At 27.9% G+C, this 72,089-nt stretch overlaps 1 protein-coding gene across 1 annotated transcript; it reads left to right on the top strand.

Annotated features, from left to right (window-relative positions):
• Nucleotides 1–27,736: 27,736 nt before the first annotated feature.
• LOC142331056 (endocuticle structural glycoprotein SgAbd-4-like) lies at nt 27,737–61,049 on the top strand. The gene is made up of 3 exons (XM_075376695.1): nt 27,737–27,877; nt 35,112–35,239; nt 60,520–61,049. The coding sequence occupies exons 1-3, from the start codon at nt 27,857–27,859 to the stop codon at nt 60,800–60,802; spliced, it is 432 nt and encodes a 143-aa protein (XP_075232810.1). The 5' UTR covers nt 27,737–27,856; the 3' UTR covers nt 60,803–61,049.
• Nucleotides 61,050–72,089: the final 11,040 nt, after the last annotated feature.

Genomic DNA, 72,089 nt, shown 5'->3' with positions numbered 1-72,089 from the left:
AATAAACACACGTAGTTTTCTCATAATTATTTGTGTAATAATCAGTGATATCATTCAATAAGGAATTATCTAAATCAAGATAAGATAAGTAATATCAAAATATTTGCTCGATATTCTTAAGTAAATATATTACAGATATTCTAAGGTTTAATTAAATTACAAAAAAAAAAAAAATAATAATAATAATAAATAGAATATGTTTATATAAATTAGTTTGGAATGGTTTTCTTATCTTCCTGAAAAGTAAAATTCATAAGATAAGAATGAAAGGTTAGCATATAGCATTTTATGAGTTGAGTACGACTAAAATCAACAGAAAAGCTGCTTTGGAATATTTTATGAAAACTGTAGAAATGATCCTCAAATGAAAAAAAAAAATTGAATTGCAGCTATGATCAATGCCTTAAAATGATTATTATAGATTACTCGACTTGATATACCAATAACCCTTCCTAAAATAGCATACGCATTTCCTAAAATAACAAACATCCCAATCACACAAACAAAGAAATATGTTGTATTTGTTTCCGGTACCTTTATTTACAAAACTGAATATACTTTTATCTATTAAAATCTCAATGCCATGGAAACAAAGATGTTATTCAGTAGTGACAACTTCACCTTGCTTCCCATAGCGAATGTCAGTCTAATGAACATCATTCTTGCACAAAACAATTATAATTTATGAGTTCTTCAACTTTAGATGTTTCTAAAGAATTCAAGGAATTAAAAATAAGGAGAATTTTTAAAATAACATAACTTTTTTTTCAAAAACAATACTTCAACTGTAACATCCGCAAACTTAAAACCGAAGCTTGAAATGTTAAGCTTAAAAACTATTCTATGCTTACATAAAGCGACTGTATTCGTTTATAACACAGCTAAGGTTATTTCTCTTTTTAATTAAAAATCTATCCCTCAGAATCCTCTTTCCAATCAATTTTTAATTCTAATTATTACTAAATGATGTATTATTGAAATAATTTTTAAAACAAATGAGTTAGAAAATAAAGATTCTGAAATATTTTTTAAAACATTTAAACTGATATAAAACTGGTTTATTAAATACATAGTAAACTTTAATTTTTAATATAATATTTTAATAGATTACAGATTTATTTAAAATCATAAACTGGATTTTAATTTACTAATTTTAAATAAATTAGTAATTTGAAATTAAATTAAATTTTCTGCAAATTGCATAACTGGAAAAACAAGAAAAAATTACGTAACTTCATAACTGGAAAATCAGACAAATCGTTATACGATCTTTATGTGTAATTATCTTTAATTACTACGAATTATCTAGAAATTAATTTCATTTCAAATAAATAAAATAGTGAAAAAGAAATTCCGTATTACAAATAAACACATCCATGTATATAAGTAATTTCCATGATAATAATAATTAATAAATTAATTATTTTCTACCAAGTGGAACCACTTGGTATCATAAGATAAAGATCTCTCTTATCTATAATAAATTTTTATCTATATTTCAAGATAAACTACATAGATACATTTATTTAGGAAATTTAGCACCGTTTTAAAATTATAGTTATACTTATATTATTAACTTTAAGTTAATTCTGAATACACCAAAAATTTGTTAGAACAAATTGTTATATAAAAGGTTACTTTAATAGTAATAATAATAAGAAAGGCTGGCCTCCGTAGTGTGTGGTAGCGTCTTGACCTTTCATCCCGAGGTCCCGGGTTCGAACCCCGTTCAGGCATGGTATTGTCACACACGCTACAAGTCATTCATCTCATCCTCTGAAGCAATACCTAACGGTGGTCCAGAGGTTAAACAAAAAAATAAAAATATAATAATAACTTAATTTAAAGAAATAAATAACTTTTGGTGTTTTATTAACTTAAACAATTTGCTAAAAAATATAAAATAATTCGCCAATGGACGTTCAATTCATTTAGCATCTAATGGTAAAAATAATCAAAATAACTTAAAATCAGATTTAAGATTTTTTAGGAAAAACTAACAGGATAATGGAGAAAAAATATCCCTAAAAAGAATGAGACGAAATTAGATAAAGGATGAAAATTGCAGAAAAGAGCACAAATTAGAAGTAAAGTTATTTTATTTTAGATGATCCATAAATGATTCAAACTAAAAAAATTAATTAAATGTAATAATTACAACGAAAAAACATAACAACGATTATGAAGTGTAAAGAGGTTAATAACTGAAAAGGAATTTTAGATAGATTAAAATTCATTAAGCAAATTTAATTAATTGAACATAAAACGGGAATATTTAAACACATTTTTACCATCTTAGATGGGTATTAAATAAACATTTTAACGCCTATAAAATTAATTATTAGTGTAAAATGACGTTTGTTTAATATTTTTTTGATGTCTCTCCTAGTTATAACAGTGAAACCACTTTTAACCTAATGAACACCTAATAATTCAGCTTATAATTTATAAAAATGAAATATTCGATGCAATTTATCCTTAAATCCGTTATTATTATTTAATATTTTTAAAGTATTAAGAAATGAATCCGCGTCCGGCCTTGTAATCAATCATAAAAATTATTAAGCAACAGTCTAAGATTGCACAGTACAATAATATTATTGTTATTATTTTTATAATATTCTTAGTATTTAATATCCAGTATTTATTTAATATATTGTAAAAATGTTGCTTTTGCTATTTGAATTGATATTTTAAGTTCGTGAAGTGAATTCCTTCATTATTTACTAGTTATAATATAAAAAAGACGACATGACGTGAAGAGAAGAGATTGTGTGCCCAACTCGTGACTTGGCTTATATATTTGACCTTTATCATATACCATGTCTGTTGCCTTTATTGTTAAAGTTTTTACCATTATGGTTGTAGTCATAGTCGCAAGTGCACACGTATACTATAGGAATGAAAATAATAATAATAATGATAATGGAGATAGTTAAACGATAATAATTTAAGCATCTACAGTCTGACATGGTTAACCCTTCTCCCTTTTGCATTTTACTCATTTTTATTTCTATAAATTAAGTTTTTATTTGTTTGTTTAATCTCTGGACCACCGTTAGGTATTGCTTCAGAGGATGAGAATGAATGAATGAATGAATGATTTGTAGCGTGTGTGAAAATACCATGCCTGAACGGGGTTCGAACCCGGGACCTCGGGATGAAAGGTCAAGACGCTACCACGCACTACGGAGGCCAGCCTTAATTATTATTATTATTATTATTATTATTATTAAAGTAACCTTTTATATTACAATTTGTTCTAACAAATTTTCGGTGTATTCAGAATTAAACATTGTTTATTGTTACTTTCCTGTCTAGCGCTATAACAGAACTATAGCTTTAGAAGGGAAAGTATTGTAATCGATCCAATTTGGGAATATGCGATTTCACCGGATCTTAATGTTTTGACACCTAAGGAATCCAAAAAAAAACAAAAAACCAGACGGAAATTTTCCGAATGTTCGTCTGTACGTATCCGCTGTACGTATTCGTCTGTTCCGTCTCGCACTCAAAATCACCAAATATCTCCAGAACTACTGGATTGATTTTGCCCTAACTTGGTCAGATTACTTCTATATATAGGGCAATGATGCCATTAAATTTTCAACTTTAAAGTGAATGGGGTGAGACTGTAGAGCAAGGTCTTCCTCAGTTTCTCGAGAACTTATTTTTCTTAAGAACATTTATTAAAAATTAAAATATAATAATATTTAAATTATTTATGTAACAGTTCCCACTTACCAACAATCTTTAATATAATGTTCGAGCGCTTTCGGATTATTAATCCATCCTCAGGTACAATGATGTGCTATACATTATAATTATTTACTTCAAATATCATTAATTATACTAAATTGAATTTTATAAAAATATAAATATTACAATTGATCGTCTAAAAGTAAAATAAAGTTAAAGTTATCAATTGAACAATTGAGACCTTCATACTGACATGACGGATAACCGTAACTTTAATTTAATTTTTGACGATCAATTGTTTTATATATATATATATATATATATATATATATATAAGTATTTTAATAAAATTCAATTTAGTATAATTAATGATATGTGAAGTAAATGATTATAATGCATAACAGATCATTGTTCCTGAGGATGGATTAGTAATTCGAAAGCGCTCGAACATAACTATTAAAGATTGTTGGTATGTGGAAACTATTATATAAATAAGCTACATGTTAATACAAATGGGCCATCCTTAATAAAATTAATAATAACAATATTTTCATAAAAAAATTTTGCCAAATCGTACTCCCACCTCAAAAAATGCTCTAAACTAGTGGCCGAGAACCCTGTATCAATAGCGGCAATACCATAGCGTCTGTGTCAATACTCCTGACGTCATAAGGAGCGCTAGAGTAGCACTTACGAACTAAATTAAGTTGTGTGTGTAACCCGCTTGACGGGAAAGTCCTACAACTGTGTTGTCAGCTTTTTTTTAATGTTGGGAGAACACATTATATATAATATAATATATGGGGTATATAATAATGTGGTAATATATAATGGAGTATATTTATTTAAATACACTGATGTTAGCTTAAAGTCATTAAACACTTGGCTGATTTGATTTGAAATGTAACGCAATTGAAACGTAACGAGAGAACAAGATTTAAAATAAAAGGTTATAAGAAAAGGTTTTAAAGAAAATAAAAGGTTAAAAGGTTTTTATAAAAGGATATCTTGTAGTTTCATTATGCTTTCTTTTTGACATATACCCTCTCTTTTTATGTCACCATTATTATCGACTCTAGTACACCTGCTATATCAACACATCTAATACGACGTGCAGTGATTGAATTTTAACAGCGGAAGAAGTGAATACTAATGATATTCATATTCATCTAAACTGTTTATGCTAATAAAACTGTTGATCTAGGATCAGTGAGTAGTTGAGCAATAAAAACTTGTTCCTTAGAAGCTTGTAAAGCGAATGTTGAGGATGAACCTGGACCATTTTCTGTAACTGATGAGAAGCACCAAAAAGAGGTGGATAAATCGATTCAAAATAAGCGTCATATCAAACAACAACGCACTGCCATTTAGGTATGTATATCGAAAGAATGAGTAAATCACATCATTGTACATCTGGGCAACCGTAAAATCTGTTCATGATGGTTTCAGACAAACTTATAGGAAAAACAAACAATAAAGAAAGAAATTTTATCAACAGCTTCTCAAACATTGTCATGAGGAGAGAGATGACTTCCTTTTCAGTATTGCGACAGGAAACTTAACTGAGCTGTGACGTTACAATTTAGCAGAAAACATGGAATATCGATATTATAATTCACCAAAATCAAATAAATTAAAATACAACCCTCTGCAGAAAAAAAATTGCGTTCACAATAATCTGGGATTTTAAACACGTTTACGTGGCTCAATAACTGGAAGTTAGGTTGACTGTAAATTCTAGGCAATAAATATTGACGTTAAAACATCTTAGGAGATATTTGTGTCGCGTTCAACAATCCACTGAGATGATAATTGTGTAACACAATAATGCTCAACCATGCGTGAAACCGCCGAGGCTCTTGTGAAGTTGAAATTTTAACTTATTCCATCACCCTTCATAGTCACCAGATTTGGCGCCCTGCGATTTTCACTTCTTCCCACAATTAAAGAGGTGTGTAAGGGCATTCATTTCACTACGGATAATGAATTGAACGATACAGTAAAATCGTGGATTTAGGAAAGAAGTGGCGCCAGCGTTCTTTAATGACGTTTAAAGAAACGTGGTTCACCGTTGCAACAAATGTTTAGCTTTAGTATAGTAAACACGTGAAAAAATAAGCCTGTCTTTTTTTTTAAAATAAAATGTAATTTTATCCTACATTTATTTCATTTGGCTATCTCCTTTCATTCGTGATTTATGATTGACATTATCATTTCAGCAACCCATCTTACCAATTATTTACTGAACTTTAAAGATGGTTTTAGATGTAAATTTATCTAGATAACAACTATCTGTTACTGGGTGAGAGAGATAGTTTCATTTTTCTTTCATTAATATGAATAGTAATTTTTTTTTTATTCCATTTGCTAATTAAATCACAATAATTAAATGATAATTTCATGATTCCCCAAATGAAAATTATAAGGTAAACTGAATCTTATTTTATTTATAATAAAAATTATTTTTATATTTAAATATAATTATATTTTTGTTATTTCATTAATAAAAATCGGATATATTATTCTCTAAATATTGGCGAATTAATTGAAAATTTTATTTCACCACAGTTTGTAAGAGATTGAGTAATACTTCATAGAAATCAAGAGCTCATTTGCTTCGATGTTTTTTTAATAAATATTTTAAAAGCAGTACATCGGTATGTATATTATTTCATTTAAAAACAGTAGGAGTAAGAATAAAATTGTTATATTGAATAAAAGAATCATCATTATTATTTCTAAGAATCTCAACACCGCTTTACGCTATCATTTAGCGGAAAAGTGAACGGTAAATACGCAAGGTCTAAAGTACATTCTAAATTTACATGAAAGAACTCTATCTATACTTTGTAACAATGAGAGGGATTTCCAACAGTTTTAACTGAAATATTACTTTCCTTCACAAATATTTTTCCTTCACATTAATGTCGTAGAAAAGAATAATATTTAATCTGTATCTATAAAGAAACTTGTTCCGACTGATTGAATCATCAACGCTGAGAAAAAGAACTGAAGATGAATTGATGAAAATTTTTTTACAAGTTTTATTACGGTATAAGTGCATACTAGAAAAATTATTTTTGATATTCTGGGTTTAAAGCATTATAATGGATTAACAGTAAAATTTATTATTTTTTTATTTCTCGATAACAAATGAAGATATCAACTTGATTTTTTTATGTGTGTAATTTGCATGAAAAAAAAAAAAATATTTTTTAATTTCTCGAAGTTAAACCTTCAATGGGAGAAAGAAAGGTATAAAGAATTAAAAAAATGATTAAAAATTTTACCCATTTCTGACTATAATATACGAAATATTCACTGGGGCTTGTAAATATTCTTCAGATAAATAATTTTCAAAAACACCATTTTTCGGGGTTTTTTGAATTTTGATTTTTTAAAGTGTGTAACCATCATAGTTACTACCCCTGTTACTGTATGTGCAACGCGACTAGCTGCACCTGTCTCCGAATACTTGATTAACAAAAATAAAATAAAAATTATTAAAAAATGAGAAAAAAAGTAAGATCTCATCCTAGTTTTTGTCGGATAATGCTAAGAACCGAGAAAAATACATTTCTACCATGATTTAAGCATGAATTTAATGAACACAGTGGGGAAGTATTTTCCGAAATTTCAAATTCAATCGTTTGAAACGAGGTAAATATGTATTTTAAATTTTCGTGCATTTTTCGGTAACAAATTGACTAATCGTTTTGAATTATTTTAACAAGATTTAATGAAAATTTAAAAACAATATTCTTGATTAAATAATTTTTATTTATAAATAAATAAGTTTACTATTAAAAAAAATATCGCCGGCGAAGCTAGAACGATATAAAAAAACAATTTTCGCCAGTTTTTTAACTTTCAACTTAAAAGAAAATATTTTCTTTTATAACACAGGCAATCACAGAAATGAACTTTGATCAAGATAATCGGTATTTGCCTCTTCCCATCATCTAAAATGATCAAATACACCAAAGAGTTAAAAATTTGGAATTAATTATTTCAACATGTTATCATCTTACTCAACTTTAGAAAACATTAAAAAAATGTTATTAAACATAAATACCCTTTAAAACTGTGCAGAAATAGCCCTGACCGTAACAAAAATTGTAATTAATATAAAGACATGTATCGTAACTTTTTTTATTTTTTTTTTTTTTATTGTAACGAGACGGTAACTTTACAATCTGTTCAGCAAGATAAAATAACCCAGCGACTGGGGTGACTTAACGATAACAATGAAATGAAATAGAAGAGCACTAAGTACAGCCAGACCATAAAGTCACCTAATCAAAACGATAAGGTAAACCAACAATATTGTTCCTCAGCAATCTTGAAAAATCACTGATCCTGTTATCCAACAAATTGACCGCCAAATAATTCGGGTGCCGATCCAACGATTTTGATATCGTAGGTTGACCAGAGAGATTTTCTGCCGAACGGTTTACAACTTAAGATCAATATACATAAGGCTTATGTACCACTGTATGTTTAACATTTATCGCAGTGTTTTTGTCTGGAAGCGTTCAAGTATGTGAATACTGGAATTGCATGCTGTACCCCACAATTCATGCCCGTAAGTACAAATAGGCTTCAAAACCGATTTATAAATCAATAATTTACTTTCTACTGAAAGTCAAGATCTATGTCCTATACACGGTTTTAAACTTGAGGTCCAACTTTTTCCGCTTAGATTTGATATGTTTCGCCCATATAGATCGTCGATTAAGATGAAAACCCAAATATTTACAGTTCCGAGATCTCGGAATCGGAACAATGAAGAGAGAAACAGAAGGATAGTGTTCCTTACGAAGAGTGAACGCGACTTGCTTTGATTTTGTTTCGTTTATGTTTATTTTCCAAGATGTAAGCCACGATTCGAGAAGAGTGATATAATCTTGAGTAAAACGAGACGCAGTAGCCGGACAGCAAGAATTGCAGTATTGTCAGCAAACGTCGCAACTGTGGTATCTGCCGTAATTGGCAAGTCAGCCGTAAACAGAACAAAAAAGATGGGTCCGGGAACGCTTCCTTGAGGTACCCTTGATTGTATAAGGAACAAATCCGTCAAAACCTCTCCATGTTTAACCTGAAAACACCTGTATTCTATGTAAGATTTTAGCACTGCGCAGAAAACAAGCGGCAAAATCTTTTTCAGTTTATAGAGCAACCCTACATGCCAAACCTTGTCAAAAGCCTGACTGTCATGTAGGAAAACTTCTAAACAGTATAGTTTCTCATCTAGAGCATGATTTATAACTTAAAGCCCCTGTTTGCCTGCTCAATAGCAGCATGTTGCTACCTAAACTCAAACTGGTGAGCCGGAATTTGATCGTCCACAAACTGCTTCAATCTTTACAAAAAGAGCTTTTCAAGCACCTTAGAGAGTACACACAGCAGACTAATAGGCCTATAAGACACATTTGTAGGATCTTTACCCGATTTCGCTATCACAATTATCTGTGAAATTTTCCACGGACCAAGAAAATACCAATTAGGACAACAGCATTAGTAATCAAGCGTATCGCATGCCATAGTTACATATCGTAACTATGTATTTAATTCTTCACACAATGCATAAATTTGAATAGAATTTTGTAAAGAAAAAAATATCCTTATTGAAACACTACCTGATTTATTCCAAAGTAAATATGAACGATTAATAATTCTAATCTACTTGAAATAACGTGTAAACTTCAGATCATACAAAGAGTAGTTTAAAAATATACAATAAACCTGGCTATATATTTAATTTTACAGGAAACAAGAAAGTTAATATACGCTTTAAACTGATTTCATTATTTGTTGAAGACTATTCAATTCGTACTCTTTATAAAAATGTTTAATTTTTATTAATTAAACGGAACAAAATTTCAACGTACCAATCTACTAATTTTATTCACAGCATTTCTAGACAAAGCTATAAAAAAATTAAAATTTATTTGATTGAATGTAAATGTTAAACTGTATATTTATGCTTTATATTACCCCATAAATGCGGTATTTAATACAATGAGATTCATGTATATTTACCACATAAATTACACGTTATACTAAAATTAAAAACAAATAAACGCATTAGTAATAATTACTATTTAATTTTTTTAAATCTCAGCAATTTTATTTTATTATTCGATTATTTTCCTCATTTCACATTAATTAAGTCTGTTTAAGTCCATTATCTTTAAATAGCCGTGATATCCTTGTACTGATTATCGTACGAATAGTTGTTTCAATAATTTTTATAAATTAAAAAAAAAAAAATAATTGTTAATAAGGAATAACAAAGCTTCAGCACTAATGATCACATCCAGAAATTAAAGGAATAAAAAAAAACCAGCAGCTACCTGAAAATATTATATAATAAAATTTCATCTTAAAGTTATCATATTGTTTCAGATGTCAATTCTCTCAAATAAAATTATTAATGATACCGACTGCTTACCCAAATACATTACATTGCATTATTATTACAATGTGAAAATCTTCTTGGCACAAAACAAAAGATTTTATTGTTAAATAATTTTCCACAATAAAAATCCTTTTTCCCGTGTTCAAAACCATTTCTTCTTCTTCTTCTTCTTCTTCTTAATAAAGAACACAAATTACAAAAAATAACTAACTGTTAAGAAAAAAAAAGAAAATTATACAGCTGATTATAGAACAATAGCTATTGCTGCCAACCTCTTCATCCAAAATGTTGTAATAACTTTTCTGAAAAATATTTTCCTTGGGTTGCGTTTTAAAACCAATATATAGTTTAATTATATTTTTCATTATTATTATTACTGGTGGTAAATATTTCAACTTCAGAGGATAAATAAAAAATGGCTAAATACGTAGTGATCATTTTTTACATATCTAAATCGCAAAATATTATTAGATTTCAGATAATGAGAAAAATTAAAATTTTGTATATGACGACAGAGTTCATTTTAGAAGACTTTTTGTTTCGAAACTAAAGAACATACATCTAGTTGTATCAATAAACAATTCCAAGAATTAAATGCTTGCATAAAACACATACCTCAAGAAAGGTAATATAATGGCAATAATTGGTTCGAGGTGACATAATTTGACCCAGTAGCGAGCAAATAAATTTACGTTTAAATTATTCGCAATTTTATCGTAAAGCTAATTATTTAACCAACTAGCCTGTCTGCTATCTGGATAGTAATACAAACACACCCACACTTATGTGTGTATGTGTATGTGTGCTTATATATATTACATAGACAAATATTTTGTGGTACAGCCAATTATAACGAAGTTTATAGAATTAATCTGAAGTTATCTAATTTTCTAATTACCCATTATGGAATGAAATGTATCAAGAAAAATTATTTAGTATCTTAAATAAAGAATACACGAAAACACAAATTACATCTAGAATGTACTTCTGTAAGGATGTGAAACGTGAATCGTAAGAAAAATGAAATCAGAAAGGTTGAAATGTGGGCATTGAGCAAATTTGAGAAGGTTTGGATGGATATATAATAGTATAATGAAGAATTATAATGAGAACATAAATTTATTCAGAATAGGAAAGTTTATTCGCTTGTAAATATTTTGAAAGTAAAAAAAAATAATTAAAAAAGAAGCAAGAAGGATGAAAAGAAAGTATAAATAAGAGAGGATAAAAAAAAATTATACACCATCTGAAAGGAAACGTAAGCTCTCAGGAACTCAATAATCTGGGTGAAACTAAAAGAAAACGGAGACGAACAGCTACCTGTAAAGGACCAGCCTCAGGGCAGACCGCTATTAATGATTACATAAAAGAATCGTTGAACTATATGGCTTACGTTAATAAACATCATTCACAATAAAAGGAGAGTGATAATAGTAATAATAATAAAAAGTGAACTGGTTATTTAAAGTACAAGGTTGCGGTCGACGTACCCTACCTACTAGACTAGACCGGTATATAAGCACCAAAGTCAAGGGCCAAGTGAATTACATTTACCAGTGATATTATCATATCGTTCAGTAAACCAGATTAAATTATCTCGCAGCCATAACAAGTTACTGTAACAACAATTTCCTACTACTACTACTACTAAAGGCCATATTCTACCGACCGATAGGCTGTCTCGTACAACGACAACACCTTCCTTAAATGTGTTACAATTGCCAACCAGTTTTTACGTAGTAAACTACTTTATATCGACTAGTTCATAAATAAATCGCTGCACTGTAGAAACCAGTTCATTCTTGTTCCAATATTTTAAATTATTATATCATTTATTAAGGACAAGTTCAAGAAATATTTTTAACATGTGTACATATATACTATAACATACGTAATAATATGTAGTTACAATTTATTACTTTCACCATTTAGTGTAAGTGTGATATTATATTACAGGCTTCGATCGTAAATCAGTACTGTTTTATTTTTCTTATTATTATTACGTATCATTTAAAATAAAAGTTGTCTAAATAATAATATCTTTTTATCTTACCTAGATTAAAACCATCGATAATTATACTTTTTAGAAAACTTTTCGATAATTTCTTCTTAATGCATATAATAACTGACTTTTTTGTAAATACCATACTATGTATGGTATCACATGTTATAGTATTAAAGAACGTTTTTGTTTTTTTATTTTTGAAATTTAACGATCCTAAAAACGTTAACGCTGGGTTGCATAGCAGGAACTAACTTCATATTATATCGTTTATTAATTGAGCGAAACTAAATGCTGTTTTAACCTGATCTCTTACAATTTCGACTGTTTGTGTTAAGCACACAAACAAGCAGTCGTTGTTGTTTGTTGTTCAACTAACAACAAACAAACAGTTCGTTGTTTGGTCTTAACACAGTTTAAGACCAAGCACCGATTCAAAAATCTTTAGAATAACTACACTTGTCATTTAATGAAACGAAATGTGTAATTATTTCTCCAAATATTTTTTTTCATTTTAAGATGAGGCGTCTATTGTTATTCTTAGAAAATAACCGGAAAAAAATGTGTGGGAGTAAAAGTTTCCGTCACTTAGCAACCGTTGAAGGAATAAACACCTATTGTCCTTTCTATTCCTGATGTCATTCATAAATTTCAGTCATATTGGCCACACTTTTGATAGCATTCTTTATTTTAAGTCTTTTCTTTTTCCTGTTTAGCCTCCGGTAAATACCGTTTAGATAATTCTTCAGAGGATGAATGAGGATGATATGTATGAGTTGTAAATAAAGTGTTTAGTCTTGTACATTTCTCAAGTTCGACCATTCCTGAGATGTGTGGTTAATTGAAAACCCAACCACCAAAGAACACCGGTATCCACGATCTAGTATTCAAATCCATGTAAAAATATCTGACTTTACTAGGACTTGAACGCTGTAACTCTCGACTTCCATATCAGCTGATTTGGGAAGACGCGTTAACCACTAGACCAACCCGGTGGGTTTTTATTTTAAGTCTAACATTTGTCATTGACACTAAGATATCACTGTACAGTACCGTGCCTTTCTAAGGACATTAATAAGTACTTAATTTAATACGACAAATTATTTCATATACTTTTCTTCTCGGACACTCTAATTAAGAGTAATATGAAAAAATTTCAAAAACAACGAAAACAATTTTAAAAGTAAAAACTATAGAATTATAGTTGAGTTAATTAAGTCAAAAATTCAATTTTTGACTTAATTTTCACTTTTTTAATTAAATTTAATTATCGAGCTCAATTTTTTAAACTTTTGTTCTAAAGCAAGGTTTAGTGTTAACAGACAATTAGTACGTGATTAAATTAATGATGAATTTCTCTCCATCAATCAAATTACATTTAAAAATGTATAACCATTATAAAAGCCGATCTCATCTTTGAAAGTTTCTATAGGTTTCGAAAATAAATAATTTTTTTTTTCAAATTGTGCTTTGTAGCATTCATTTCATACCACGGGATGGAGCATTTTCATTATTTTTCGTAGAGATTGTTCTGATCAGCATAATGTTTTGAGGATTTTACCAAGTTTGATATCTCTAACACTAATGAATTTTCTTGGAAGCGTCTTAACTGAGCAAAATGTTTCTATATTTAGAAAAAAATTAAAATTCATAAATTTGGCTTCACCAATTTGGATTCAGGTACGGCCACTCTACCACCAAACAATCTCATAGTGTTATCAAGATCATCAAAAGATGTCTGGAGGAAAGAAAATTCTGCTCGGCGGCATTCTTAGATATCCAACAGGTCTTTGTCAAGGTCTGGCTTAGTCTATAAATTAAAATTAAAACTTCCTCAACTCTACTATCTTGTCTTACGGAATTATCTTGAGAGACGTTTCTCTCAGATAAAATATAATGAAGAGTTATCAAGATTCTTCAACATTAGGTCGGGTATTCCTTAAGGGCTCTGTACAAGGTCCTTTGCTATATACAATATTTACTACTGATTTTCCAATCCTGGTAGGTTGCACCGTCACCACATTTGCCGATGACACTGCTATCCTTGACGTTAACGAAGGCTCTGAACTAGCCTTACGGGAGCTGCAAACGATATTGAACTTGGTCTGTGTATGGCAGAAAAAACTAGGACTACATAGAGAATAAATCGGGAAAAATCGAAGAGAAAATCTAGGATAATATCACACAATCGAAGCACATCACATTCGCCATGAGAAGGAGTGACTGTCTCAGTATGAACATGGATGATGTCTGGATCCCAAAATCAGAATGTGCGGTACCTAGGACTGCACCTAGATCGGCGTTTGACCTGGAAGTGTCACATGATGATAAAAATGAAACAACTGAACGCAAAGTATAGGGAACTGCATTGGGTGTTTATGTAAAACTCGCATCTCACGTGGTCCAATAAATTTTTGATTTACAAAGTTATCCTATGACCTATCTGGAGTTATGGTGTGGAATTGTGGGGGAAGAAAAGTAATAATAACGTAGATGTCATACAACACTTCCAAAATAGTGTAATGAGAACAACTGCAGAGGTGCCATGGTTCACACGTAGATTGATGACAATCACGAATATCTGGAGCTTCCGACGGTTCGTGAGGTTGTGAGACAGCGCAGTGTTGAATACCAACAACGTTTAAAAAATCACGTCAACCATTTAGCGATCAATCTGCTTGATAACAATAGGGACGTCCGTAGGTTGAAACGTCTTCATGTGCTTGAGTTAGGGGCTACTGAATGTCAGTGTGCAGTTACAAATCTAGTGGTGGTTTACTTCTCTATTTATTTATTTATTTTTTTTTTATAGCTACAAGTTGTTTTGGTCTTTGTTCGACTAGCTCTATTGCTTGATTTTTTTAAATATTTTTTAATTTAATATTTATTTTTTTATTGGTTATTATTAGTTAATTGTTTATTTTAATTGACTATAAAGTGTTATCTAGTATATTTTTGACTAATGAACTTTAAAATTACTGCTTACTGATAACGTTTGTTATGGATTGACTTATTAGGGGAGTTCCTTAAGAGCCTCTAAAGCTATTTACTTATGGATCCACTTAAATAAAGTTACTTGTGGGTCCACTTAAGGGCCCATTGTAAATATACTGTCTGTGGAAAAAGAAACATGCGTTAATTAAAACCCACATCTTGGGGAACTGAAATTACATAACCCACTTGGCGCATAATTTGCAAGCGACTATTTTTTTTGTCGAGCTTATCAATAACTGATTAATTGAGTTGCTTTTGATAATCTCTCCTACATTAAAATTAGCAGGTAAAAATGTCTTCCGGTAGTCACGTTTAATAGACTCTCGTGTATTAAATTAAGTCGATATTTTTCTTGTAAACCTTGAAATTATAAATTTCCGTATTCCAGAGATATTTAGCTCAAACCTTGTTGTAGAGACTTTACGTCATTTCTCGAAATTCTTTTTATTATTTTATTAAAAGGAATGTTTTTCACCTTTACCGATTCTTGTGAATGATTTTTCTTAGAAACAACATTTTGATATATTAAACATATATTTTGTTTAAATTAAGTAAAACGCAATGAGAGTGAAAAAAATAAGAAATTCTTCAGTTCCTTTTTGAATTTAAACTTTTTATAGTTGTCGGATTAAAACAAATTGGTAGTTTCTAAAAATTTGTTTCAGCAACTTCAAATAGTCAAGATTTAAAATATTGAAAATTTATTTTTTAAATATTGATTTTATTAAAATCCATTTAAATATCTAATTGGTTTTATTTTTTAATATTTTTAAAAGTTTATTTTGTGATTATTTTTCTCTAGGGACAAAATGTAGAAATCTTTAACCAGTGCCTTAAGGTATGTTTTATAACTATTCATTGGCTGAATGTACTCTACTATTAGATATATTTCCATCCTATTAGATAAGGACTTTATTTTAATCACAGGAACACTTCCGGTAAATTATTATTTATTTACGTAATTTATTATCTGGTTTACATTACGTGAAAATTGTGTCCGATAATTTCAGTGAACGTTCAGCTATCTTTATATTTTGCGTTTCTACATTGGCTTAACGACGATAGCTTCAATATGGATAATTTAGATAAAAATTGGTTATTAGTAACAAATAAATTTAGAAAAAAAATTTTTTTTCTTTAAACGACTAAGTTTTGATAAGAATACTTGTCCGTGTATATTATAATTAATATTGGTCCAGATCAATTCGTTCAGATCATTTAGGTTTTTTTTTATAATAAAAAAAGAATAAATAAATAATAAAATCTCTTTCACTTTTATCATATTCTCATCAGATTATACATATAATGAATCGAGCATTGTTATACAATTAATCATGTTTTATTTTAAAATTTAAATGTCAAAATAATTATTTATGTAGCCTAAGTAACCAGTAAAAATTTTAATACAGATAAACACATTGCTGTAAATAGCTTGATCACGAACGCGGAGGAAGCAGCTAAACATAGTACATTGTATTATTCAAAGATCACGTACTAGGATAATTAAACAGAATAATTTATTCTGAAACAATTATCTGGAAAAAGTTGTTTGCTTTTACACCATATGCGCGTGTTGATGCACGCGCACGTACGTCACATACGCACACATAAATTCGTTAATAAAATGAATAAATAAAGAATTATTTAAGTTGCCCTTTGGTTTTAATTTTTATGTTTATCGATTAAAAAATTATCTTTAGAATTAACTTTGTTATTTTGGAAAATGCTTCCATGATTATTATTTATAGTTACAAATCTTCGTGTTTTCCCAATAATTTTCATTTTTCATTTTTTTTTTAATTGACTCTAAATGAATATTTTTAAAATAACTTTAATTTCATATTACTCTTGAAAAGTCTTAAAACACTTTAATTTTTTGCTTTCAAGAAACTAACATTTACTTCCCAGAATTTGTTTTACTTTAATTTTTTATCTAACCAGTATCATTTGCGAAAAGGACGTAAAGAAAAAACCTTTTTATAACAATTTCATGAAAATTTGAACAATCATTCAGAAGTTATCGGACACAAAACTTCACTGAAACAAACTTTCATCCTGGAGTAGATCGGGTAAAAACACACGTAGCAGAATATATTTATATCTATAGTCTTGATTTACCGTACTCTTTTGCTCTGAAAGTTTAATTGGCATCACAAAAGCTAGGATAATCAAAAACAATTTACCAATCTTAAATTTTATATTGAAAAACATATTTTAAAATTCTTTAATATAAAGAGTTAAGGAAGAGATTACATGGGTATCTTGCTTATAGAAGAAAAGTATGGACGATAAGTAAAGGGAAAAGAACTGAATTGAGGCTTAAAAGATATGGATTTGAAAAAGAATAGAGAAAGTAAGATGAATTGACAAAGTGAGGAATGAGGAAGCAATGAAAAGCATTAAAGAAAGGGAATTTATGCGGAAGGTACAACAAAGAAAATAAAATTAGTTAGGACATATGGTTAGAAGAAATTTGATCTTGACAACTGCATTGAAAGGATCAGCGGAAGAAAAAAGAAGAAGGATGAAGTGGGAACTACAAAAGGACGAAGAAGAAAGCTTGACACAGGGATGGATTAAGACAGCAGTGGTGTAAGGAACTGCCAACACCGAGGACACCAGATGGTGATGATTGATAAAGATTGTACATGTTTCAATAAAATTCGTATTGCAGACGGAAATCTCAGTATCTTGAAAATACTTGTTCCGCAATTTTCGACAGTACATATATATATATATATATACACACACACACACACACACACACACACACACATTCAGACACACACATATATACACAAAAAATTTGTTATCAATTAGGAAAAAAATTTTTCTCTTGTTATAGAAAGTGATGTTTTGTGGTCTTTACCTTGCTACCAAATCACATAAATTGAGAATATCAGAATCATATAAAAAAAATTGTTTTATCTAAGTCTATCATCAGTCAAATGACCGGTTTTATAGATCTCTTCCTTCCAACTCTATTCTTTGTTAAATTACAACATACCTTTTATAACTTCTATTCTAAAAATTCTTAAGTACAGTACACATTTTTAACAAACTGAAAATCGACTATATTTTCTTTGTGTTTTTTTATCAAATTCTAAAAATATTTTTCACTGTGTTCACATTAAAATAATTATTATCTTAAATGTTTTATATTATTATTACCTTGTTTTTAATTATACTTCATTACTTTTATTTTTAAATTTTAAATTAAGTAATTATCGAGATTTAATCTTAATGAGTTTAATAAGTTATCGTTTTAGATCAAAACACGTCCTATTTTAGAGTTATTATTTTTTTATTTTTTTATTTACAGATTAATATGCAGAGTAATCAGATATAGAAGTTACATATTAAATAATAATAATAAAATAAATAAATCCAAACTTCATAAATATTAGTAAAAAATTGTATTATTGTTTTGCCCACCGGGCAGGTATAGTGTTTAACTCGTCGCCGCAAATAAGTTGTTTAACAGCTGATTTTCAAAGTCGAAGGTTCTAAGGTTCAAATCTTAGTAAGAGTTAGTTGCTTTTATACGGGTTGGAATACTAGACAGGGAACACCGGAGTTCTTTGGTGGTTGGGATTCAATTAACCGCATGTCGCAGGAGTGGTCGACCTGAGTCTGTACAAGACTACACCTTATTTATGTAAGACACATGTCATCATTGGGTCGCGAGCGGGTTGATTATTTTCTTCCAAAGTTGAACAGATTACAACGTACACATTAGGAAAATATATTATTTATTTTCGTCCAACTTCGAATGCCAAATTTACACCAAAAAAAATAATAAATAACAACCAAATAAGCACCTGCATTACATAATCATTTATGCAAACTGTTTTTACAAATGAATTTAGTATTTATCATTTCATTTTTATTTTTTATGTGGAGAGTGATAGAAAAAATACTGTCCAACACAAAAACAAGCCTTACGGAAGAATTACAAACACCAAGAAATCAGCATAAAAAAAGTAAATAAAAAACGAATAAAGAAAATATATGTGTAAGGAATACAACTGTGTATGAGCACTCTGACGTGCAAGAATTTGTAAGTTTTAAATTAAAGTAGGAAATCGAAGGAAAAGAACTGCTAAACTTGATAATTGAATTTTAAATAAATTTGCACTAATTTTTCATATTTAATCTATTTACATTAACATTATTTCATGTGATATTACTGAAATAATTAATATGGACAACTATTTTTACTTTCCTGCAAAATATATTTCAAGTAGGAAAGTACGAGTATGATAATCAGTCAAAACGAGTGTTTGTTTTTGCATTTTTTGACATTTCATGAATCAAGGACCCTGAAAACTAAAAAAAACAAAAAAACGTGAGGTTAATATTCGTAGGTACGTGCGCGTTAACTTTCACTAAATAAACTGATTTTGAGAATATCTAGCACAGATATTTGTGTATATGAGACAATTTGTAGGTAAAAGTTTGGATTCAATATTTTCAGGAGGATAGATAAGATATTTGGGATAAATTTTCTCAAAATTTTGCAAATATAACCTCACGTTGTATTGAACTCAGTACATACGTGCATGTTTATCTCACTATTTTAAACAAAAATGTGCCCCATAATTCCCACTTTCCCCAAAAAACCTATCAATTTATTTATTGCATACTTTTAAACGAATTTTTTTTTATATCTTCCGAGGCATAGTAGTAGTGCAAAAAATCCCCGTCAGAAAGTAAATGGAGCTATTTATTGTAGATGGAGAAGTCGGTGAAAGTTAAAAAAAATAGATTTTTAATACTTTTTGTGGTTCATTTTCGTGGATCATTGTTTATTCACTATCTAAGAATAAATAACCAATGCCAGGAAAGTAATACTTTTTTGTCAGCTTTTATATCTCGTAATTCGATTTTATACTTATAATGACATGATTTATATAATGTATAATTACGTTCCAAACAGAATAAAGATTTATTTATTTAAACAAGCATCGTATGAATTTATTGAAAAAAAAAACTGTAATTCTCTCATTTTAATACACAATACATTTTTAAACTTGTTGGGAAAATAAGATGTCGAACTAATTAGCCTACGGCACGAAATCATAGCTGTTCATTTAATTTTTTTTAAAAATAAAGCAAAAAATAGTTGTTTGTAAGCTATTTGTCAAATATTTCGTAAAATAAGTCATTTTTTTATTGAAAAAAAAAAACACATTTAATCATTCATTTAAATCATTTTTGACTTTAAAAAAAAACAAATCTTTTTTTTGTTAAAAAGAGCTTGTTATAGAACAATTAAATTTTTATTTTAAGAAATCTTTTGCAATTTTCACCTAAAATATTTTTTTTTCGTTTCTTTTTTAAACACTATGGGGGCAACCGGTAATAGCTTAGAAGACCTTGCCTCGGTCGCGCCCATTTGGCGCGACCGAGCGACCAACATGGCGTAGACTTCCCATACCTGTCTCAGGTCCCCCATATGGGAACTCCCATCGGGATCTCTTCCGGTTCATAGAGGCACCCCGACCTGCGTCCTGGATGCCGAATTTCCCCTCCCCAGAAAAGCTTCCCTTCTCGTCACTACCTAATCTCGGTCCGAAAATGTCAAGAGCGCCCAACCCGCACACCATGAGAGTCCTTAATGCTTGATCAGAAGCCCCTCGACCTAGCCACTCTTGCTTGTGGCCGAGCCAAGACGTCCTCAGCAAAAAGACTGCTTCCCTTGCCCTGCATGGTACCACGTTTCGTCCTAGTTGCCAGTATTTTTTTCACCTTTTTATATATATATATTTTTTTTTTACTTTATTTTTTTTTAACAGCTGATCTTTCGGACGGACAATGCTCCTTTTTGCAATGCTTCGCTTTGCCCGCAAAAAGTCATTTCAGTTTCGGGGTTACGGTGTACCCTGTACGATAACAACACAAAATGTTTTCAGAAAGCACCAGCATTATATACACAAACACTATATTGAAGCGTAAGGGGTAAAAGAACAAAGAAAGTTTAAAAAACAACCTAAAATATTTTTTATTTATTTATTTTTTCCCCTACCTCCCGGAACCAGACCCCCAATTAAGCAATAACACGGTTCCGGGAAGGTGCCTTTGCCTCTAGTCGCCAGACGAGGGAAAAATAAGACGTTATCTAAAATATTTAGAATTAACTTACTACACGACCACTAAATCAATTTTTTCTATAAAAAAAAATTATAATTATCAAAATCAATGCATTAAAAAAACCCCTATTAAGGTTTGAATATTCATAAAACAGGAAATATGTGTCCAATTGAAACGGAAACAGTTGGATCTCTAGTTTAAAAACATCTACTGTCTGATAGGGCATAAATCTCGGTTTTCAGTAGAAAGTAAATTATTGATTTATAAATCAGTTTTGAAGCCTGTTTGGACTTACGGGTTTGAATTGTGGGGTAGAGCATGCAATTCCAGTGTTGGCATACATGAACACCCTGGTAAATAGGCAATACCCTCATGCAATGATCTTAAATTGCAAACTATTCGGAAGAAAATCTCTCTGGTCAGGCTACGATATCGAAATCGATTGGATCGGCATCCAAATTATTTGGCAGTCAATTTATTGGATAACACGATCAGTGATTTTTCCAGATTGCTGAAGAACAATATTCTTGGTTTGCCTTATCGTTTCGATTAGGTGACTTTATGGTCTGTCTGTACGGAGTGTTCTTCTACTTCATTTCTTTCGTTAAGTCACCAGTCGCTGGGTCTGTAACTACTTAATGTTAATTCAAATATAGATCTTATTTACTTATTGTTCAATTATCTTGCTGAACAGATTGTAAAGTTGATTGCTATGTCGTTATAATAAAAAATAAAAATAAATAAATAAGGTCATATATTTTTTTAAAAAAGAAAAATTTTGGTTTAAATTTCAAATTTTTGAATCATTACATTTCTATTCTACTGCTGAAATATGTATTAAATGGTAAAGTAAATACTATTCTGAAAACTTTCTACTTATTTATTTATGTTATTCCAATTAATTAATGATCGTTTATTGAAACTTCTTTTAAGATGATTAAAACATTATTCTTAGAAGACTTTTTTTTATTCATTATAAAGCATTATTTCTAAAAATTTTTTCACCAATTATGGTCATAAAAATTCAAAAATGGTTTTTGTTTAAAATTCAAATTTTTGATTCCATTGTTTAAATACGCATTAAATGGTAATATATTAAGAAAAATAAGCATTATTTTGAACACCGATCACACTTTCACTGATTTTAAATGTATTCATTCAAGTTAGTAAGTTGTACTATATTTTTGAAGCTACTTGCCAAAACACATATTTAAAAACATTTCCTGGTTATAAATTTTAATGATAAACATTACAAAATTAAATATATTTATTTAAATGTTAAATAAATTATTTCTTTTGTATTATTATTTTTTTAACAAAATTTAATTTTTATATTTATTAGATATTATTACTGTTATTTACAAAAAGAATTAAAATAAATACATCGTCAAAACAAGTACGAACAAGTAGCCTTTCACTTATACTAAATAATCAACCACCAATTCTTGGTATTTAATAACAGAAATTTTATATTCACATTATATGTAGGCATTTATGAAGGCGTAATTAAATTTAACTTACATATAAAGTCATTTGTGTAGGCGATAAAAGAAAGGCAGACATATGAATAAGCCATATTGTTCGGTCAAAGGTGAAACATAAAGGTTAAAACAGGTGATGTCACTTAGTCTTTTATGTTATATTATTGTAAAATTTTTCTACATGTATTTTATATATATGTATATATATATATATATAGAAAAGTTTTATATACATATATTCTTGATTTTTAAAATTTTAAGTGAATGTACTCATAACAGCATATTGATAACTAACTGTTAATAATATTTCAATGCCAAACAATTAAATTTGGTTGAATTTTCATGCTTTAAGACAAGATTGTTATATTAATAATATACAATTACTCAAATAACCTTCTATTAGTTATTGTTTTAAAAACTACTAGAAAGTAGAAAAAAAAAACTAAAAATAATATAATTTTGTGGCAGAATACCTTGATTTAAAAAAAAAAATTGTTATTTTATATATTATTTTATACTTAGATGCTTCCATCTTTCAACATTTCCAAGATTTTGGATTAAAACATATGTCTAGGTCATGAGATTACATATTAAATACTCATAAATGCTAGATAAGACATAAACGCTACGGGGATCAGCCCAGCTAATTGAAAATAAAAGTTTTTCTGTCTTGGTAAAAATCTTCGTAAAGAATCTAATCCTGAATTGTAACTTAAAATGGTCGTAATTCTTAATTACATAAACAATGGGTGTGCTTTAAATATTTTCCATAATTATATTATTCTTTTATTAAATTTAAAAAAATAAGAAAAGATGAAAAAAAATGTTTCCCTAAGAATAGCATAAACAGAAAAAAGTGGAAAAACACGAGTATACTCACAATACTAGAGATTAAAATGAAGAGATGTCCGGGTTTTTTTTTTATCAAAACTTGTTTAGGAAACAAATTAAATCTAATAAAAACCTACCGGCTTGGTCTAGTGGTAAACTTGTCGTGATAAATCAGCTGATTTCGAAGTCGAAATTATCAGGTTCAAATCCTAATAAAGGTGTTGATTTTATTTATTTTCAATACTAGATCGGTGTTATTTGAGGGTTGTGTTTCAATTAACCAACATTTCACGAAAGTTAGGCCTGAAGTTGTTCAAGATTACACCGTTTACGGCACTGTTACATGATATAAATCACTAATTACTTTAATGTTTGATGCGACTACACATAAAAAAATATTTAATAAAATTAAAAAACAGAAAAAAAAATTGTCACAAAATATTATGAAATAATTTATTCGGTTGCAATCAGCTTAAAGTATTATTTTGTACTTTTTTTGGTATTGTTATAATTTTATTATAGTTTTGAACCTGTCTCATTCTAAAAATCGTTTAATATGTATGAATAGGAGGGATTTAATAATGTATACATTAATATGTTAAAACTCTCATTCTCATCTCTTTAGAAGAGATTGAGAAACAGAACCAGTATGTATCAGATTAAACAGAATAAATAAGTCGTATCGAATTACGTATACGACAGCATTATTACGTAACTTTTAGGCAATCTGATGATTTTCAAGGGAGGGGGGAAAAATATAATGGTGGGGATTTTGTGGTTACCGCTTAATGATGGACTATTGGTATTTGGGGATGTAGGGGTGAAAGAGTAGATTATGGTGGGGGGTAAGTAAGGAAACTCAGGGATAGAATCCTGTTCTAATCAATTACTAACTGAAAATGATATGTATTATTATTAATTAACAAAATCTTAAATAGATATTAATAAAATATAGTTTTTTTATTTGTAACAGATAATATTAATTGTATATTTAATAACATAATGTTTTATGCCAAATTTACTTTTGACATGGAACGTAATTTTAATAATATAATTGTTATTACTAAGTGAGAGATAAAATAAAAAATTCATTTATAAAAATAAACTGACAAAAAAGTTGTTACACTATCCTGGCATTGGTTGGTTATTTATTTTTACACAGCGGAAAAATAACAATAGATGAAAAAAGCTACCTAAGCTTTCTGTTTGGGGAGGGTGGTGAATGATGAAATTTTATAGTAATTCTATTATTAAAGGTATAAAAATCAATCTGGAAAATACTTTAATGAATTAAAAAACTTTATATTTTTAAACTTTGATCGGCTCCCCCACCCGCAACATTGCTTCCAAAGATTTTTTTTTGACTGCATGAACTATTAATATGCTTAGAAAAACATTTAAAAAAATTAGGTTAAAAAATATACATTGAATAAAAAGATAGCGTTTTCGATTTTTGGCAAAGGGGAGAATTTTGAAGTCAAATTTTTCTAAAATGGTAAGATAAAAATGTACGTATATGCTGAGCTTAATATAAAGTGGTTTTTATTTGTAAAATTTTGAGAAAATTGACTTCAAAAAAATATCTATGTCATCCCCTAGAGATATTGACCACCAACTTTTACCAACAAATTGCCTGATATACACTAGTCTTTGCTAAATTTCATTAAAAACGGTTAATCCAATCAAAATTTATTAACCTTCAAATAAGCCAACACACGTACATACGTAGGTACCAACATTACCCTCAACTTTTTTTCTTTTTTTTTCTGTGGGGAGGGTCCTTGAGTTATGAAATGTCGAAAAATGCAAAAAAAAATCATACAACATTTTTTGACTGATTATTATACTTTCCTTCTTCAATCACAGTTCTAGAGCTAAGATTCCAGAAAGTAAAAATTTAATATAAAGTTTTCTTTTATGCACGTTATGAATCACACACACCTACATTCTCGGATTTCATTATTTCAGATAACTGAAATAGTTTTCTTCTTATTTAATCCTTGTAAATCATTGATTCTCAAACGTTTTCGCCGGTCACCCACATTGAGAATAAAAAATTTTCTAGCATCCCCCAGTATTTTTAAACTATTATAAATAATAATTTCAATTTCTGTTTTTAAGATGAGTTCTTAAAAATAGCAATTGCAATTATCGTTTCTAAACGTGGGTTATCCTTTTTCTAAGTTGAAACTTACATTTTAAATGAGAACAATTAAAATGCATATTTAGTCATATTTTGAAATATTAATATTAAAATTGCTTTCAAAAAAATTACTCTTGTATCTATATAGTTATATACCAAGAGTAGTGATAGCATATGTAATATAACAATACAATAATTAAAACTAACATAGTTTGAAATATCAGGAAAACATAATTTTTGGGCTTTTTTTTCATCAGCCATCGCCTTCCTGGACCGCTTGAACACACCAAATTTTCTGTGGGCTTTCTAATGCCCCCTTGAAGGTCTTCAGCGCCCCCAAGGGAAAGTTATCGCCCACTTTGAGAACGAATCTATGTAAACAAATATTGTAAGACCCGTTATCAGACTCAGAAGAGTTATTAAAAAACTCTTATTTATGTTTCATTGCTGAATTTATATTTTTTCTTGAGCAACAATCCTTTTTCTTAATCACGTAAAGGCTGTGAGGACTAAATTTATGTCTTATTTTTTTATTGTAATTACATAGAATTTATGGTAGAATGAAATGTATAGATTGAGAAAAAAAAAGAGAAAAAAATGTTTGTAGCACTGAAGTGATATATATATATATAGCCAAGTATATTATACATTCATAAATTTTATATAGAAAATGTATAGATTGAAAAGAAAAAAAAATTAAGGAAAAAGTTTTTATTGCAGTGAACTATATTGCTATTTTGGGTGTAGTAAAACAGTAATTTTGCTACAAAAATATTGTCAATGAAATTTAGTAAGCCTTAGAAAATTTAATGTACCACCATATTTGCAATATAATATTATAATTGAATATAAAACAAAATTATTGAGAGGTAAAATATTAATCTTAAAGAAATTAAAAATTTACTACGCACATCAGCCAAAATCATATCACTGAAATTTAACATCGATGAAAGGTACAGTGTAACCCTAAGGTTTTCCGTTACATCGGTGGAATAATTAGGCAATGTCCCTTATGTAAGTGTTATAATTTTTGCTTCTTTAATTTGTTTATGTCGGTTTCCTTTTTTTTATGGTCAACCTATTAAGTAAACATGTTTAATATTAACTGAAGTTGTTAAAAAAATAAAAACAAATACTTCCCTGAATTCTTATTATTGAAATGCTGTGTAATTATTGATATGCTTTTTATTCAATATTTATACGTTATAAAAATAATGATAAATGTCTAATCGTAGTTAGTGGATAGTAAATAGTATTAGATGATGTGATGGTAGCAACTATATCGAAATTTTTGATGGCATGAAAGTGTTTGTACATGTCCGCGAGCATATAAAATATATATATATTATCGTAGTAATTATATTGTTATACATTTTGGATTAAATTTTATTAAAAATATAAAAAAAGTTAATTAAAAATTTATATATATATATCGAGAGAGAGAGAGAGAGAGAGAGTTGAAGGAAATTTGGATTTTTGTAATTGTAAGTAAATGTATAAATTCCTACGTTTCGTAACAAATAAATTATTATAATATGTAAAATATAAACCAACATTAATAGCTTTAACTTTCGGTTCGGTTAATCTTGGCATGTGGCGGGAGGTAACATCATCATAACTATCGCCTTATGCTTACTACCTTTTTATTTAATAATATAATATGACCTTTAGTCGTAATGTTTTTTATTAGTATTATTATTTTGTTTATTAGTAACCAATTATGTTAATACAGATAACAGAGAAATACAAAAAAAAAAGAAACGAGCCCATTCCTCATCATCATTCGTATATTTATATATACATCTATCTCGCTTGTTTTTATTATATTATCTTTTACTATGTGTTATTTCTCCTTCCCAAGTGCATCCTGTGGATCTCCGCCCGGCCCCTAAGATGCATGCATTAATAAAACGCGCGTAACTCCTCTCTTGACCCTAACATACACACAAACACACACACATACACATATATACATTTACATACCGTAATATACATGGAGGGAGGTATCTATAAATACTAATCTAGAAGGGGGAGTTATCAGTAACTAATATATTAGTAAGTAAGTAATAATAACAAACACGTAGAACATCCTCTTTTTAAAGGAGAATACACGCGGACACTGCTTCACTTCTCATCGTATCTTCGATCGGACAACGGTAACCGGCGTAAGACGTATAACCAACTACAACAAAATGGGCCGGCGTTTACTACAGGTCTATTATTTATACTTTTTGTATTAATAGCACTTTTCTATAGTATTCCTTCTACTGGCACGTTATCTCTTCATCTCTTTATCTTTCAGTCACTTACTCTTCATTTCCATAACGTATTTCTTTTTTCCTTTATCATCCATATTTATGATATTTCTGTTTACTACATTTTTCTATGCGATTAACATAAAATAAAGTTTTCTTTTTTTTATTTTCTTTCTTACTATTTTTATGAAAATATATACAATTATATATACAAGTACATAAGTTAACTTTATTTTTTTTTAACGTAATCTTTAATATATTCTTTTACTAATTATTTAGTTTTAATATTATTAAAATTATTTATAAATATAATTGTAATATGGTGGGGCTATTTTTAATTATTATTTTACAATATAAAAATATAATAATATTGTATAATTTAAATCGTTACTGGATATAAAAAGTTAACATAGTATTTTGTTTTTACTTTGAATGATTGAGGAACAGTCAAATCTATCTTCAATCCACTAATTTAATTTATAAATTAGGTACATTACAAAACGAAAAACTCAAAATATTAGAAATTTTATAAAAATAAAATACAAATATTTATAGTTACATTTTCCATGACATTCTTCTTCACTCTTTAAACAGAATGATGGTTTAATCATAAAGGAATCAAAATCATGGTTTAATAATGGTTTAATTTGTCCGTTATTTAGTAACTTAAAAGAAAGGCAATCTGATTTAAATAAAATTTCTACCGTTACACAGATTAATTATCAAGAGAAATATGTTACTTTTCAAGTAAAATACATGTTCTGGGGTTGTTACATAGCAGTTAAAAATTACTTTTTATAATTTGTCAAGTAGTATTTAGGTGTTCAAATTGTAATACAACTTAAATAATATATAATCTATAAAAAATTTCTGTTAAAACATTATTTCAAATCTTGGAATGTAGTTTTCTCCCACTCTTGGTAAGAAAAGAGGGCTTTTCTAATCATCATCAGACTTATTTGTCATTTTATCAAATACTTCATAGAAACAAAAGTATTAATTATTGTCCATTAAAAAAAAACCTTTCAGTTCATTATTTCATTTCTCTTCCAATGAATTTTGATCTTTTTAACCAGATTTAAAGAGGAGGAGATTTTCCTCTTTAAATCCGATTAAAAAGATCAAAATTCAACCCGTAACATTTCAATGTTAACCCTTATGTTTTTTAATGTGTTTTGAAGAATTTTTAATGACAAAATTCACAGCTTCCAAGATTTTTTTTTTTTTATTTCATTTCATTATTTTACGGTGATGCTGTAGAAAATTTCTTTCAAATAAAACAAATGGAGGATTTTTTAAAGAAAAATTACGTTCCAATGTATGATTTTTCCTTCATAATAATTGGATTGTAGCGCATTGTTGAATTAATTCGATATTTAAAATATTTTAACTAGAAACTTTATGAAAAACTAAAATTAAAGGAAACATAACATATTCTATCAGATACCCGAGAGTCAAAGCTGACATTCACTGTTAATTAATTGACGACGTTCTTCTTTATCTCTAATTTTATTTTCATTAACATGCAGATTTCTTACTTGCCAATCGTTTCTTGAGATCAGCACATTTTCATACATATAAGTTTTCTTTGTAGGCATACCAATATTATTAACAGAAAAGAAACTAATATTTTAAAATAAAATTTAAAAAAATATATATGAATTCATAAGGTAAAATATAATACAAATTAATAATTCATTTTTTGTATTTGGTTCAAAATTGAAGTTTAGTAATTTGTTATAATTTTATTTAATGTGACTATTGTGGTACTGTTTAGGTAAAACTCAAAGAAAATTTGATTAGTATTTGTTACTCCTCCATTATCTTTCTTGTATTCGATTTTATTTTTTTAATTTTAGTTTACTTATACTTGTTTTTCAACCTCTTGAACAAAAACTGATTTTTACAAAATTTTTGAATGATAAAATGTTTTAAATAATCATGGAAACGAATAGAGTTTCAAAACAAATTTTGAAAGCAACAGTATACAACACTATATTTATAATACATATAAATTAAAAAAAAAATTGATTACATATAATGTTATTAGTAAACAAGTTATTTTACTAACTAGTTTAATCAATTTTAGGTGCAACTGCATGCAATTTCTCATAGGCGTACATGTCATTTCAAGGAGAATGATGTGTGTGTGTGAAAGCGCGCGCGTATATATTTATATATAGCGGTAGAAATTAGTTTGTAGGTTTGTTTACTAAAAGAAATTTTAAAATATAATATATTTTTACATCAGATAACATGTCTAAAAATGTTTTTCTAGGTGCTATACAACACAATCTATATACCGTTTTTAAATATTTCTATTTTTCCTAATTAGGAAAAAGATACAGAATAATAACATTTTAATTCCAATTATATGATATATTTCCCAGATGGGAATCAACATAGTTGACTGATCTAACCTTAAAAATTGTTCTACAAGTTTCACAGTTAAAAAGGAGAACCTAGTTTTGGAAATATTTTTCTTCATTATTAATTTTTAAATAAAATAAATAATGAAGAATAATAAATCTTTTAATAATTTTTTTTTAAATTTAATGTAACCCTTATATGTGTAATTTAGCAAGAAATTATTTAATCAATTGATATTTTTAAATTAATTTAAAAATGTATTTTTAAAAAAATATTTAATTTTTTTTATTTTATCAATTTATTTAATGCAAAAAATAAAGGACTGATTTAAGGTATGTTTTATAAAAGTTAATGGAAATTATATATCAGAATTATACATTAACAAAACTATTTAATATTTAACAATGAATATGTTAAATTAACATTATTGTAACTGACAAGATAAATATCTAATTTAACATGATTACCTAATGAAAATAAAAAAAAACTTCAGTATTCATTCAACGTACCTAGTTAACCTTCAAATATTTCATTACATTAAACTACAAATAAAAATATTGTTGTACCGATGATAAATGTTATATTTGGTTTAGAAGTTTATGTAACGTTACATAATTATAAACACAACACATACATGCATAACTCATTATGCATGCATGTGTGTTTATACACATACAAGCATAACCCACCGGGTTGATCTAGTGGTGAACGCGTCTTCCCAAATCAGTTGATTTGGAAGTCGAGAGTTCCAGCGTTCAAGTCCTAGTAAAATGAGTTATTTTTACACGGATTTGAATACTAGATCGCGGATACCGGTGTTCTTTGGTAGTTGGGTTTCAATTAACCCCACACGTCTCAGGAATGGTCGAACTGAGACTGTACAAGACTACACTTTATTTACACTCATACATATCATACTTGTTCATCCTCTGAAGTAATACCTGAACGGTAATTCCCGGAGGCTAAACAGGAAAAAGAAAGAAACACATACATACAACTTTATAATTATGAGTATAGATTATAGTGTAAGTGTATGACATTAATACCTTACACTACCTGATAAACATAAATATTACAGAAGTAAATGATGCTAAAATAGAGTAACAAAATTAAAACCTTTAAGAATAACTGGGAAATATTTTGTTTCATTGAATAATATTAATGTGAATAAAAAAAAATTACAAAAGTCTTTAAACTTTTAGTTAACCTTTAGTTAGTTTATTTAATCTTTTAAAACTTTAGTTAATAGTGGAGAGATATAAGATCGAAGGCTTCTCCTAATAAAATAAATGAAAATAACTTTAATAATTACAAAATTTAAGTGTATTATTTAATCGTCAGATTAATTAAATTTCATTATTTTAAAATTTCTCTCGTTTTGTGTGTGCGAGCGCGCGCGCGCGCGCGCGTGTGTGTGAGTTTTAAAGTCACATCCTGTAACCTGATGAATAGGGTTCATCTGCTTGACAGTAACGTCATGGTGTCTTTGAAGGACAGCTTCACCCGTTAGGGGTGGGAGGCTTCGGTCTTCAACCTTCGAGTGGAGACTCCTTTGGGATGTCATTGGGATGAATGTAAGACCTTAGTCCCGGTGGGTGATTCCTTTGGGGGTTCCCTTCTAGAGCCGAGGCGTCAAGACCGGAGTCCCGGTGAGGAATTCCCTTTTGGGAGCTCTTCCTTTGAGGCATGGCATGCAAAAAGACCCAGTCCCGGCTGCCTTGGCGAGGAATTGCCTCATTCAGAGGTAGTTTGAGGCAATGGTACCCCCTGGGGCTGAGTTTATGCTTAATTGTGTGTCCAGCTCCGGGAGGGGAGGCGGAGAAACTATAGATGTATAAAAAAAAGTCATATCATGTAACCTGATAAAGATTATTTTTATTTAACAATAAATAATTTGACAGTTATTGAATATATTACTTTAAACAATCTGTTTTATTGTTCACGAAATTAATTTTGTAAAGTTTAATTTTGAGCATATGTTTATTCTTCTTAATCAAAGACAAATATAATAATTTGTAGACTTGAAAATTAATTCTACTTTCTCTACACCCCCATACATCCATTATTATATAACATATGCACATCTTGTTCAATAACGGTATTTTATCCGACAACCTAATCTGTAAATAAACAACCGATTCCAATTAACATAAGTAGAAGTATCATCTTAGTCATTCATATGAAAGATCCTGGGTTTTAATTCCATTCAATCTTGGTATTCCTTTTTACGTTACAAAATTTCCAAAAAATAACCCCAAAAAATTGGAGCTAAGATAGTATATTACTAAAAAAAAAAAAAAAAAAAAAATGTTAATTCAACTTGTTCAAAGAATTTAAGGAATTAATCTTTTCCTTTTACTTTCCCATCTAGATAGCGGTATAGTAGAGCTGTAGCTCTAGAATAGAAAGTATTGCAATCGGTCCAATTTGGTAATATGCGATTTTTACCGGATCTTGACGTTTTGATACCTAAGAAACTCAAAAAAAACTGGATGAAAATTTTCCGGATATTAATGTTCGTATGTAAGTGATTTCAACAAACGACTGATTTCAAAAAACTTGGTCAGATTACCTTTGTATATGGGGTATTAATGTCATTAAATTTTTAACTTAAATGGTAAAAGGGTTGAGTCTGTAGCGGAAGGTCACCTTCAGTATCAACAGATTTCGCCTAATTCAGGTCATATTTTTCTTAGTCACATTTGTTAACAATTAAAAAATAACAATATTTTCAAAATTGCATCCCCCTACCCCAAAAAATGTTGTAATCATCTTCTATGTTTTGACGTCACAGGTGAGCGGTAGAATTAAATAAATGAATAATATTTAAAGTGTAAAAAAGTAACTAGATCTGGCTGGGTCCCAAATTTGATCGCCCGGTCGATTCGGTACCAGATGTGTTAAGCCTCGCGGCTACACCAGTTGCCGACCGTACAAGAGAAATTTGTTCTATGTAAATGTGAAATTATATTAATTAGTTAGTGCCAACCGTCGCTGCTAGTAATGCTACACCCGCGTAAATTACATACAGATGCGCGCGCGCCTTAGTTAGAATCATTGAATTAAATAGGCGAAAAAATATTACATTTAAATAAAATAATAGATATTTTAAATTAAGTTCTGTGTTTATGTGTGTGTGAGCCGTGCATCAGAAACAAACCGCAGTTATCGGCTTTTCTTCATAATTTTTCTGAAACAATTCTTTGCTTTGATAGTGGAAGCGTACTAAAAAAACTATTTTTGTCAGGATATTATATAAATTTTAGAATGAAAGTACAAAAAAATATGAAAATTCTTTTTTCAAACTTTTCGATAAAAAATATACTTTGTTTTACTTTTATACTAATTGTTTTATTTTAAAATGAAGGAAGAAGATTATCCCAGAAAACCGTAAAATTCAAGAGATTTTCATTACTATGTTCCTAATGCAAGGGAAAATAAATAAAGACAGTTTACTTAAAGAGCTTCTTTTTTTCCAGATAAAAAAAACCTTTCAGGATATTTTCAAAACCACCTTTGGGTTTTTAAATAACTTATAAATAGGGGAAAAACATATTTAAGGTTACTGAAAGATTTTACTATTATTTCGTAATTAAAAATAGAGAGATGAGAAAATATTTTAACATCATAAAAAAAAAAATTATTATATTAGAGACTAAAGTATCAAAAAAATGTACGGTGAAATTAAAACTATCAGTCTTTTAAATAATTCTAAATTTGTCAATCGGATCGCTATTGTTTTACGTTACGGTATGTCTATGTACGTTTGTCATCTCTCTTTTTGAACATTACATCAGCTTTATTAAAATGCACATATTTTATTAAAATGTTCTATTCTCTATTTCTTTTTGCTACATGTCCTTTGGTTTTGGATTTCTTCCAATTTATATCATCCCATCGTCAGTTATTTGAACACCTGTCATTCCTTTTCTACAAAGAAGAAGGATAGTAATTTACGAGCGTGCATGAATGCGCGCGAGCATTACTTTTTTTTTGTAATCCTTTGACATAAAGATTACTATCAAGGCTCGTATCAAATTTATTTAAAATTTAAAATGAATATCTACTTTTACTTAAAAATTATAGCTATTTTACTATGGTTTTGATTGATTTGACTCTGTGATTTCCTGCTCAAAAATAATATATAAATATTTGAATAAGTTCTCCATTTCTTTCTTTAAAAAAATTTACCAAGTAAATCAGGGTATTTCTTCCTTGATTAATCGGTACATCTTATAAATTGCAATTAATTCCTCTAAAACTGATATTCCCGTTTATTGAACTGGTAGATTTTCGAACTCTACCAGTTACAGTACTTAATAGTATTAGAATAGTGGTAAGAGAACTGTATACTTGAAGTTCGAATGAGGAAATCTTTGTAATTTTAAATGGTTTTCTTAAACGATAAAATCAGGTTTTACTGGAGTCCATCCACTTAAAGAAGATTAAATTTAATCGTTACTAAAATGCTGTTTAATTATGATATCTTTTTTTCCGGCCTTCGTGGGGCGAATGGTAGCGTCTCGGCCTTTCATCCGGAGGTCCCGGGTTCGAATCCCAGGCATGGCATTTTCACACACGTTACAAATTATTCATTCTCATCCTCTGAAGCAATGCCTAACAGTGGATCCGGAGGTTTAAAAAAAAAAGATAATGTCTTTGATTTCATCCCTTGATAATTTCTCAAGCTATTAGAATCTTACTAGTAATGATAGATTTCATGAGTATAAAAATAGATGGACAAGATTTTTTCTTATAATATATATATTTTTTTAAAAATAAATAATTATAATTAAATAATTTTTTTAAATATTTATTACAGGTTTTCATCTTGGCTGTAATCGTTTTATGTGATTCAGTGTTCAGTGCTCCTCAAGGTGCAGCACCATCACCTATACCAATCATTAGACAAGACAGTGAAGTTAATTATGACGGCTCATACAAATACAGGTTATTAAAAAAAATCTATTTTTTTTATTTTTTAAATAATTATTTTTCTTTTGTATTACTTGTTGTCATTCTTGTTGTTATTCTCAAATAATGTTTTTTGAGGATTATTTAAAAGTCAATTACGTAATAATTATCAAAAAAAAAAAACCACTGAAAATTTAATAAAAAATTTCATCAAAATATCAAATATTCGGTTTGTAATATTTAGATAATACTTATATATTACAGGATCAAAATTATGTATTTGCATTAGAACATCACTTTAATTCCTTTTAAAACATCTAAATTACATAATTTTAACTGTTTTATTAAACTTAGATAATTTTTTTTTATTATGTAGACACTTAATGTATATTTAATTGTAAACTTTCATAATCATGTTAATCATCAATTAACAATTTTGTAACTACTAACAATGAATTTAAAGTGGTGATGAAAATTTAAAAATATCGCTTAAGTATTCAGAATAATTACCAGAATAAAATTAAAAGATATACTTTTACTGCCAAAAATAAGTACCGCCATTCTATTAGTTTTCCTTTAAACTACTCGGTAATAAAAGAGCTGCCTCCCTATTAATCTTAATACAAATTTACTACAGTAATATAAAAACTTTATACAGATACACCAGAATATTTTGTGTTAAATCAACAATATAGAATGATCTAATAGACAGATCTGTTTACAAAATACTTTTTTAACACATATTTTCCTCTAACAGTTTTTTTATTTTTATTAATAATTTTTTTTAACGAGTTTACTAGGTATTTTGGAGATGATAACTTAACGGTAACGACTGCTAGTGAGATTTCATGATCTTTAATATGAAAATGACAATCCAGTTTCAAAAACAACAAAAAATTCCATGTATAATTAGAAAAGAAAAATTCCATAAGCTTACTTAGAACTCAGAGAAATGGAATAATTTCTCAACGGTTTTATCCTAGAGTATACCGCAGCATATCAGTATGTTAACTCCAACGAAATTCAGGTTGTATTCATTCTACAACTAATAATACAGAAACGGGTAGTATAATAAACACCAATATTTTCACAGAGAAGTAACTATGTAACTGATCCTTTGTACTTCCTTGTACAAAGTAAAGGAAGTATTGTAATCGTGAAAAATTGGGGTTTCCAGATTTCGACGGAAATATTCATTTTGACCATCCCTTAATTCATTTTGACTAGTTTTGATGTGGTATCTGTACGTACATATGTATCTCTCATAACTTAAAAACGATTAGCGGTAGAATGTTGAAATTTTGGATTAATAACTGCTGTAAAATCTAGTTGTGCACCTCCCTTTTGATTGCAATCGAATTGCAATCAAAAATTTCCAAAAAACCAAAATCCAAAGAATTGGGATTTTGGAATTTTTCCTTAACTCCAGTAATAAGCCCTCATTGAAAGCTTTTCAACGATATATGATAAGTGGTACTTATTTTCACTGGTTCCAGAGTTATAGCCAAACTGGGATCTTAGACGGGGAAGGCACATCGATTTGAATCCGGCTTCATATACAAACATTTTTTAACTTTAGTTTTTTAATTTAAATATATCGATTTATTAATAATTATTAATCTCTGATTATAAAAAAAAGTTTTGCAATAAATAATATTCAATAATAAGAATAAAAAAAAAACATGAAAAAAAAATCAGAAGTTATTAGTGAAATAAAATTTTATGTACCTTTCATTTTCATTCAAACATTTTTACAGAGGTTAATCATTATTAATAAACCATATATTTAAGTGAAAAAAAAGAAAAAAATATATATGAAGTCGGATTCGAACCGATGTGTGCATGATTACGGATCCATCACGTTCTCACTTACACCTCATAACTATTTGAGCGACGTGAAACAAAATTAATATATAAAGTAATGCTGAAACTAAAATTCTGATACGGATACCGTAAAAAAATGTGATGCATTGTGGTGGACACCCCAATGCATCACATTTTTTTACGTGATTTTATTTTATTTTCTATTATTTAATTTGAGTTCATGCGTAATATTTTTATTTTAATAATGTGTACGTTGCAAATTTGTTCAACTAGCGAACACAAAGCAACCCCTCTCCACGGCTCAATGAGATGAAAATGATATATATGTATAAACGATGTGTAGTCTTGTACAGACTCGGGCTGACCATTTCTGAGATGTCTGGTTAATTGAACCTCAACCACCAAAATACACTGGTATCCACTGTCTAGTACTCAAATCTGTATAAAAACAACTATTTTATTACGAATTGAATTTTAGAACCTTCGATTTCGAAAATCAGCTGTTAAACAATTGATTTGGGAGACGAGTTAACCACTAGGCCAGCCCGGTTGGCTATGTGTAATATCAAAATGTAATTAATTACACGATCATCTAGATTTTTCTTTTTTATATACTTTTTTTTTATTAGTATTTTCAATAAAGTATATATAGAGGTAATGAATACTCAAAATAAAACTATTTTTTATTAAATAGGGGCAACCCTGTTAAATATTACATTTTAAAAAATAACAATTTTTTGAAGTTTAAGCAAATTTAACCCTAAAACTGTTAGTTGAAATTACTATAACATACAAAATCAAATTTCCTAAATCTTTATTGTATAAATATAAAATATTTTACCTTTTTGAAGTTCAAATAAATGTTTTTATGTTTTGGATTTAATGAGGTTACGATTTAAAGTAATGCGTTAAATTAAAATAAAAATCTAGTACAGATATACTGTAGTTGACACTTTTTATATATTAAAAATAAATTTTCCCTTAAGAAAAATTAAAGTAAATATAATAATTAGTACTTAAGACAAAAAAAAACCAGACTAAATAGTAATAAAAATCCTACTTTAAAATATACATACATATATAAAAAAAATATTAATGTTACCCACTGATTGACGTTATGATGAAATAATTAATCTAGTAATGTTTTGTCATTATATAAATAATAATAAATAATTTAAATTTAAAAAACTAAGTAAAAAAAAAAAAATAACAAAAGCAAGAGAACGAAAACATAAAACAAATATAAGGTAAAAAAATATTACTAAAATAACAGAATTACAACATCTTAATACAAGGAAAAAGAAGTATGTTAATGAACAGGAAATAATTAAATAATAATGATGATTTTTTTTGTTGTGTTCTTAATTGAATTGAATTGAATTGAATCATCTACAATGTATTCCATTGTAATTTTTTTCTTCTTTTTAACAAAATATTACTATGTTTTATACATTTCCGCAATTACTATTCATTTAATAAACATATTTATAGGTAAATAATGAGTTTCCAACTACGAAAAAGAATATTAAATATTGAATGATTATACGAGTAATACATGAAACAATGTTTTTTGTAGAGACAAATATTTTTTTCATACATCCATACTTAAAAACTGGATAACATTACGAGTTCAAATATAAAATTAAATTCATATGTAGGGAAATTAATATATATTTAATTTGAAAGATTATCTGATTTTTTTTGTTTTATTTTTTTATTAGAAACAAAAGTAGGACAGACTAATTTTTAATTTACCTATTCCAGGTACATATTTATATTAGTGATATAACCGTACAGATGGAATTTAAGTAATTAAAAAAAAAAAAAAACGACAGTTATCCCTAAATTTAACAAGTATCTTATAACCTTACTAGGAAATTTTTTTATTTTTATTATTAGTATAACATCATAGCAACTTTACAATCTGTTCAGGAAAATAATTGAACAATAAGGAAATAAGATCTACTTGAACCAATATTAACTAGCCACAGACCCAGTGGTTTGTGACTTAATAACGAAACAAAAGATCCAAATTTAGTTTCTCACAAACAACCCGTTAGCATTCTAGATTGCTAGTCTGAAAGTTATTCATTTTTCTCAAGATGACTCAGTAAATATCCGAACATCCTGTTTATAATGTTCATTTTCACCAGGAAAATGAGGAGTAAAGTGGTTTCCCACTGCCGTTTCAGTGAGTAAAATATACTGTTGCACATCATCATAACAAGCCAATAGAAAAACGTATCATATTCAGTCTCTAATTGATGTCTTTATTCTGTTTACCTATCCGACAAGCTGCATGTTGAACATCATTACTCTCAGAGAATGCAATTTTGATTAATATCGCTTGTACCTAAGGTACGTTACTTGCCTCATTAATTCCGTAACTATGATTGGAACAAATAGTAACAGATTAATATTCTCTCTTTTTGAAATGAAACAGTGCATTATATACGTCGAAGGCGAACTGAAAAATCAGGCTTATTACAATGCTCCCGGCTAATTGGAAAATAAAATATAATTTACTTCGATTATTATTGCTTATAATTATATATATAATCTAACCAAACTACGCTCGCTTCGCACACTAATCTAACTAGCGAGCGTAGGTTAAGTTTGGTTAGATTATATTTGTAATTTCCAGTTAGCCGGTAATTTTCTAATTAGCCGAGCGCATTCCAAAAGCCTGATTTTTCAATTTGTCTACGATTATACACTTCTTTAACTCAACTGGGAAATATCCCATACTTTAGAATAAAAGGCGTAGTAGCAAAATATAATTATAATTATAAAGCTGAATTATCCGTTATTTCTTCAGTTACCAGATCTACTACACAAAAGATAATTGGATAAAAACTTATACCCCATTGTATAACATTCGTAGAATTTAAAAAAAAAATCTCAAAATACTTCCCTTCTAAAATTTTTTTTCTAAACCGCTTTAAATGCTCAAATTGATTTTTAGAAAAACTAATATAAATTTAAATCAGTATAATTCAAAGTAATATAAATTTTAAAGAATAAGATAAAGGAAAACTACTTCATTCCTCATTTTTCCTTGAGAGAATAGTGTAAAATACTTATTATTACGTCAGGTCAATCGGATACACGAGTAACATATGTGTTATTATCAGATTTCTGCTTATGGACTATATAATTAAAATAAATTAACCACCAAAAAGAAATAATGTTGTACCAAATACTCACTTTGACATTTTTTACGAATAAAATTGATTTCTTAAGAACGTTGTTTGGCCGTTTTTGTCGGTAGATGCTAGCGTATGTAGTTTAATGTATTTCTATTCAACCTAATCAGGTTAACTAAATACAAATGATAAATAATCATTTATTGTGCTTCTATTAGGTATTCTAGATTTTATATAAGCTTGCATTTCAGACAGCCTTAGCTCACCCTTACTGATCGTTTATTTATATATTTTCTTTGTGATAAAAAAGAGGCAAGTTTTTTAATAAAACCAAAGTTTCTCATCTTTTATACTAATTTCAAACAGTTTTTCTACGTTTTCTGTGAATACCTTGTCTTTTCTTTCATATCTCACGTAACATTAATCTGTCATTAATAAAATTTAGTTAGATAAAAGCCTGTTATTTCTGGAGGAATATATAAATACTTACGATAAAATGTCAGTTTTATGTTAACAAGAGATGTATATTTCAAGAGAAAAAGAAAATAAATTTGAATTATAAAATTTGATAAATTATTATTTTTTATTAACAAATAAAACTAAATTGTATAAAAAAATTAATAGTTTTATTTCTTAATCTCAAATGGAATTTTATTTAAAAAAAATACTAATCCTAATGTTATAAACCAATTAGGATTAAATTTCTAAGTTTTAAAGGTATCGACGAAGGATTTAAAATTATGAATGCTTTAGAGCAACGTTACGTAAATTTTATCTCAACCAAAGAGCATAAATGGAAATATGGTAAAGTTGTATTGCTAATTCTAACTGTTATATTAAATATATTAAAATGAATTACAAAGTACAGAAAAAATTAAACGATACATAAAGTTCCAATTTTTTTATATTTTTATCGAAATTATTTTTTTTAAAAATACGATATGGCTTTTAAAATGTAAACTCCATTATTTTCACTGGTTTAATGCATTTCTCCATTCGTTTCTATTCAATGCTTATATTTTAATTTCAACACAACTACTACATTTTACACTTTCATTTATCATGTACATAAATGCAACAGTCATCATTTCCACACACATCACTGTTTCAGTAACTTTTCTGAATATCAAATTAGCGGAAATTTGGTACAGTCGTTTATGATATCCTTCATATGAAAACTAAACATAAATTACTACGATTATTTTCTTTTAAGTGGATAAGAAGAATTTAAATCATGAATATTTTTTTTATTAAAATTTCTACACACTTGACTCTCAGCAATATTTCGGGATTGAAATTTCTTCAAGGAAATAAATCTTGAATTTTGTACTTCAATTCCATCTGGTTAATATGTTAAGCCTTGCATGGTTATTTATTAAAAAGGCCACCAATTAATTTTGAAATAAACTTTTATCCCTCATAAGATACGAAAAATTCCAACCTCAAATAAAATATCCATATTAATATTTTTTATTAAAAAAAAAAAAAATTGACGCGTTTTTTTCTTTTGATAGTAATTTTTTACACGCACACAGAAACATTAAGTAGAGGTCATATAAGTATACAAACCTTAAAAGGTAAACATTAAGTAAAGGTCATATAATTATAAAATATTTAAAAGGTAAACATAATTTAAAACCTTTCGTAACATTCTGTGACCCTTGGCATCAAAATTTATATCTAAACATATAAAATTGGGTACCGTGGAAACTTACTCAGATAATCTATAAAAAAATCTGAGCTTAGTATTATAAATTTATTATATTAAGGCCTACTAATTTTTAAAAGGTCTTTAAAAATTAAAAAATTTTTTAAAGTCGCCTATAACATTAAATTGTATTTTGAAATATCATACATAAATCTAAGTATCTAAATTACGTAAGAGATCTCAATTTTATACAATTAAACTATTCATTCTCTTTATGTATAGAAAAAAGGGTTTAAAAAAAGGATTAAGGATTAATCGGTTATTATCCCTGAATTCAATTATTAAAATTAATGTTTAATTAAAAAAATTGAAAATTAAATTCCGTTGCAAAATCACAGTAATTTTTATACTATGTAGTTATAATTCAACCTCCACCTCCTTACACAATTTTTTATTGTAACTTTTTTTTTTTTTGTGTTAAAATAAGTACTTTATTTTAACATTAAGTGTCACTGTACTGTTTTTTTTAATGTATTAAATAAATTCTATTTTCTTCTTCAATTCATCTTAAATACCTTTAATTCAATTTTTATTGACAAATCTGATTTTTATATTACATTGCAATTACTGTAATCGAACATTTCAATGACGGCTCATTGTTTGTTTATATCTCCCATTGTTCAAGTTATTGACTTTAGAAAATATAATATTCAATACAAATATCTCAAAGAGTATTATGTTTTAATTCTACGTACAAGTAGATTTCTTTTATTCATGAAAATCTTATTTGTTAGTCTGCTTTTGATATTTTCTTTACTAAGTGCATTTTTATAATATCATTAACTTCCAGTATTTATGAAGATCTAACAACAAAAGACAAAAAATGTTGTGGTACACATCGGGGATATTAAAACCTTCATAACCTCGTTTGTATTCTATCCTTTAAAAAATTTGTTATTTGAATAACAGACTTCCACCGCTTTATTTGGTATAGTGTAGTCATATAACTGCTGAAATTAATTTTTTTTTTTCCATTTTTTTATAGTCGTATCAATAATAACAGTCATTAGTGTCTTAAATAAAACTAAATGATCATACATAATTAGAAAATAAATACCAAACATTGAATAACTAACTGGAACATGAATAACAACTACTGGGACATCACCACTAGACTATTTTTCACTGCACACACAGTACTCTGTAACGGATCTCACAGAGAAACCGCAACAGTCTTGTGATGAAACTTCCGGTTGAGTAAACCCTTCACATTTGAACCCAGGTTTAATTGTTAAACATAGATCCAAACACTGGAAAATTTATGAGCAAGTGGTTTACGGACCATTTTACATTGTACGCGTCACAGTTCTGTTACGGAAACTCAAACAGGTGAATGTGATTTAGCTTTATTTGTTCAATCCTGAATCGATTTAGGATGACTTGGTCTCTTCTGTTGTTTGAGATAAAAGGTTTCTCGAAGTCGTCCTCTCGGATCCTATGAAGGCCGCGCGAGAATTCAGCAGCCAGTACTTATTGAGTACATAGATACACTGAAGAACCATTGAGTACATAGTTTGATACGGGTTGTCTCGTGACTCCTGATTTTGTTTTTATAAAAAATTAAATTAATTTTAACTTAATTCGGATCATGGGATTAAAAAAATTCAGAAGAAATATAAAGCACAGGTTGTAGTTACAAATAACGTAATACGATTATTCTACATCTACAATTTCAATGAATCCTCATGGTTTAATTATAAAATCTAATTAATTAAATATTACCTGTAGTAGGTTTATCATATTTTTCCGTTTGTTTCTTCTTTATGAAAAAAATGTACATATTTTTTTATATCAAAATTGTAAACCATATGATTTTTTCATATTATTTAAAAAGCAAAATGTTAATGAAATTAGAAATAAATTATCATTTATATTTTTTATATATAATAATAATAATAATAAACTTCTGAAACAAGCAAAAAATCGATTAAACCAACCTCCGTAGCCAAGTGGGAATCGTCTCGGCACGTAGGTCCCGGGTTCGAACCTCGGTCAAGCACAGCATCTTTTTATACACTACCAATTTCTACCGGCATCATACCCGCTCTTTTATATAAAAAAAAAATAAAATAGCTTTTTTAAAACATTTCAAAACGTTTTTAATCACTTTGTGACCATCTTAACTGACATATTGGTATGCTTATCATCACGTTGCTGGGGATATGTGTATACATTTATGTTAGATATCACGTATATAATTTTTTCGGAAAGGATGCGTTGAATTTAAAACTTAAATTTAAATTTGTTACATCATTATCGTATATTTATATATTTAATAATATTTAATTGTGTTCCCTTTTCGTGAATGTAAAGAATATTTAGGTTATTGTCACTGCCGCTGGATTTCTATACATAACATTAGTAATTAAAAAGTTTTATTAATGAAATATTTCAGGTTTGTTGTTTCAAAATTTTATAACTTTAATATTTTTATTTTTCAATCACTTTTATCTCTGATTTTCATGGAAAAAAGCATAGGAATTTTTTTTTTTATTCTAAACGTTCTGTAAAAAAAGAATTTTAAAAACACAATACAACTTTTCGAGTTGTATTTTGCTAATTTACGAAATTAAACAACTCATTCTACCTGAATATGATAGGAAGACCTACAATAGCTATTGTTTAGCGATTTTTATCAGGAGTGGTTAGCCTTTTTAAAATTTTTGAAAATTCTAATTATTTGTTAAAGTGACAAAAGCCAAGCCAAGTGATATGAAACAGGTTTTAGGTTTATCTTTGAAAAAAGGGTTTAGTAAAAATAACAGTTTTTAATTTTACTCAGAAAATTCTATTTTGAAATTCCTTTTTATGATGTAACGCCACTCAAGAAAAAGATAATTCAAGGTGTAAATTGTTTTGCATGTTATGTTTACATGTTCAACTCATATTAAATTATGTTGGATGCATTACACAGTAAACTAACTTGATCGGCTGATTCAGTAAATCATTTTGAAATCAGCTAATTTAAAATAAAGGGTTCTAAGGTTCAAATCTTGATAAAGATAGTTGCTTTTATTCGGATTTGAATGATAAATCATGGATACCAATGTTCTTTGGTATCAGTTCTTTGACTAGGTTTCAGTTAACCACACATCTCAGGAATGGTCGGCCTGTGTTCATTCGATTACACGTTTACCGGGACATTCACACAGATAATGACGAGTCCCTAGTGACTTTGATGGGATTATAATTAAAAATATTAAAAAAAAAAAAGTATATAAATGTTGTAATATACTAAGTTTGTTATACAATTCAAAATGGATAAAAAGTAACTGTGGAAAATATATCTTAAAAAAGCGAAAAAATGTCTAAACATAAATTTTATAAAAGTTAAGAATAATAATTTTTTTTACTTTATTTAAAATGACATCCAAATTGTATGTTTATTAGCATTAATATTCTGCTTAAATTTAATAGTAGATTTAAACTGCTCAATCTCCATGGCGGAATGTTAGCGAATCGCTTTTTAATCCAGATGTCCCGGGTTCGAATCCCGGTGACAATTTTTACATAATAGAAAATTTTATTTCCATATACTACGCCCAAGCTAAACCTTATGTGACGATGTAATCAAGCCCAAAAAAAATATATATATATATTTGTATCATAATTTTTTTTTTTTTTTTTAATGAAAGAATAAATAGAGAGAATTTAAAAAAAAAATTATGACTTTAAAAAAGTAATAAACTATTTAAAAGATGTATAGTTTATTACAGTAACTTACAATAAATTATAAGCGTTTATAATGCCATAAAAATAATAATAAATTTTGTAAAAATAAGCAATAAATTTCATTATGTAATTTTATGAATTAGTAAAATGCATCTTCACTATTTTGTAACAACATTAAATTAACGTACATAAATTGCGGATTAGAATAATAACAATAGTACTTTTCAGTGCATAATTCATTTTAGAAAATGCAACGGAATTTATGTTATAATAAAAACATTCAATTTCTATAGAATTATACTAGCTGAATAAATAACAAACAGTTTCGTAATACTATATGCAGGTAGGAGCTGCTACAAACTTAAGTAACTTTTGTTATGTTAATAACATAGTTGTAGGCATTAAAATTCCTTAACAGATAAATGTGTCATATAAAAATATATATATTTGTTTTTAATTTCAAAATTCTAATTTCAAAATGCTTCAAAAATTAAAACGAATGTTTTACTTTAACAAATTTGTATTAAAAAAAAATTGCTAAATCGTCCCAAAAGATAAAAAAAAAAAATCTCTTACGGCAAGCCGGAAGGCGGAGGTAGATTTCACCGGTGCTAAGCAGGGGATAAAAACTATTTCCACCTTAAAGTTAAGAAAAACTTTAAATTTACTAAGCACGACAATGATTGCACGTGAAAAAATGTGTCACATATTTAGCATACGACAAGCCTCATCTTCTTACAACTCCAGCAAAATTTTGGTCATCTCTTGTCGTAAGGGTTGGTCATATTAAAAATTGTTTCAGACAAAAGTTTTATTTAATTTTTAGAGGACTAACGACCAATTTAAAGATATTAAATACTGAGCTTCCTACGGTAGGTATGATTTCTTTTGGCTTCGAAACCCCATCTTTTCCACCTCCTGGGCCAGTGGTTGGTGATATTAAAAAACTTAGATAAGTTTTAGGCCTTTCAAGTTTAATCACCTTCAAATTGATACATAAAATATAACCACCCAAAATCTCGGTCGAGTTTGTTAATGGGCTTAATCGGACCACGAGGGTGGAAATAGGACCTTTTAAGAGAAAAAAAAATCGCTATAACTTGTTATGTAAAATAGCGAATTCGTTTATAATTCCTAATATTGTATGGATAAGAGCCTAAAACTTATCAAAGTAAAGTTTTTATGATATCACCAACCATTGGCCCAAGGAGTGGTAAAAATGGGGTTTCGAAGACAAAAAAATTATTCCTCCCTTAGTAGGCACAGTATTAATTCAGCTTATAGTGGTCATTAGTCCTTTTAAACATTACCTAAAACTTTTGTCTGAAACAATTTTTGATATGACCAACCTTTACGGCAAGGGATGACCAAAACTTTGCTGCAATTGTAAAAAGATGGGCCTTGTCGTATGATTAACATATGAAACTTTTTTCAAATGCAACCACCGTCGTTAGAGTAAATTTGAAGTTTTTCTTAACTTTAAGGTAGAAATTTGTTTTATCCCTTCCATTGGTGAAATCTACAGCCGCCTTCCAACGGGCCGAAAGGGATTATTTTTTTTATATATTTAATCTAAAAAATTTATAAATACTTTCACTACAGGCACCACTCAGTTAGTCGATGATGTTTAATATCCTTGGAAATGCTTACGACAATGCTAATAATAAAGTAATATTATTGTTTGGTACTGGTAAAAACCTCCCAAAATCAATTACTATCAGCAATTTCATATTTTAATGTAATTTTAATTTTCATTTATTTCAATTTTGTTGAGTTAAAGTTCAATTTATTAAATTCTATCCAAAATGAGCAAAAGTGGATCCAAATTCTTACCCGTGTAAGAGTAAACTGATATCAATGATTGATCGATCAATGGATACTGTTAAGTTTTACTTATAGAAATTATAACTGGATTGATCTAATAGGTGGATATTTCATAGAAATTGTGATAATAACAGTATCCATATTCGCGAATTTGATTATTTAATTTTGCGCCGAAATATTCAATTACTTAGAACTATATTTTTTATTTGTGCGTTAACAGATAAATAAATTAAAAATAAATAACTGTCAGGTTGAACAAAGAAACATTGTTATACATAGAGACTATTCTCTGCCGGTACAGTTGGCAGTGGGATAACGTCATCGCTTTCTATGGTAAGGTCATTTGGTAGATTTATAACTCCTAGAATTTTTTTAAAATTTATTTATTTATGTAATTTCCTATCAAAGATTAAGTAATTAAAAAAAAGAGAGATCCATAATTATTTTTACAAGTAAATTTTAGCCTAAATTATAATCGTTCCCTATAGAATTATTTGTTGAAATTATACAAAAAGTTAAAAAAAAAAAAAAAAATACGTGCTATTTCATCAAAAACATTTCTAAAAAATTTAATTTTTATTAAATAAAATTCAGATCTACATCCCCACATTAAGTTTGTAGTACAATACACACTTATGGTCTTATGATGTCAGATATCTGTGTACACACCACTAATCTTTACATAACTAGATAGAGGATCCCGTGTATTGGAACTGGTAAAATTTGAAGCATAAACTAGCGCCACTAAATGAGTGGTAGAACTAAATAAAATGTGTTTTGAGTTTGTATTTTGAACAGTGATCTCTATATAAATATTCTACAACTATCCGTAAACTTCTGCTTGTGTTGCGAAAATGACCGTTCTTTTGGTTACCGAACTGTTTTTTATTCTTATAACCTCCGGAATATTACCGTTACGAATTGCTTCTGAAGATGAAATGAATTATTTTATTGCGTGTGTGAAAATGCCATGCCTGACCGGGATTCGAACCCGGTATCTCCAAATGAAAGGCCGAAACGCTACCACTCGCGCCAAGGAGACCGTCTCTTATTTGACTTGAATAAAATAAAACATCCCTACCATTACAATTATAGTCGCGCAAGCGTACAATGGTTTTATTTGTTTCCTAGCCACTCATTCTGCAGCGCTGGAGTATGCTTCAGTATTGAACACTTAATTGTATTTTACGCCATAAGGATCCTTTATCCAGCTATATAGAGATCAATGGTACACACATGACGTCTTATATTATCAACGCTTTATAAATATATTAAAAAGTTTTTATAAAACGTACAGACACCGCTGAATAAATAACGTCAAAAAGTTACAGAATAATTAGTCAAATCCTTTCCGTTTCTGAAGCACATATTATTACGTGATTATTAACTTAACCTCCGCTATTTTCTGATGTATATTAATTAATATTTAATTAAAAATACTATGTATATATATATATATTTTTTTTAAATAATATTTAATGTTTTAAAACTGCAAAATCCAATAATTGGATTTTTTGCAGTTATTACGCCAGCTAAAAAATTATTGCAATTTCTTACGTCAGCTACAGAATTTTGGATAATATTTTGGAAAATTTAATTGCCATATTTCTTAAAATAAATTATAATATAAATTCTATAAAATTCAAATCTTGCACTTCCCTTAGTCAATGCGAACTAAAATTCTGCGTAACAAAAAATTTATGAAACACGTAACTTCAATAATTTTTATTACTAATAACACTTCATGCATGTAAAATAATATATATTTAAAAAAATATATTTCCAATATTTCTCATTAAAACAACCATAAAAAATTCGGTGTTGACATAAAACTTTTTACTATAATAATATTGTGTTTTCTGTGTAAAGTTATTGTACTTTCATTCAGTGTAAGTTCATTCATTTCATCATAGATGGCAGCACAACACTCAAACCATAACCTACAACAAAAGGTTTGAAGAACGCATTGTATCCAAACACAACACTAAACGTTCAAAAATAAATTTAATTATTTATTAAAATAAAAATAATAATTTTAAAAACTAACTGTTACGTACATTTACGAACACGATTCCGTGGCAAATAAAATTTGTGATGAATTATATTAATAGCGATATTCCTTCAAAATACTTCAACATACATTTTTTTTTCTTTTTATATTTTAAATAAATATTTAAAAATTGTAAAAAAGATAATTATAAATACAACAAATGGAATTTCATCATTTCTAAGTTTTTAATAACTTAATTATAAACAACGACTGTCAAAAACAAAAGGAATTACAAAGCAAAATTATTATAGTAAGAAAAGTTGTTATCTTTCCTAAAAAAAAAAAAAAAAAAAAAAATTGAAAAATTAAAGGAAAAAAGGAATAATATTTTCCAAAATTCATTTTTAATCATTTTTTAATATCCGTTAAGAGGAATAATGTTTAAGACAGCCACCCTTCATTAAAAAATTTCATTTAATAATTAAACAAGAAATGCTTATTCAATTAATAATATATATAAATATAAAATTGACAGTTACCTTGCACATTAATCAGAAATGTCTGAAAAACCGTTCATTCTACGATTTTTAAACTGCATCAGCTTTTCAGTTAAATATTCTCCAACTTACTAGAAACAACCAGAAAGCAGATATTAGTCATTTTTAAATATTTTTCAATGATAATACTGTTGTAAGAAGTTATTAAAAAAAGTTTAAATTCTATTAATAATTATTTCATACTTAATACTAAATGTTGAAAAATGTACGTAATTAAAGTCTACAATCCCTAATTTTTTTTTTTGTATACCGTCAAAGATAAAACTGTTTTATCCTTGTTTTTTTTATTCCTTAATAAAAATATTTTTAAATTTTATCATCAATGTTTAAATAACGCTAATTATACGGCTTCTTTGTAAATAGGGTTAATAATGGTAATTTAATAATTAATACATTTGGAAAAAGATTTTTTTTTCACACTGTAAGTGTCGTGAAAATTAAAAAATAAATCAAAGTATTATTAATTTTAGTCATACAGATCGAAAAAGATTATTTTTTTATAAGAAATAAAAAATTAATTTAACTTTTACCTAAGTTAATTTTTACTTTTCTGGCATCGTAGTTCTAAAGTTTGCTGCAAGAAAGAAATCATGGTAATCAAAATTCTGTTTAGAGTTTATATAAATAAAATTTATTTTAATTATTTTTTTTATTTTATTAAATTTTATCGTATTTTTATTTCTATATTTAATACAATTTTTTTTTGAAAAAATTTCGTCACAGCTAAAAATGTTATTTATTTATTTAATAGTACTGAAGAATATTCTAATATCAAAAAAAATTATAACAGGAATAAATTCAGTACCTGGAAATAACCTATACCAAATTAAAAGGCAAAGTTCAAATTATACAGCGATAATGTTTCTATTACATGTTCATAAGTATAAAGGTATTTGAAATAATAAAGATATTTAAAGAAGATTCTATAAAGTACAGTCCATTTAAATAGTTTCTAAATATCATTTTAAATATCAAGTAATATTATTTTTAAGACATACGAAAATATTAAACTTTAAATTAAAGTATAGTTGAGAAATAAATAATTCTGAAATAGAATTCTTGAACCAAGGTTCTCCTCTCAATATGGAAAAATATTTGCGGAAATATTTAGTTAAATATTTTAACAGTAGGAGTTAATATTTAATATATCGTCCTCTTAATCCTTTCATCCTTGTATCCGTAAGATTATATAGTTAATTTTAACCTTAAGCCCTTTTGCCTTGAAAAAGTGTAATGCAATATAAATTACCTAAAAAAAAAGAAGATATTGGTGGTCAATTGTTAAACTTCTCACAATTAAAATAGAATTTAAAAAATGTTTTTGGTTATTTAATGATACTGATTCGGTTTTTTATAGGGGAGGGGAAACAAAAAGAAAAATTACAACCATACCGTCTTCGAGTTTAAGGTAAAAAAATCAGTGATACAGATTTAACAAACATATTGCGAAATCATCTACGTGAACTGGAAATATGAACAGAACTTATAATTCCAAAGCTATTTCTAACTTAACATAGAGTTTCTGTAACTTTTATTTCCTACATAGAATATTTGTTAATCCTGCAACAAAAATAAAAATTCTAAAGCTATCCTCAAGTTAACTACTGACTTTCAGGTTAGTTGATTTGATTCCCACCTAATATCTAACTCATTTATAATATATTGGTTGTTAAAATATGTCGTAATATTAAAAAATATATATATATTCATTCTATGTATGAAGTATTTGCTATAAACATTTAGGACCTAAAAAAAATATGATAGCTTTACATGACTTTTACTTTCCCGTCTAGCGCTATAGCTGTAGAAGGGAAAGTATTTTAATCGGTTCAATTTAGGCATATGCGGTTTTCAACGGATCTTGACGTTTTGACATCTACGGAACCCAGAAATTCAGTTGGAAATTTTCCGGATCTTCGTATATAAGTGTGTGTTTGGTGTCTCACACCTTATATCTTCAGAACTACTAGACCGATTTTGAGCAAACTTGGTCAGATTACATCTTAATATGAGGCATTGATGCCATTAAATTTTCAACTTAAAAGATCAAAGGGCGAGGCAAGTTCACCCTCAGAATCTCAAGATTTCGCCTAATTAACGTCTTATTTTTCTTAAGCACATCTGTTAAAAAATTTAAAAAAATAATATTTGCAAAAACAAATTTTTGAAATTTCGCACCCCAACCTCAAAAAATGTTTTAAACTAGTGACTAAGTATACTGCGTCAATAGTACCCGTGTCACAACAAGGAGCGCTGATGTAGCACTGACGTACAGCTGTACAAAAATATAATATTTAAATAAAGTTATAAATATTTTCAATTTAAGTTGTGTGGGTGTGTAAGACGCGTATCAGAAAATAGCCGCGTGACGGAAAATAATCCGATCGTCCAAGTTTCACTTCCAAATAAAGCAACGTTCCAAACATTTACTTTCAAAATTGTTTTCCTGAAACTTAAATTAATTTTTGATGTAAACAAATTATATTTCTGACTGAAGGCTCGTTTCGCCTGTGTTATTCGGCATTTTATATCGCTCCAACTTCGTCCATCTTTAGTAATTCTACTTCCCAAATAACAAAGTTCTTCTATCTCCATAATCTTTTCTCTTCCTATTTTTACATTCAGTAGTCCACCTTCATTATTTCTACTCGATTTCATTTAAACTTTCATTTCGTTCTTGTTTATTTTCATGCGATAGTTCTTGCGTAGGACTTCATCCATGCCGTTCATTGTTTCTTCTAAATCTTTCTTACTCTCAGCTAGAATTACTATATCATCAGAAAATATAAAGAATGAATAACACAAACGGGAATAACAAAGAAAAAAATAGTTGAGCAAAATTAAAGTAGCCGTATTATTACAACAAATAATATGCGTATACGAGCATGTAAGCAGCGTATATGCTAATAACTCATGTTAGCATACACATTTACATATATACATTCATATACACGTTCATATATACACATTCATATACATTTCCTCTTTTTTTATTGCACACTCATGCAATAGATAAACGAAAACAAACAAAATGGGATAATGAAGTCAAAAGAATATGGAGGAGATAAGAATGTAACCAAGAAAAGAAGTGTTAGGAAAAAGTAGAAGAAATTAAGTACACTGATAAAAAGCTGACAACAAAGTTGTAATACTTTCCTAGCATTGGTTATTTATTCTTATATAAGAAAAAAAGGAAAAGTTAACTAAGCCTTTTTAGGGAAAATTTTAAAAACAAAGTGGTAAGATAAGCATGCTTAATATGAAGTGGGCTTATATTTCTCAAACTTTTGTGAATTTCCTCAGTTAGTAAATACTGAAACATTTGCATTTATTCAAATAAGAGTATATCAATTTTTGTAGATTAAGTCATTGACTTTTAAAATACGTATTCGATTTCGTGGAAATGTGGAAAATAGCTGTAATTATATTTTTAATTAAGTTTATTTTTTAATATGAATTGAAAAAGGTAGAAATACCTACTCTTTGTTAGTAGATATATCTCCTTAGTAATAGGAGTAGGTAAAAATAACTACTTTTTTTTTTGTAAAAAGCTTTTAATGTATATCCTTAAATGAAGAATTTTTAAAAATCAACAAAATAAAGTTATATTTCTTAACATCCAAACAATTACAGGAAATTTGTTAACGCCCAAGATGATCGAAGTATCATCATGATAGCCTATTGTTCTGATACAACAATATCACAGATATCGTAAATTTATCCGTTAATCCAACTTTTTAATTTTTATTACAATAATGTATTTAAAGATTATCAATCACTTTAAAATTTTTTTTACTGGAATTTCAAGGCTGGTTCATTTAGCAAGATCAATTATTTCAAAAATGTGTATTAAAAAAATTAAATAATGATTAAAATAAAGAAAACATGGAATGAAGTCAGACTAAGAGGTTTTTCTAATAAAAATCTTATATTATAAAAAGCAACAGCTTCTACACAAAGAATATTTTTTTGTAATATCTTTTGTTCAACATTGTATACTTTACTGAAGAAAAAATTTACAAAATTTAGCTTTTTTTTTGAAAAAAGGAATCCTTTATTAAGAATTTAGTGAGAATGAAAAATAAAATACAAAAGATTAGCGATAAAGTAAAAAAAAGGATGATTTAGAAATGATAAATGATCGTTGAAAAAATTCAACTATGACTACAAGTATAAAAATTACCTTTTTATCATAAGAATGCAATAATAGCGAACAATGACAGGTTACTGGACTTAAAATTTAAAAAAAGAATGAAAAAGATACCAAAAACTAATGACATGATGATCCTGAATACATTAACCAAGGACAAAAGGATAAAAATAGAAAGTAAATTTGCAAAAATTAAGTAAAAAAAAAAGAACAGAGAAGATATATAAGTTGTAAGGTAAAACTTTTCTAAAACCTGTTTTTACATTTTTTTTTTTTTGTATAAACATCGACGAGCAAATAATTTTGTATTTTTTTTTTCTTAGAATTGTACAAGTTTTTTTTTTCATAAAGTTAACAGGAAATTTTAAAAATAGAAGTATAATTTTTTTATATCACATTACACTTTGCCTAAAAAATAATACATACATATTTCCATAACATTTGTACTTTTTACTAATCAGCTTCTATCTCTGCCAAGCTTTTTCTGAGGTGTTAAAAAATATATAAATAAATAAAAAGGGTCTAGTAAAGTTAAAAATTAAATATGGTCTGATTTGTTTCTCTATGCGTGCTTATTTTCCGTTAACCAGTGTTACTTACTTAATTATTAAAATTTTTCTAAAAAAAAAATTAATTTAACTCAATTTTATGTCGTTAAATATTTCTAAAAATATGGCCAAATAACTGTAAAATATTAATTGGAAGTCGAAGATCCTTGATAAGAGAATAGGATACCGTGTGGTTACGCGCGTCTCCAGAGATCGTATACTTACAATCTTGAAGTCCTAAACTGGACCCAGATTTCCAGTCTTCAAGATACCAATTTAACAACATGGCTAAGCAGTACAATGGGTACACTCTCATCTACACAGACGACTCTGTCTCGGCCGACGGATGTGGCTGTTCTATTGCACTCCCTGACACCGAGATATTATATAAATTTAATGCCTGTTCTGTGTTCTTTGACGAGGTCTATGGCTCCCCCTGAAAGTTATCGAAACCTGTAGCGATGACAGCATCCTAGTAATTACCGACTCTAGGAATGTACTAGAGAGCTTGAGCTGCAGACGTTCTGAATCCATCGTCCAGATTATTCATGATATTCGTTCAAGGATAAATAAGACCTTGGTACTGGTATGGGTTCCTGGCCGTTGTGTCATTCTCGGGAACGAACAACCGATGAGGTTGCCAAGAGAGCTGCAATAAATGGTATCCGAGTAAAATCGGCATGTGAGAGAGATTTCATGAGATCAGTCCGTGTAAAATTGCAGGCTCAGTGGAATAGGATCTGGCTGCTTAGTCCTCTCACGGCATTACATAATATCCGGGAGAATATGTTCGCGAAACCTCTTTCCTCGAGCAACAGAAGAGACCAAGTCATTTGATTCAGTGAGAGAATTTATTTTAATTTTTTTCGATAGTCCCGGCAAGAATTTCCCAGTCGGGGTGTCCCCGCTAGAGGCATTGGCATAAAGACCGAGTCCCGGCTCCCGGAGTGGGGACCAAGGGACGGCATAACCGCAAAATGAGATCCGACCGGCGGGCCGAGACGTGGAGGCCCGTTAGAGTAAACGATATTTCCCTGGGCTGTGTAATACTTAACTGCATGATCCGGCCTGGGGGAGAAGAAGAAGCAAAAGAGAAAAATTTTTTTTTTTGATTGAGGAGTCAAAGTAATCGAAGTTATTAGAAAATTATGAATTAAGAATATTTCTATACCTAAAAAATAGTATGCGGTTGAAGACGTTATGTACTTTTCTTCATAATTCTCATTTAGTTTTTAGAAGAAACAAAAATTAATAAAATTAAATTATTGTGTAGATTAACAGGAAAAATAATATGGAGTACAATCTTATACTCTTGATTTTTATTGTTTAGAAACGAGTTATACTGAACGGTATTACAATATATTTTGGTTACTAAGCTTATCAAAACCGACATTTTTTTTTTTTAATTTATATAAATAATTACCATTATTGAAGCTGCTAAGTGGAAAATCGTTAATAAAATTTTACAAGAAATTGAGACAAAAGTTTAATTATTATAGAATTGATAAGGCATTCGATTTTTAATGCGTTTTAACGATCGTAAAGTCGAGTTAGATTAAAAATAACTCCATAAAAAAATAGAATTTTCATTAGTATTTCTTAATCATTTATTGAGAAAGTTTTTTTTATATTAATTGAAATTACAATGAAAATAAATTCGAATTACTATATATATATTTTTAATAAAGAAAATTATTAAATAACAAACTCATCGGTAAAGATATACAACTACAATAAGTTAACCAAAAACGTGATTAAAAGCTACATAGATCGTGATTATTCATTTATAGTTAAGTTAGATAATATTATGAACTATCATGAAGTAACTTATTATATAAAAGGTTACGATTTTTACAACAAAAAAAACATGCTTATTTCTAAAGTTCTATTGGGTCAATTGTACGATTTTTATATTATTCAAAATATTTCCTTGAATATATTATTAAAGTGCAGTTACTTTACAAAAAAAAAACCAGGAAATCCTCATTCCTTAACCAGAATTTGAACATTTTTAAAATTAATTCCCCGACAAAGAAAAGTTGATAATTACTATGTAAAAAATATCTGTAAGGTTTACGGATAGTTAAAGGGATAGCATAAAAAGCATTTTGTGCGTCACTAAATCAAAACCCGGGGCTTTCTTCAGTCGCTTTCCCTGGTTGAATACATATATCGACAATCAACCACACACGGTTGATTAAATTTATTGTAGTGATTTCGTAATAACATAGACATTATTACTGTTATTGTGAACAAGTGTCAGATAATAGTTTCTTTTTGCAAAACTAACCTGTAACATTAATCACAGACCTTCTTAGGAAGTTTCTTAAATTGTTAATAACCGTTGCTTTTCTGTTTTACTTATAAAATTAAGTGGTTTTCCTAAATTTTATGCATCTAATTCTTCTCATGCCCATCAATTTTCATCGTTTCAGCGAAGGTTTGCATTCTAGCTAAACTGATTTGGCTGTCTAGTAATGGTGTTACCTCAGAAATCAAGTCTTTCAGTTTGTTTTACTTTTACTTTCATTATAGAAATATTATTTATTCTTAAAAAATAATACGCAAGGAGTCATTTTTTTAAAACCTGATATATTTTTTTAATATTTTATAATAATAAACAATTCTTTTCTGAACTACCTGACTAAAAATATCTCAATATTATTTGTTTTTAGTGAAAATTAAAATTATAAATGCTTTAATTTTTTTCCTATAAATTTATTTTAGCTTTAACATTTTCTAAATATATGAAACAATGATTTTGAGATCTTAACGTATGAAATCAGTACTTATTAAACAATTTTTTTCTTTAACGATATTACTTTCCAAAGAAAAAAAAGAATTTAAATTAAGGATTTGAATAAGGTAAATTACGCACCAATATAGAAAAAAATTAAAAATTTTATGTAAAGAAATCGTCTAAATCAATTATTAGATTGATTGTAAATAGGATGTATGCTAAGGCATAAGAAAAAAACCAACAACGATTTTTAAAACCCATAATAACAAGAAAAAATACCTGAAAAAAAAATTTTTTTAAAACAAACAGAATATAAAAGAAAGAAGAAACATGCGAAAGGAGATCCGATATCATTTCAGTGGAAGGATTATTATCCTGCAAATTCCACATTATGTATCTTACTGAAATAATTAAACAATAATTTTATAGAACTAGTAATTTTATTATTTTTTTTTTTTGTAAAACGGATTTTATTGGTACTTATTTCTTTATATCTCTTTTTTTAAGTTTTATTCGTCAACTGTTAACATAACAGTCCTTGTCAATTTTTAAGAAAGAAAAAAACCAACAATATTACCATAATATATAAAATCTTTACACATACAAAAAATTATGTAAATTTACTGTTTTAAATACTTAAAAAGTTTCTCTATTAATATTTATAGAATATGAATTATATTTATAAAGTTAAATCCAAATGAGGTAATAAATAATCATTCAAGTTTTAATAGACGTGTTTTCTAATCATCCTCGTTTGCAGACCGGGTGACCTTCAATACATCTTTATACTGTACTTTTGCAATTCACCGTATTGTAAGCGGTTGGGCAAAAGTAAACGGCATTATTATTATTAACATACCAGCTCTACTAGTATGAATCATTAGTGTAGGTTTTATTTATTCTTTACGTTAAAATTCATTTGGATTCTAAATATAATATTACAAAAAATAAATGATTAGAAATACATTTATTTAATTTAAAATTATGTTTATTTTTGTTTTTAATATTTTACGATCACCTAGATTATTTTTGTTATAAATTAATGTAAAAATGTTGTTTTCATCCAACTAAATTTTTTGATATATTTATCCAATCTTAAATAAATACCGTTTGATATTTAAATTCAAAACGGATGAAAAATCTTGTTTCAAAATAAATTAATAAATTACTATTTAAAAAGTAGATACATTTTCTCACAGTTGGATTTGATTTAATGAAAAAAAACATCGCTAAATAATTTTAACCTAATTAAAGATTTTGTTTAAATTATAAATATATATATATATATGTATTTGTTTATAATTGTTGAAATTATTTTAGGTATATAATAACTGAATGCTTATCATAACCATAGATTTGACTGTTTTTCAAAAATATTTAGCGCTGTTTACCTATTGATATTCCCAAGTTCAAATCAAATTATCATTCAACATACCCATTTGAAAAATACAAGAATACTCTCCTTACTTAAAATGAGGTTTGACGCCGAAATAAAAAAATAAAAAAACTGTTATCTGTGGAGAGGACAGACATAGTTTGGGGGACGGACTTAAATTACGCGTACAAACAAACTCTTCCACGATGGTATTACCCAATTTCAGCAACGAATCAGCAATTTCACCGACAAAATCAAATATAGTGGCTGGCCTGTAGATACAAAGCAAATACAATCATCCAAAAAGGCAGGTTAAAAGTCAAACGTAACGATTGCTCTTCCAGAGTTGAATCCGTTTTGGGTTTAAAAGTCTCACTTTCCTGCCTCGCCAATGCAATAACACCCAGAAGTTATTTTCAGAAGTTCAAACCTCAATCAATATAGCGGCATTCATTGAATTTATCTCTACATAACTGGGAATTAAGGCTCAACCATGGTATCAAAAACTTTGTTTAATTTACGTAACTGGATCAACATCCCATCGTACAGTCGTGCCGTGTGGTTCAAAATTTATTACTTACTTAGGTTCAGGGTTGATCTAGAAATGGCAGCTCATCCGTTGGTGAATTTTTATATTGATAAATAGATAATGTACATTCTAATTGATTAGCTAATTAATTAATTTAAAATATACATTCATTCTCATTGTACATTTTTATTTTTCTGTCTAGCCTCCGGAACCACCGTAAGGTATTATTTCAGAGGACGATTTGTATGAATGTAAATGAAATGTAGTCTTGTACAGTCTCAGATTGAACATTCCTGAGATGTGTGGTTAATTGAAACCCAACTACCAAAGAACACCGGTATTCATGATCTAGTATTCTAATCCGTATAAAAGTTCTACCTGATAATGTTCTACTAACACGTACTTCATTGCAATTTTATCATATAATACAACCAAAAAATTTAAAAAGAAATATAAAAAATTGAAGATGTGGATTTAATTAAATATACATTTTTTAAATCAGATTTAATTTTGATATTTAATTTGCTATAAATTATATTTATTTATTCTTTTTAATGTATGTATTACATTACGTAGCGAGCTGTATCTTTATCAAAGTTTTTTAAAGTTTAATAATTTTTTCAAATAACACTAAAAAATTCAAGCTTGATCTTTTTTTACTTCACAACCACTTTCTTTAACCTATGCAATTTAATTTAATTTCTTAAGATTTTTTTCGAGGAATTGAGGAAAAATATTCTTTTCAACATTCGTTTCATATAATCACTTTATATAAATGGTGTACTAATCGATTTTTAAGGATCGTTCTTACTAATCGCGTTAAAGGTAATTCTACGTATATTTTATTTAATTGGACTAATTGTTTACTTTGTCTATTAATTATTTTTACAGGTATATACGTGATATATATATTTTTTTTATAAAATTAGATGCAGAATTCTATCTGTTTATAATATATTTTATTCTGTTTTATCTTGTCACTTTCGGAGTAAATAATTTTAGTGCTGACATAATTGCAGAAAATTTTTTTAGTTTAAATATAATGGAAAATGTTTAGTAGTTTCCGATCGTGCATAGTTTTTCATTATCCTACAACTCATAAAATTCTCAAGACTGAAATTTAAACCACAGAATTTTCACAGAGTATGTAATAATACATTTTTAAATGAAAGAATATTGATTTATTTTCATGCATAGCATTAAATTTTCTTAATATAAATTACCCTTAATTTTTTTAATTTTTTTTTTTTCAGTTACGAGACAGGAAATGGTATCGTCGGCGAGGAATCAGGTTATTTGAAAAATCCTGGAAGTGAGAACGCCGCTCAAGTTGCTCAAGGTCAAGTAGTATACACATCTCCTGAGGGTATTACAATTCGTTTAATATACACTGCCGATGAAGGTGGATTCCAACCTCAGGGAGACCATCTTCCCACACCACCGCCCATCCCACCAGAGATCGCAAGAGCCTTGGAATATCTGGCCACCTTACCGTCCACTGCAGCACCACCTGTCTCACCTGGCAGAAGATTTTAATTAATTAATCCCTCTTTAATATTATGAATAATAAAACAACAAAAAAAGCGATATAATGATCGTTGATTTAATTAATTTTTTTTTTTAAATCTATTTTTCTAAAAAAAAAAAACAAAATTTCCAGATTTCCATTATTTTAAATAAAATACATATAAACATCAATTCTGACTGTTTTAATATACGCGTATAATTTAATGCTATTAAATTATACTTATTTTTGTTAAAACGAATAAAATTTTAACAAAATTGATTGGTCAAAAATGATATGATATTGTTAAAAAAGTTTGAAAAAATATTTATATATATTTTTCTTTATATTACAATATATGTAAACTTTGTTAAAATATTAAAAATATAATTATTATTTTATGTATTTTAAAATACACGTTTTTTTATGAATTATTTTATATAAAATAAATATTTAAAAAAGTTTATTTGTGTACATTTACTCCCTTATTATTAATGAGTGAATATATATTGATGAAATATATTATTATATTTTAAGTAAAATGTTTTAGAATTTACTAGTTGTTCCTGAATACATTTTTATTATTATTTTTTTTATTTGTATTCGCATCAAGAATTAAAGTCATTAACGACTTATCACTGTAATATAACTGTACCGGTAAACGTGAAATCTTGAACAAACTCAGGTCGACAATTCCTGAGACCTGTAATTAATTGAAACCCAACCACCAAAGAACACCGGTGGTAGGAGGTTGTTTTAAAAACACCAGTGCAATATGTTTAAGTAACACAAAAATAACGCTGATGTTAACCTGATATAAGTACGAGTAATTCCCCAAATCGGGATTATTATACCGCATAATAACAAGCATCTCATGTCAGGCTTGTTAAAGAAAAACAGGAATTAAGTGATTTCCCGTTGCTTCCAAAACTGAACTAAATATACGGTCATAAATGATTAAACTAAGCCCACCGAAATCCAAATAACATTTTTTCACGTGAATACGACCTTCTCCTTTTACACCATAAAGACTGTAATGGATGCAATTACTATCAGAGAAAGTAACTCAAATTAGTGTATCTTGTACTTCAGGAATTTTATACGCGTTATAACCGTGAAAAAACTAGAAAGAAATTGTATACATCCCTTTTTGTTCTGAAGCAATGTTTTATGTAAACTTCTTCCAACTCTGTAGATGAATATTTAAGATAACATTACAATACTGTTTTTAAATACATTGTTTTCATATAAATATAAATTTTAAGTAATAGTGAAACTTATGCAAATAACCTAACTTAAATACTCGATATTTTAACTCAGATTTATTTATAAATAATTTTTTTTTGTAAATGTGATCGTCATAACATTGATAAAAATGTCATTAATATTATGAATAAATGAAAAAAACTCTATGTAAAAATCGTCCATCCGTTCATTTGAACTGTTTTCTGATTTCTTAACAAACTAAATTCAATTAATGGGGATTACGTACCGATAAAAGACCAAATTGGGATAACTACAAAAAAATGAAATAGCTTACAAAATTCACAAATAAAATTTATTTATTAATATTTTAATTATAATTTTCCTCTGACCATTAAAAAAACTAATTATTAAATTAAATTCTCTTAAAAAACTCTCGATTCTTGAAGATCAACGTTTTTTGATTAATCAGTAAATATCATTTAACACGATTCAAACGTTCGAATCAAATTTTCTGAAGTTGTTAAATGATGCTATATTATATCTCAAAAACAACAACTCTAAATATACTAACTTCTATTTAAGATTTATTAACAGATAATGAAAACACTTTATTAATAACAAATTTTTGATGCAAAAATTTGGATACAAATATAACTATGACTTAAATTATGGTGAAACAAAGATTATTTACAGTGAATCTCATTTGTTATATACTTAATTATTCTTATTTTTAAAGATATTTTTAACTTTATTTTATCCTATTTCCATAATAAATATACATTTATTTGAAATGAATACTGAAAACTTAGCAATGGTTATCCTCTTGTAAACATTTCATACTTAATTTTTTACCGTAATGTTATTGTTATCTTTGATTACATAATTTGTGATACAGATGAAAATAAAAAAAAAAAAAATAGGTAAACTAAAATATATTTTAGGGGTTTTAATTGAGTAAAGTGTATATGTTTCCGTAATTTTCTCTCTTCCTTTTTTTTAAAAAATAAAAATCTCTAACGTTAGCTTATTAATTAGTTTACACTTTTTTAAATTAAAAAAAAAAAAAAAAAAACTAATGGAAATCCGTTCATAATTCAATATGTGTATGGATGAATGAATGTGAGAGAATATTAGGATAAATGGGAAGAAGAATAAAAACATCTCCCCCTTTTTTTTTTCAAAATAGCGGGAAAACACACGATTTGAATGAAATTTTTAATTTAACACTACAATCTAAATCGAAACATAGATTATTTAATAATTTATTACCTAGTTTCAATATTAATTACCCATTTATTATTCTTGTTCTAGTTTGTGTCTGTAGTTTCTTTATATTGGTATTTATTATTTATAATCGTGTAGTTATATTTAAGTTGCTTAATGACTGCAATTGTTGATGCGACTATAAATAGAAGTTTAAAAAAAAATAGATTAGATTTTCCCCGAAAATAATTTGTAAATTACAATTATAAGAAATTTTCATCAAATAAAGTTATGTAATGCAATTTTTTTGACTCGATCGGGGTTATAAATCATATGATCAATCAGTACCAAAGTTTATGAAAAGCTAAATTAAACAAAAAGTAAATAAAGAAAAGTTAAAAATAAAATTGTAAACTTCTGTGGTGAATTAACTTTTTTGTGTATTTAACAATGAATATAATTCTGGTTAATTTTATCCAATAGTGCAGCAATCCTGTTAAATAAAATTTATTTTTAAACAAAATCAAAATAAAAATAAAATTGGTGTTTATGTAAATACGAGTATAGTGAAATGGAAAACAAAATTACTTTTAAAAAAAATTACATATTTTAATATGATATTCCGGACCACTTTGTACTGTAATAAATAATGGAATTTATAAATAATTATGGGCTTATTTTTAATATAGTATAAAAATAAAAAGGAAAGTGTTTTCCATTAATAGCTAAACACATTAAAATATATAAATTACAGAATAATAAATACGGTTGATTTTAAACCAGTAGTTCAGTGAGTCTGTCCTTCGATTTAATTGGACTGGTTTTATTTTTTGAAACGTGTTTTTTTAAACCGGTTTTTATATATTTAATGTTTTGAAGATGAGTTTTGAAAATGAATACATTGATGGTGACCAACAAATAACCAGTTCTTGTTTTTTTCCTCTCGTAATGATAACATTCAAAAGACATAATCATCCTCGTAAAGTTGTATCATTTATTTTCTAGCAAAACAGATATCAGTTACAACTTAAAAAAAATTTTACTGATTTTTTCTAATAACTTTTATTAAAAAAGGTTTTTTTTTATTTATATACCTGTACGAGTATTACCTATCTTTGGTAGAATATTAAAAATTTATTAAAATATAAATCTTATTTACCGTAGTTAATTTACATAATATTAAGTAAATTAGTATGACAAAAATGTATATTATATTACATCGTTTATTTTTAATATTTGACTATACATTGTCTAGTGAAAAAATACAATATAGTTTGAATTAATGTAGTTTTGCGAAAAAGTTCGTTTTACAAAAATAATATTATAGAGCAGACTTAAGCGTCTTATTTTCCACACACACATATATATATATATATATATATATATCTTATTTAAATTACAATAAGCATCTGTTATTAAAAAAAAAATAATGCTTTGTTTGTAATATGAAATTTCCATTGATTCATTAAAAAAAAAATGTTTTTTTTTTTAATCTTATAAAGTGACTTTTTTTATCTTTATATGATAATATTGTTACATCATACCTGGAGTTGTGGCAGAAATTTTTTTAAAGGATTTCTATATCAAAAATTATGGACAAGACGACCTGAAATCTGAGTTAGCACAGAAAAAATGTCAATCTTTACGGATATTAATAATATATATTCGGGTTTTTTTTTTAATATAAATTATGAATTTTATAAAGCACAAAACTTTTTATTAGTCATTTAATATACGTAAATTAAAATCACAAACTTTCTCTTTATTTATTAAATTAAACTATTTAAAAATATCAATATAATCTACATTAAATTCAGCTTCCTTTGTGGTAACAAAAATATTTTTACTACATAAAATGCTAATAAAGACTCTTAAAGTTTCTGTTGAAATTCTTAATAAAATAATCTAAAATAAATAACAAAATTAGTTTGTTAATAAGACTTTTTTTTTTAATTTACAAAATTTCAACAGATTAAATTTAGATAATTTATCTCAATACTCAATGTATAGAGAATAAATACTTTAATATTTTCTTAAGTATGAATAGACACCTTCATAAAATTCTAAAGAGTAGTAATAAACATTAAAAAATCAAGATTTTTAGGGCAAAGTTACTAAGAATAAAACGTTTTCCAACACGGACAATTTTCTATACGACAAAATTAATGTAGCATAGTTCGCCAATCTGATAAAAACATCTGATTTAGTGAATTGCTGACAATCTCTCAAAAATTTGTAAACTAGACATAAATGTTAAAAATTAAAAACACGACTGCCAAAATAAAATAATTGCTCTTTAATATAGGATAATTAAAGAGCGTGCGGGTGACAATTTTTAATTTTTTATGTAGTGCCGGCCTCCGTGGCGCGGTACGGTAGAGTCTCGGCCTTTCATCCGGAGGTCCCGAGTTCGAATCACGGTCAGACATGGCATTTTCACATACGCTAAGGATTCCAAGATTAGAAGTCATACATCTAAATCGGTTCAGACATTCATCTGCTACGGTGGAACAAACATTCATACATACAACCTAAATGCATTACACTGCTTTTTGGGTTGGCGAGTAAGACAACTTCACATGTATGAGGTACGAGGTTTCCGAATCGCTCAGAACCAAGCATTGAGAGACAAATTTTTAAAAAGCGACTCATTAATCTGATAGATTTTTCTAATTATTTAAATTCATTTAAACATATGTATATATAGCCTATGACACTCTCGGTAACTTAAGGATTCCAACTCGGGATTATAAATCTAAATCGGTTCAGCCGTTGAGCTGCTACGATAGAACATATATGCATAATATATACACCCGAAATACATTACACTCCTTTTTGGGCAGCCGTGAAATTAAAATGTATTTTATTATATATATATATATATATATATATATATATATATATATATATATATATATATGCTTATATGCTTATTTATACTTACATTTCAATATTATTCATTAGGGTTTTTATCAGTGAAACAATACAACCATAATTTACTTAAATCATTTGAAATATAATCTAACCCAAATTAAAAAGCTGGTGCAGATTAGTAATTAGGTAGGTTTGGCAACTTGAAAAATGGCTTATAAAACGGAAAAAAATCACTGGATGAAAATCAATAAAATCTTCCAAAGATAGAGAAAAAGAGATTTTTTATTGTCTAGTAATTATAAAATTATATTTATGCATTTCATATGAGTTTAAATTCGAGCTAAGAATCAATCAAAACCAAAAACAAATTCGATTTTTTTATAATTTAATAATAAAAACCCCTATTAAGCGAATTTTTATAGTTCAAACTCATCGCTAAAGATATAACTAGTGAAAATAATACTAGTTATTTAACTACAGTCTGAATAAGATATAATAACCAATGATTATATTTGTATAATGCTTTTTATAACTTAAATAAATACATATTGCGTCATCAATTACCGTAGGTAGATATGACGTCATCCAAACATAAATATAAAAGTTCAAGTGAAAAAACGATTTTCTTATTTTATAACTTGGGTTTGCCAGCACAAATTAAAGATGCAGCCTATAATAATGTGATTATCTATCCATGAGTGATTGCATATTACAAAATATTCTTGTTTATTTCGTAATGCTATTTCTTCAGACAAAATACAGTATACTCATCTTAACAGATTTATTTAAAATAACAAAGAAAAATAACATTAGTTGTTGAATAGAATATAATACAAAACGTTTATTAATAATTTAATTAATTATCCTAATAACAACTAAATTTTAATTACAATCAAATTAAAGTTATTCTTAATTTAATGTAAAATGATTGATTAATATCCCTTTAGTTAAAAAAATCTAAGTAAAACAGAAGAATTTCAATATGATTATTGGAAAACGCAATACAACTGTTAACACGAATTATTTCTCAAGTTCGACTGATGCTGGTGACCTAACATTAAATTTTAATTGTAACTAAGTTGTGGCCTAAAAAATACCAGTTAATACGAAAAAACTACGTTAAGAATAATTTGTTACTGTTTTTAAATAAATAAATCGATATGTATACTCCAATAATTACCGATCAAAAAGAACGGATTTTTTCATCGGATGCTAAAGTATACTGTTTTACATGCTGCGTAACTGTTATAAAACTACTGTGTTATTTATCACATTTTTTCCTTTTTCCTGTTTAGCCGGGAATTACCGTTCAGATATTATATCGTTATGATATGTATGAGTGTAGATGAAGTGTAGTCTTGTACAGTCTCAGTTCGACCATTCCTGAGATGTCTGGTTGATTGAAACCCAACCACCAAAGAACACCGGTATCCACGATCTAGTATTCGAATCCGTATAAAAATAACTGACTTTACTAGGACTTGAACGCTGGAACTCTCGACTTCCAAATCAGCTGATGTGGGAAGACGCATTCACCACTAGACCAAACCAGTGGGTTTAATGATTTTTTTTTTTTTTTTAGATTTCATCAAATATAAAAGCCCTTTTCTACACGCTAATTAAAATAAACCATTACTTTTCCCTTAATTCATTCATCCACAAATAATCTCAGTTTCTTATCTAAAAAAAAAAAAAAAAAAAAAAAAAAAAAAATACTCACTAATACTATACAATTGGTAGATTTACAACATATTAAAAAAAGAGAAAGAAAAAAGCAATTCTTTTTTCTTTACTCGTCTCATAGTACTGCTGAGGAGAGATAAATAGATGTCGTAGATTATCTTTGTGTACCCAATCCTCAGGCAAGTTAGGATGATTTGTTTTCTTCTGTTGTTTGGAATAAAAGGTTTCTCAAAAACGTTCTTCCAGATGCCGTGTAAGACCGTGGGAAGACTCAGTAGCCTGAACTTATTCCACTAAGTATGTAGTTTTAATAATACGGCCTTGACAATATTATTTATATATGGGAAATGAAAGCACTTGAAAGAATTGCGATGTTTTTCAGCAATTAAATAGTAAATCATTTTATTATTTCCTGATGTATAAAATGATAAACGCCCGATTACGTACACAGATTTTCTATGTTAAACCAATTGTAAAAATTTAATTTTTCCTTCCCAAACGTTATGGTAAATTAAATAAATAAAGAAGATTAAAAAAAACATATTTTTCAATATTTACAACTTGTGTAAAAGTTCTGAAAAATTAATGGTTTGTTTTAAGATATATTTAGCAACTTATAACAAAAGATTCTATTGATATTTTCAATTTTTAAGCCTCTTCTTACTTTGAGGTCCTAATCGTGAAGTTAGAATTATTAAAGGGCTATTATACTATATCTTAACAACTCTAATATATCTCGAAAGTAAATGGTGGCGGTACATTGATTAGCCTACCTTGGGACCGAACCTGCTTTGATATGAACAAATCCCCAAGCAAAATTCAGGAGGTATTACTCATTTCTACACTTTTTCTGACACCTTTGTCTAAACAATCTTGCCAACATCGTGGACACTGTGTGCTACGATCGTTCGGTCTGCAACATAGTTCCAATGATGTTCTCTGGTGTAATCACGCCGAATTCCCTGGCATGCTTCCCTACGCTGCAGGAACAGATCGCAATCGAACATCGCGCGCGCGTGTGTGTGAGTGAATGCGGGAGAAGGACACTGCACACACGGTGTCCTCCTTCCCAAAATAATAATCACTCTCCGTGGACAGCCTCAGCGTCAATCTCATATCGTAAACATACGTGACCGGTAAGGAACTAGGTCAACTTGTACTTCAAATCCCCGTGTTTGCGGTACAGTTACCTTTAAAGGTCAGGGGTTCAGTCTGTAGGTCCACTTGCCGTTCGTCGATTGATTCTATTTCTCTGCAACCTGCGGACAAGCGATGTTTCCGCATCCACCTTACTTCCCAGTACTGGGAAGTAAGGTGGATGCGGTTGGTCTCTTCTACAAAACGAGAAGATCCAAAGCTGCAAGTCTGGCCACTACTTCGGCGGTATCGTTCGAAATGGTCTTGTACATTCAAGGTACATTTAAATTCTCACATTTTGAAAAATTGAGAGAAAATAAAAAAAATTGTTTAAATTTGTACAAACTGAACGGTTATTCTACGACGCATCGATTTGCCAAAAACTTGATTGCTTTATAATTGTAAGTTAAATGAAAATATAGAAATTTTACATTCTCTGCTTACATCATCTGAATGGATAATTTTGTTATAAGAAGTTAAAATTTTATGATAAAATTAAAAAAATTAAAATAGATTTTTTAAACTTTAGATTAGCTTATCGTATTTGAAACATAATGTAAGTTTTTGAAGACGTTCACACATGTTTTCCACACTGGTAGAATATCTTTTATGAAGCGTTTTGGATAGCGAACTTTGCCCGATCCATGGTCTGGCAAAAAACACAATACCGAAGTTATAAATATTAAAATTTAAAAATAAAGTTTTTTACATTGGGTAAATTTTAACGAATACTATTTAAATGTTGGAATGACATTGTTTTTTCATTACTGTGTAATAATGAAAAAAATCTGATCTGGAAACCACAAGACTTCCTTTACGCCTATCTAATTACATATATATTTTTTATTACATATTTATTTTTTTTTTGGTATTATAGAAGATCTAAGAAAAAATATTATAAGATTAATTATTAAGATCCAAATATTTTGTTATTTAAAATTTTATTTAACTATAATTCTGGAACCAATGAAAGTAAATACCACTTATGACATATTGTTGAAAAGTTCTCGATGAGGAACTGCAGTTAAGAAAAAATCCAAAATCCAATTTTTGGGGGATTTTTTTGACACTTTTGGTCCAGTTGATTGCAATCAAAAGAGGAGGTGCACAACTAGATGTTACAATAGTCCTAAAACCAAAATTTCAATATTCTACGACTAATCGTTTCTGAGTTATGCGAGATAAATACGTACATACAGACGTCACGCCGAAACTACTCAAAGTGGATTCGGGAATGGCCAAAATGGATATTTCGGTTGAAATCTTGAAAAATTTCGGTTTTCAAGATAATAATTCCTTTACTTCGTACAAGGTTAAGGTAAGTAAAAAGCACAAAATTATTCTCAGTCGTTTAAATTTATTTTTTCTTTTTTAATCAACTGTCAAAATAAGTGTTAGTATTATTACAAACAACATAGATTTTTCTTTGATTTTTTATTTTGGCGTTGTTTTTTAAAAAAAAATTATAAAATAAATGGAAAAAAAAAGTTTTACTTGAAAAAATTCACTAACAAGAGTTTTATTTATTATATTTTTTTATCTATTCTTTCACAATGTTAATAGTCTATACATAAATGAACATAAACGGGAGAAGATTCTCTTATTCTTTGTTTTAGCTACAGAAATGAAAGGTGAAAGTTGAAGGTCGTTTAACTGTTCTCAGTTCAATAGGCCGCTATTACTAGTAATAACAGTAATAGTTAAACTGAATATAAGCGTCCTAAACTGTAAAATATAAAATCCTGTAAATTAGTATCTGATACAAATCACTTTTTAAGCAACATTAATTTTTTTTTTTTTTTTTTTTTTTTTGTTGAAACATTTATTGCATATTGTACGACTTGTTTGTTTAACATAGATGATATCATATCTTGGTTTAACCAATGATGCGCCATGTGCTTATAAGATTGTAGGTTCTAAAAGCGATTAATTTCTTCATTCGACGATAGGTAGCGCTTCAATGAAGCTTTACTATTCGTTAGGTTTAGCATTTTTAATATTAAGTTGAAGCATGACATGCATTTTCACACGCTACAAATCATTCATCTCATCCTCTGAAGCAATACCTAACAGTGTTTCCGGAGGTTAAATAGAAAAAAAAAAATTAAGTTAAATTTAAATGGGAAGGCAATTTTATTTAAATTTTCAATTACGTTTATATTTTTAAAAAAAAATCTATAAATCATATCTCCATATTATGAATTGTTAATAATTAGGAGTAAAGCATGGTAATTTAAAAATAATAAAAAACATATATAACTTAATATTCTGGATACATATATATTTTCCCCTTTTCAGTACCGGTAGAGAACCGTATTGTTCTTGACAGAGCACATTAATTTGTCGATTTGTACAACCTATTTCAGTTTTTGTTGCGGTATGACTAGTGTAAAACCCCTGAAATATAATTGGTGTGATGGATTTGCTTTCATGCTTAGTAATGATGTTCAATATGAAGTTCCTCTGGTGAACAGAGTGAAGATGTGACTAACATAAGTAAGACTTAATATCTCTACATTTCGACAGGGTTAACATGACGTTGTGCCATAAGTTTTATCTGATGAAGACACAGGGGGAAAACTTCATACCTCACCTTATTTCGGGACGTGTGTTATCTTAAGAATGGATATACTATTTTCAATAGAGACTTGTATCTTATAACAGATCACTTTCAATGTGTTTTATGGCACAACACACGCACGAACGCGGGCGCACACTTAATTTATTGTACCATTTGAAATTTAATTTGTCGTCTCAAAATTATTTTTTTAATGCATTAATTTTTGACAGAAAATACATTTGTGTGGCAGATTAGCTTATTCTCTTAGTCTGAATTTATTTATCAATAAATTGAAAAATTATCATTAACAAATATGTTACGTTTTTGTTTAAAATATTTGCAGCAAAATATTATTTTTTAATTAAAAATTAATAACATCAAATTACAATGACAATAGAAAATTAAAAGCATTACATTTTCAACAATTCTGCAACAAAATTTGTAGGAAATAAATTATTTTTTCCAACGGGTGCTTCGTACATTCTAGTGAGATTATGATTTTTATGATTTTCTCTCCGAAGAAGTATTTCACCAAACTAATATTAAGCGATTATAATTAATGCAATGCACTTTTAAAATTTCTGTTCTAGGAAAAAAATTTCCGAGGATTGGAAATCGGTTGTCATCTGATGTAATGATAGTAATTTTATCTAATG

This window comes from Lycorma delicatula, chromosome 10 (assembly GCF_047948215.1).
Source record: "Lycorma delicatula isolate Av1 chromosome 10, ASM4794821v1, whole genome shotgun sequence".
Classification (NCBI taxonomy): domain Eukaryota; kingdom Metazoa; phylum Arthropoda; class Insecta; order Hemiptera; family Fulgoridae; genus Lycorma; species Lycorma delicatula.
This window is presented reverse-complemented; position numbering and strand designations above follow the sequence as displayed.

Excerpts from the sequence above, each read along its gene's own strand:
- LOC142331056 (XM_075376695.1), top strand. The coding sequence starts at position 27,857 with ATGGGCCGGCGTTTACTACAG. Across the intron at positions 27,878-35,111 it reads TGGGCCGGCGTTTACTACAG|GTTTTCATCTTGGCTGTAAT; the intron begins GTCTATTATTTA and ends TATTTATTACAG. Across the intron at positions 35,240-60,519 it reads GACGGCTCATACAAATACAG|TTACGAGACAGGAAATGGTA; the intron begins GTTATTAAAAAA and ends TTTTTTTTTCAG.